The 71,419-nt window shown below is 45.4% G+C and overlaps 3 protein-coding genes across 4 annotated transcripts; 2 read left to right on the top strand and 1 right to left on the bottom strand.

The window, feature by feature from the left end:
- Window positions 1-231: 231 nt before the first annotated feature.
- Window positions 232-16,436, top strand: CACNG8 (calcium voltage-gated channel auxiliary subunit gamma 8; the record flags this gene model as incomplete). The annotated part of the gene is made up of 4 exons (XM_033129288.1): window positions 232-676; window positions 8,611-8,694; window positions 9,620-9,760; window positions 10,964-16,436. Coding segments are annotated over 4 exons (1,404 nt in total), but the record flags the coding sequence as incomplete, so codon positions are not given.
- A 767-nt stretch (window positions 16,437-17,203) lies between these two features.
- On the top strand, window positions 17,204-29,335 carry CACNG6 (calcium voltage-gated channel auxiliary subunit gamma 6). Of its 2 annotated transcripts, XM_033127131.1 has the most exons (4): window positions 17,204-18,703; window positions 22,599-22,673; window positions 24,521-24,658; window positions 28,136-29,335. In XM_033127131.1, exons 1-4 carry the CDS (start codon window positions 18,373-18,375, stop codon window positions 28,372-28,374), a joined length of 783 nt encoding a protein of 260 aa, XP_032983022.1. In that variant the 5' UTR covers window positions 17,204-18,372; the 3' UTR covers window positions 28,375-29,335. The 2 variants fall into 2 exon arrangements, with proteins under 2 accessions (XP_032983022.1, XP_032983023.1); XM_033127132.1 differs by lacking the exon at window positions 24,521-24,658.
- Window positions 29,336-37,879: 8,544 nt separating this feature from the next.
- Window positions 37,880-53,293, bottom strand: VSTM1 (V-set and transmembrane domain containing 1). The gene is made up of 9 exons (XM_033129557.1): window positions 53,050-53,293; window positions 51,876-51,911; window positions 51,454-51,738; window positions 47,386-47,424; window positions 42,635-42,727; window positions 42,277-42,304; window positions 42,019-42,056; window positions 41,877-41,908; window positions 37,880-39,572 (listed from the first exon to the last, which is right to left on the bottom strand). Exons 1-9 carry the CDS (start codon window positions 53,081-53,083, stop codon window positions 39,453-39,455), a joined length of 705 nt encoding a protein of 234 aa, XP_032985448.1. The 5' UTR covers window positions 53,084-53,293; the 3' UTR covers window positions 37,880-39,452.
- Window positions 53,294-71,419: the final 18,126 nt, after the last annotated feature.

Raw genomic sequence — 71,419 nt, forward strand, 5'->3', positions numbered from 1 at the left:
GCTATTTCTGGGGTTAGTGGAGTCAGTGGGAAGATTTCCTGGGCAGAGGGAGATTTTTCACAGAAAGGGAGGCAGTGGGAAGCATAGTGGAAGTAGTCTGTTCAACCAAGGAAATAGTGGGGTTCTTTTTGGAGTGGGGGGCCTAGGGAGGCTGGCGAAGGTACTGGTGCCTCCTGGTCTAACCCTTTCTGTTGCTGCCTGCCCTCCACCAGCTGGTGACCATGGCTGCCCTCTGACCCCTCCCGGCCGAGCCTCGTCCTCGCCTCCCCCTCCCCAGCCCCACTGGGCCCAGGCCCCCCTACTTCTGCCTGCGCTGTGACCCCCCCAACCGCCGGCACGGCCCCGCCCCCGCTGCCCCGGTGGTGGCCCACGGCCCCCCGGCTGCCCGTGGTCAAACTGGAGTCGCTGAAGCGCTGGAACGAAGAGAGGGGCCTGTGGTGTGAGAAAGGGGTGCAGGTGCTGCTGACAACCGTGGGAGCCTTCGCCGCCTTCGGCCTCATGACCATTGCCATCAGCACCGACTACTGGCTGTACACGCGCGCTCTCATCTGCAACACCACCAATCTGACGGCCCCCGACGACGGGCCGCCCCACCGAGGGGGCGGCGGCTCCTCGGAGAAGAAGGACCCCGGCGGCCTCACCCATTCGGGCCTTTGGAGGATCTGCTGCCTGGAAGGTAGGTGGGGGCCCGCTGTGCCCCTCCATTGAGCCCCTCCCCCGCCTCTCCTGAATCTCCCCAGTGGTCCCTATGGGTGGCCCTGCTTCTCCTGCTGCTCCCCACTCAGGCTCCCCGGTAACCCTTCTCCATCCTTTCAACCCCCTGCATCCTGGCCTTCGTCTGAGTCCCCCCTAGGTGAACCCCATTCAGGCCTCCCCCCGTGTCTGCACTCGCTGCCTCGGCCCCTCTGAACCCCCTTATCTTCTTTCCTTCATTAGTGTTTCTGGTCCCCTCTCACCTTGCTCACTTGGGTTCTCTCTGCCCCTATGCCTGCACTCCTCTCCTCCGGGCCCTGTGCTTCTCCCGGCTGCCCTCCCACCACTTTTCTTGACCTCCCTCCTCTAAGACGGCCCCCCTCCCCTGCTTCCTGCCCCACTGCATCTTCCCTCTCCCACATCCTACCCCAGAGCTCTGAGTGCCCCCATTCGCAGCCCCTTCCCCATCTCCTCCAACCCTCTGCCTCGCTTTGGAGGCCTCTCCCCCGCGTCAGGCCCTGCTCGCCGTACCTCACCGCCCTCTCCTCTTTTCTTGCCTGACGCTGTACCTTCTGGTCTTGCCTGCCGCTGCCCGTCAGGACTTCTTCCAACTCCCACCCTGCTCCTTATCCCCCCTCGGCTTCCCGATGGCTGTTTCACCTTTCCTCCATTCCAGCCTTCCTTCTTCTCTTCCTCCTTCCAGACCTCCTTGCTCTTTGGTCCCACTGCCTTTTCTAACCTCCATCTCTGTTCCCCCCCCCCCCCCCCCCCCCCCCCCCCCCCCCGTCCTACTCTCCCTGTCACAGCCTCTGTCCTGCTAGATCCCTCTGCATCTGTCCCCTGGGTGACTGCTATCTTTTCACTCCTGTGGACTTCCTCAGAGCCCGTCTACAATACTGAGTGGGACTAGCCAGTCCCGAAACTCCCCCTTGGGCCCCAAAAGGACTGATATCCCTCCACTTCTCCTTTTCGCCCCTCTTTTTTCCATCCTCTCCTCCTGTGTTTTGCTGAGAGCACTTCTGATGAGCGGGGAATGTTATTATCTCATTAAATCCTGTGAGCTGGGTGTCGCTCTCCTGTTAGGGATGAGGAAACTGAGGCTCAGAAAGGTTAAGCCAACTTGCCCAAGGTCACCCAGCTGTGGAAGGGGCAGAGCCAAGAGAACTCAGGTGTGATGGAAGGGACTTGCAGATATGCTTTGGTTGGCATGTGGAGTGTTTCAAACTGAAACCCAAATCTGAATCAGTTGCCAACATTTAAAAATAGGGAGATTTCACATTGAAAATCGATTTCCGGCTTCTTTTGAACTAATGGAAGTACTGACAGCACAGGGCCTGCATTCTGCAGCGGCCACGATGGTCTGGATCTGAGTAGCAGCTGCTTCCTCAGATCACACATGGGGTTTCCATTTCCCCACAGCCGCCTTGGCTCCCTATTGCTTCACATTTTGACCACTTCTCTCGTTGTGTTACTTTTTGCCTCGGTGAGTATTTGACTTCAGGTTCCTTCACTGGACTGACCGAGCACCAGGCACAGAGCCAAGTGGGCTGGCTTTCATCCTTCAATCCCTAGGGCAGCATAGGGCATAGAGTAAGAATGCCATTCATTCATTCATTCATTCATTCATTCATTCATTCATTCAACAACCAATATTTATTAAGTGTATACTATGTGCCAGGAACTATTCTTGATTCTGGGACTACAGCAGTGAAAAAAAAAAAGGCAGACAAAAAAAAAATCCCTGTTTTTATATGTCATATTCTAGAGAGAGGAACAGATAATAAGAGAAATAATTAATAAAACATTTAGGGTGTTAGATAGAACTAAGTGCCAAGGAGGAAAAAGAGCTAAAGAGGAGATGTGGAAGTGTGTGAAATTGTGGTGAAGGAGGCTTGGCAGTGACGTGAGTGGAGGTCTGCAGGAAGTGAGACATGGGGCCATATAGCTGCCTGCAGGAGCAGGCTTCAGGCTATAGAAAGAGCCAGAGCAAAGGCTCTGAGGTAAGACCACGGGGAGGCTGAGTGGCTGGGCAGGGTGCGTTAGGGGGACCAGGTAGGAGGGCCCTGATCTCATATGTCCTTCTAGGTTCAGCAGGGTCTTTTGCTTTCTGCATCGCAGCTTCTCAAGCAGAGGCGTGATGTGAGCTGACTTAAATTTTAACAGGATGGCTGTTGCTGCTGTGTTGGGAAATTAAGGGGAAGGCAAGAGGGAAAGCAGGAGGGGGCTTGTCTGGGGTTCGAGTGGTGGAGTTTGAGAAGGTGGTTTGAATTCAGACCAGGTTTCAAAGCAACAGCAGGCAGGAGCTGCTGGTGGGGCAGTTAGGGGGTATGAGAGAGAAGAGCTGGGGCATCTCTAAAGCAGCGTTTCTCAACCTCGCAGTGGTGGGCATTCTGGGATGGTCTTTGCGTGTTGTGGGGGGCTGTCCTGGGTATTGTAGGGTATTTAGCAGCATCCTGCCTCTACCTTCCAAATGTGAGTAGCACCTCCCAGTTGTGACAACTGTCTCTAGACTAGGAATACAATTACCTGTAGTTGGGAATCACTTCTCTAAGACAGCGAGCCTTGAGCGCTTGAGAATGGGGCCTGGGGGCGTTCATAAGATGGCACAGCAGGTATTCCATTTTCTTTATTTTTGTTTCTCTCATCTGATTTAGGAGAAGGAGGGCTATCCTGAGCTCAGTTTTGGAAGTGTTGAGTTTAAAATGCCTATTATAGATACCATCACCTAGGACAGCGGTGAGCAAGGTAAAGGGCCTGTAATGTGCCATACAGTCAATAGTTTAGGCTTTGTGCAGCATACAGGCTGTCAGGACCGTGACCGAAAGCAACCAGAGATGGCATGTGAGTGAATGACCATGGCTGTGTTCCACTTACAGACACTGACATTTGAGTTTTATTTTCACTTGCCACAAAATAGTCTCTTGATATTTTTTCAATCATTAAAAAAATGTAAAGCCCACTTTTCACTGGGTTTGGCCCATGGGCCGCAGTTTGCAGACCCTTGATCTAGGCTGTCAGCAATATGATATGAGGCCAGAGTTCAGGGGACAGTCTTGGCTAGATACAAACTGGGGGTCTGGCATATGAATGGATGAGAACGAGAAGAGACAGCAAAAAATTAGTTGAAGGGCTGCAACCTGAGCTAGTCCACTATTAAAAGACAATCAAAGAGATGAGAAGCCAGCAGAAAGAGGTGAGAAAGGAGTGGCCACAGAGGTTTGGGTGAAATGAGGAAGAGGGTGTCCCAGAAGGCAAAGGAAGTGTCATAAGGAGGGGGTGCATACAGGCTGACTTTCTTGTTACCATAATTGTCATTCATTTGTCACTGAATGCTCACAAGAGCCCTGTGCAGTACGTACTATTAAATCCCCATGTGCTAGAAATGGAAGCTGAGGTTCAGAGAAGCGAAACGACTTTCCCAAGGTCACACAGCTAATGCACAGTAGAGTCTAGATTTGAATCCGGGCCTGTTTTGTTTCCTAGGAGAACAAAGCAACATATCCACCAACCTCCAGCCCATCGGGGATCCAGGAGTGTAGAACTTGGTCCCATTGAGCCAGTTCCTCCTGAAGGCACTGTGTCCCCCGGAATTCTTGGGGTCCAGCCCCATCTCTGACAGGCTCAGGAAAATGCAGTGATCGGGTTTATCTCCTGTCTGCTACACACAGCATGGTGACCTTGAGCCATGTATTTCACGTTTCTGTGCCTTATTTCCATCTTTGGTGAAATGGGGATTAGAACAGCCCCTAACCACAGGGTTATGGAGGGGGTCAATTAGTTAGTATGTGTAAAGCATTTAAAAGGCTAGCAGGCACAGTGTAAGGGCTAGGTAATGCAGTTTATAATGTGTTGTTCTTATTATTATTCGGAATCCAGATGACTAAGCCCCGAGTCCCTGCTCCTTGATAATCCAGAAGTCCCAGGGTCTTGTCTGCATGTCCCAACAGAAACATCACACAGACGGCATACATGATTTAAATTTTTCTAGTAGTCACGTTAAAACAAGTAAACAGGAAAAAGTAAATGAATATCATTTATACCATATAATACACTCATATAAAGGTTAGCAATATATTTTATTTAACCAAGCAGAGCTAAAATCTTATCATTTTAACATGTAATCAATATAAAACGTTATTAATGAAATATGCAATTTTTTTCATACTAAGTCTAAAATCAGTGAGTAATTTACACTCACAGCTCATCTCAATTGCCAAGTTTCAAGTGCCCAAGAGCCACCCGGGGCTGGTGGCATCTGTATGGATCTGACCCCTCCCCAGGAATCTCAGCTACAATCCCAGGTCCTTACTCATTACACAACAACCGGGACCCAGAGCCCATTTATTCAAGCCGACTATACAGAGCTCCTGTGCTCAGCACTTTGCATGCCTTATTATCTCGTGGAGTTATCCCACTCTTAACTGTACCAGGGGAAGGTATTATTATCTCTCGTGTTTGTCAGAGCAAGAAGCTAATGGCCAGAAAGGGGTAGGGAGACAGCCACATAGTCACCCAACATGTAAGGGGCAGAGCCTGCTGGAACCCTCTTCTTCACGTGTCCTTAATGCAGCCCATTCTGCCTTCACTCCAGTCTACCCAGGTCTGTGTGAGGCAGGCTCCCGGAAACACTTGGGGACACCTCACTGCCATCGCCACACATGGAAAGTCCCAGCTCAATCAAGTCATATAACACACAGAGGATGCCCCCTAACCCCTGAGTGTCCTTCACTTGACGGTGTGTTTCACTGAACTCTTTTCAAACACTATAAGGTCATGAGGACACGGAGGCTCAGGGTAGCCCTGGCATGTGAGTCCAGAGTCCGTCCTTGTAGCCACCAAAGCCAACACGCTTCACCTCGGAAGCCCAGCTACCCTTGCTTCCCCATGCCTTACCGTCTGCATGGGTCTCAGCAGCTTCTTTCACCCCATGCCTCAGTTTCCTCTCCTGTAAAGCAGGGGACCTGTTGTTGCTTTGGGCCCCTAGGGTTTGTCATAAGTATTAAGTGCGTTAATACCTGTCAACTGCTTGGAGCAGTGCCTGGTGTGTGGTTAGCCCTCAGGAAGTACTAGTTATCATTCCTGCTGTAACCACTGATCTGCTGACAGAGTCTGCATGCTGTGTACTCTCCGTGCTTACTCTCATTTAATTATCACTAATGTTGTGAGAGAAGTATTGGATCCCATTCAGGAAAGGAGAGGACTTGAACCCTCAATCTTACCTACACACCATACTGGATGTGCTGATGGGTAAGAGTTTGTACTTGAGAGGTGTATATTCGTTCATTCATTCTTTCTTTCTTTTTAAAAAATTGTGATAAAATGCACATAACATAAAATTTATCATTTGAACTATTTTTAAGTGTACAGTTTAGTGCTGTTATTTACATTGTTGTGCAACCATCACCACCATCCATCTCCAGATCTCTTCTTATCTTGCAAAACTGAAACTCTGTCTCCATTAAACAATAATTCCCCATTTCCTCTCCTTCCAGCTCCTGGCAACCACCATTCTACTTTCTGTCTCTGTGACTTTTCTCCTGTAGGTATGTCATAGGAGTGGAATCATGCAGTATTTGTGTTTTTGTGACTGGCTTATTGCACTGAACATAATGTCCTCAAGTGTCATCCATGTTGTAGCACGTGTCAGAATTTCCTTCTTTTTTACAGCTGGATACTATTCCATTGAGTGTATAGACCACATTTTGTTTATTCACTCATCCATTGATGGACACTTGGGTTGCTTTTGGCCATTGTGAATAATGCTGCTATGAAAATGGGTGTACAAATATTTCTTAGAGAACCTGCTTTCAATTATTTTGAGTATATACCCCAAAGTGGAAATGCTGGATCATATAGTAATCCTGTTTTTAATTTTTTGAGGCACTTCCATACTATTTTCCATAATGACTGCACCACTTTACATGCCCACCAACAGTGCACAAGGGTCCCAATTTCTCCATATCCTCGTCAACACTTATTTAATTAATTAATTAGCTAATTAATTAATTAATTTTTATAGTAGCCATCCTAATGGGTATGAGGTGGTATCTCATTGTGATTTTGGTCTGCATTTCCCTCACTATTAGTGATGTTGAGCATTTTTTCACGTGCTTGTTGGCCCATTCAATCATTCTTTCATAAAAATATTTATTAAGCACTTATACACTAGGCATTGTTCTAGAGGCTGGGAACACACTGGTGAACAGCACATATGCTTACATCCAAGTAGGGCAAACTGCTATGTTTGAATCTGCTTCTACCATCCATCAGCTGTGAATTGAACCCTTTCTGTGCCTCTGTTTCCTCATCTGGACAATGGGCATGTTGACTGAACGACTGAGCACTTAGTTGTGATCCAGGCAAAGTGCTAAATCTCTTTACCTGGATTCAATCCTCACATCAACCCCATGAGGTAGGTCTTATTATTCCCTTTCTCTATGTGAAGCAAGTTGTCCTAAGTAATGCCAACAAGGTTACAGAATAAGGATGTGGTGGAGCCGGGCTTCATTATCAAGCAGTGGGACTCCGATTCCCAATGTTTGGCCTCTGCACGACGCCAATAACATTATCTATTTCATGGGACTCTGGGGAGCTCCTAGGAAGCACTTAACAATGTTAGCTCTTAGCGGAATTACTCACTGCCTTATATTCCTTCTTCCTAATCCTTGTGTTTATCCTCACTCCTTTCCCTGTCATGTTCTGCTTCTAATCTCCCTTTCTGCTATCCTTATACTCATTCATTCGTTCATTGGTTCATTCGTTCATTCATTCATTCATTCACTCGACAGCCATTTCTTGAGGCCTTCTTTCTACCTGGCAATTCTAGAGACACACAGAGGAATCAGCCTCCACGCCCCCACCCTTGCAGAAACTCTCAGCTTGCTAAGAAGAAACTCATAAATCAACTGGATACATGCCAAAAAGGGGGTAGCACAGGGAGCTGCTGCACCCCAGAGGGGGAACCTGACCCAACTTCAGTGGGAGGATTGAGTGTGTGCGCATGCGTCAGTGCAGGGACTGCTTCCCGGAGGTCCTCCGTGAGCTGTCCACTTGTAGGGTGTTTGATCAAGGAAGGATGTGAGTGGAATGTTCCACACCTGGGCAAAGGCATGGAGGTGGGAAGGAGCTTGGAGAAGAAAGGAAAAGAGATGTATTTATATTTATGCTTATTTATATAGCAATCTCCAGCTATATGCTAGAACACGAACTGTCCTCAAAGATGAGATAATAAATTCCCAAAGGGTGTGAGGTCCGGATCTGAGGATAGGATTCTGAGGTGGTGGAAGAGGGTGAGACTGAATGCCTACAGGCATTCCCCTTCACGTGCCTCTGCTTGCTCCAACCATTCCATTTCCTTCCAGCCGATTCCTGGTAAGACACTGGGAATCCCATTCCTTATACACAGGACTGAAGAGAACTACAGCTCCCATGACCCACTGTGGTCGCTCACCCCCCCCATTCAGTAGGACTCAAGACTTCATAGGGCCTCATGGGAAATGTAGTCCTCGCCCTCTGCAGCCGCCTTCCTTTTCCCACGCATTTTCAGACTCGTCAACAAGTTCAGAGTTAGAAGGGCGCCTTGACATTGCTGAAACCAATGTCTTTCTTACACAGGGAAAAACAAAGCCAGAGAGGTTGTGCGTCCTAGTCCAGGTTTTCAGGGAAAAATCCTGGTGGCCTTTTAGTGAGTGTTGGAGGATTTTTTTTTTTCTTTTTCTGTGTTTTCTTTTTAAGTCGTGGGGCAACTAAGGCCAGAGAGGTTGAAAGTTTGTCCCAGATGCCCAGACAGGCTCAGGAGCCAGGACTTCCTGTCTCCCAATCAGTCCGGAGAGATAAGGGATTTATGGAAGGGGAGGGTCTTCTCTCACGGGGATTCCCCCAACTCTTAAGACCCGCATCACCCCTACCCCGCTTCAGGGTTGAAAAGAGGCGTCTGCGTGAAGATCAACCATTTCCCGGAGGACACGGACTACGACCATGACAGCGCGGAGTATCTGCTCCGTACGTGGGGTCCGGGACTGCGGGGGTGAGGGCGGGGACGGGAGAGGGGCCGGTCACTTAGATCGACACGCAGAGATGAATGTGCTAGCCAATCCAAATCCAGACACTGAGATCCTTAGGTCCAGGGTTGACACGGTAGTCCTTCTCCCGCCCCCTCCTCTCACCTTGGGGCGGGTTGACGGGGGATCCCGAGAGCTGGTTGGCCGCCGTGCTGTCCGGGGCACCGGCGGCAACTCAGCGCTGTGACTGGTTGTCGCTCTCTGGGCTGGGATTGGCCGTTTATCTCTGGGCTGTGAGGCAATCTGCGGCGCCGACTGGCCACTCTCAGGAGCGGGCTGGGGAAGCATGTGATGCGATTGGTAGCTACCCCGAGAACGCGGCAATTCCTGAATTATGATTGGCTGGGGCCTCAGCCAGACTCAGAAATCATAAAATCTGTTTGCCTGGGGTTTGGGGGGTGGATAGAAAGGATTGCAGAGAGATAAAAGGAGCGAGAAAGGGAAACCCAGAGCTATAAATGAAGCCAGGCAGGAAAGGGGAGAGGGGAGAGAAATAAGAGATTTCATAGAGGGATCTGGAGAAAAGAAATACACAGAAAGGAAGTCAAGGAGTGTATGAGAAAGAAAAAGAAAGGGAGGGAGTGCACAGAGACAGAAGTTCAGAGAAAAAGAGGCAGAGTGATTTAGTGGTAAAAGAAATAAAATGCCAGGAAAGAGAAAAATAGACCAAGGAAGAAAGAAAAGGACAAAAAGAGAGAGGAAATCAGATCGAGAAATAGAGAAACTTTAAGAAGGAGAGCGAATGAAGCCAAAAATAACTAGAACATAGGAAGGGAACTAGGTAGGGACCAGTGGAGAAGACGCGCAGGCGGCTGCGTCTTACCACCCTGGACTCCCCACCCTCTCCTCTTCTTTCTCCCTGGCAGGAGTTGTCCGGGCCTCCAGCATCTTCCCCATCCTCAGCGCCATCCTGCTGCTGCTCGGGGGCGTGTGTGTGGCAGCCTCCCGGGTCTACAAGTCCAAGAGGAACATCATTCTGGGCGCAGGGATCCTGTTCGTGGCAGCAGGTGAGAGGCAGAGGGAGGGGGCGGCCCACATGCGAAGCCACGCGTGTCTGTGAGTGTGTGTGTGTGTGTGTGTGTGCCCGCGCGCGCCGTAAAGCCACCTTGCCCCGGGAGCCTCCTGGGGCCCGGAGCCTGCCTAGGCTCTTCCCAAGCTCCATCGTCACCCTCTGGAGAAGGTAGGTGTCGTCTTTGCGCCGTTTTGGGGCGAGTGAACCCAGCAAAGAAAGGTGTCTAGTGCGTAATCCGGGATGCGAGGAGATTAGGTTCCAAAGCCCGCGGTTCTGATGACGTAAGGGGAGGAACTTGGGAGATGGGATGGGACCTTTAGACAGAATTGGGGTCTTGAAGATAGAGGGGCAGAGCTGGGCATTGCAGAGGGAGAAAGTAATTTGGAAGAAGATGTAGAGGAGCCTGCTTTACGGGGCGGACCTTGTGGATCCCGGTGGATCCAAGAAGTGGGGCTGGTCCAGGGAAACCATCCAGACCAACTCCGAGTGAGGCATGTCATTAAGGGTAAGACCCCCGTAATACCCAAAATGAGAAGTGCTGGAGATTCCAGGGGGCAGAACTTTTTTGAAGAAGTGGAACCCAGAGAAGTGGGCGGATTTAGCGTAAAGAGCGGGGGGGGGGGGGGGGGGGGGGGGGTGCGTTGGGGATGGGTGAACATATGCAGGGAGCGGGGTTAGCTAAACAGGGGGATGGAGCTTACCCTATCTGAGGACAGGGCCTAGACCATCTGGGGCGGTACCTGTACCAGCTGAGGAGGAGTTTAGACCATCAAGGGCATGGAGCTTGGGCCAGCCAGGGCAAGGACCACCCAGGGTGGAGTCTGGACCATTTGGGGCATGGCCGAGGCTACCTGGGGGCGGGGCCTAGGCCGTCTTGGGGCTGGACCTGGACCAACTGGGTTAGAGTTTAGACCACCTGGGATGGGAATGTGACCATCTGGACCATTAAGTGCGGGGCCTAGACCATCTGGGGGTGGGGCTTAAACCTGATGGGTTTAAGTCTGGACCATTTGGAGAGTGTCCCTAGCTACCTGGAGGCGGAAACTGGGCCAGCTAGAGAGGAGTTTATAACACTTGGGAGGGGGCTCGGACCATCCGGCGGGGCCTGTATTTTCGGGGCGCAGCTTAGGTCGGCGGAGGCGGGGCGCGTCCGGGTCGGGGATGGCGTCCAGGCTCCCGTCTGACCGTCCCCGCCTAGGCCTGAGCAACATCATCGGCGTGATCGTGTACATCTCTGCCAACGCGGGCGAGCCGGGCCCGAAGCGGGACGAGGAAAAGAAGAACCACTATTCGTACGGCTGGTCCTTCTACTTTGGCGGGCTGTCATTCATCCTGGCCGAGGTGATCGGCGTGCTGGCCGTCAACATTTACATCGAGCGCAGCCGCGAGGCACACTGCCAGTCTCGCTCGGACCTGCTCAAGGCCGGCGGGGGCGCGGGCGGCAGTGGCGGGAGCGGCCCCTCGGCCATCCTCCGTCTGCCCAGTTACCGCTTCCGCTACCGCCGCCGCTCCCGCTCTAGCTCCCGCTCCAGCGAGCCATCGCCGTCGCGGGACGCGTCTCCCGGCGGCGCCGGGGGTCCAGGCTTCGCATCCACGGACATCTCCATGTACACGCTCAGCCGCGACCCGTCCAAGGGCAGCGTGGCGGCGGGGCTGGCGGGGGCCGGCGGCGGGGCGTTCGGCGGCGCGGCTGGGGGCGCGAGCGGCGGGGCGGGCGCCGAGCGGGACCGCGGGGGGGCACCTGGCTTCCTCACGCTGCACAACGCCTTCCCCAAGGAGGCGGGCGGAGGCGTCACGGTCACTGTAACCGGGCCCCCAGCCGCGCCCGCACCTGCCCCACCAGCGCCCGCCGCGCCCGCCCCTGGGACCCTGGCCAAGGAGACCGCCGCCTCCAACACCAACACCCTCAACAGGAAAACCACGCCGGTGTAGGGGCGCGCCGGGGGCGCCGGGGGGCGTGGCCGGGGCGCGTGCGCGGGCGCGCGTGCAACGAGGCTGCCAGGGGTTGGAGGTGCCTCCCTCCTTCCCCGTGAGCGCGCTGGAGACTGTTTGGCCTTACCCCTGCGACCCCTCCCCATCCCCCGGAGGCGGGGAGGCCCCCCCACCCCCCCATCAGGGATCAGGGACCCCGATGGAGGGGTAAGGGGAGGGAAGGGAGGGGCCGTGTGAGGGAACGTCGTGTTTTATTTTTTTGTGGGGTTGGGGGGAGGGGGGAGGGCTGTGGTGTTTTTTGCAGTTTTGAGATGTTTTCTTTTTAATGTTTTGCTGTGTGCATGTGGGGGCGGGGCGGGGGGCGGGAGGGACTCCCAACCCAGCCCAACTCCTGGAGAGGGGCCCATAACTCACGAATATATAGTTATACCTACAAACTATATGCTCTATATCAAGAGACAGGTAAAGAGAAGGGGTGAGGAAAGGTGGAGTGACAAGGCATGGACGTGGACATTCATTTATTTTTTCATTCATTATTCCACAAGGGTTTACTATTTTCATTTATTACCGGCAATTTATTTGTGCACCTAAGTGCTAGACATTGTGCTGAATGTTGAATACACAGCGAGGAAGACAAACAGGGCCCCCAACGTCCTTATGGAGTTTACATCTCTTGTGCATTAGACAGACAATCGAAAACTGCACAACAGTAAGTTGCCGTTAGGATATATGAGAAATCCAAAGTGCTACAAAATGCTCCATCAGAGGGGCTTAACCCAGATTGAAAGGAAGGGATATTTTAGCTGACACTGAAAGGATGACAAGCTAGCCAAGTGAAGCTGGGGGGAAGTGTTTAGCCGGAGAACAGCATATGCAAAGGCCCTGGGGCAGGAGGAGCTTCCAGAGAAAGCCACCTAGTAGTGAGCCAGGTGCATCTGTAACAACGTGAGGCTGGAGACATGGGCAGGGCCAGACTGACTGGAGACTTCTAGGTTAGGTGTGGAGTTTAAACATTATTCTGAGGGCAGTGGGGAGCCATGAAATGAATGGCTTTCAGTAGGAGCACATTGTGAATGGTGTACAAAGGGGAAGCAGGAACTCAAGAGATGAGAGTTAGAGGCAGAGACATGCTGGAATTCAGCATCAAACAGGCACTGGTCCTTGAAGTTCACACTAGTGGGAGGAAGCAGATAATGGCACAAACACTGAAGCACAGGAATGGTGTCTGGCATGCAGGAAAGGTGCTGGGACTTACAGATTAGTGTTTCATTCATTCATTCAGCCATTCACTTGCTGACATTTTTGAGCTGCTAATGTACCAGGCAGCAGTGCACTAAAATCAGGATACCCTGAGGTGAAACAATGAAGCAGACCCGACAGGAGCCTTTAAACACCACAATCTAGGCAGGACTACCACGATGAGCACCTTCAACAGCAGAGTGACCAGCTGCCAGGAGTGGGCAGTACTCAGAAATTTCCCGGAGAATGTCAGGCCCAGCCTGGGTTTCAGAAGGAGTCTGCCAGATGATGAAGGGGTGAGGAAGGCTTTTGGGCAAAAGAACTACTCGGGCAAAGGCCTGGGGGAGTGAAACAGTGCAGGGCATGGGGGCGAGAGGTAAGCCCAGAGAAGCGGCTAGAAGCCAGAGTGTGAGGTGCTGGAGTTCCAGGCAGAGGGGTTGGGATGTCCTAAGGGTAGTGAGGAGACACGGGAGAGCTTTGAGCAGGCGAAGTGCAGAATCAGGTGGTGTTAAAAGGAGCCTCCTGGGATGAGACGGGTGCAGTGAGAGGAGGGCAGTTGAACTGGACAAGGGCTGTGGGGGTGGAGAGGAGTATGAGTTTGAAGGTCACTGAGGACACAGAAGGGCTGGTGCTTAGTGGGTGTTCCTTCATTGGCTCAGCAAATATTTCCTGAGGTCTCCCAGGTGCCAAGCCCCGTACTGCAAGATGCTGGGAGTGCAGAGATGATTCAGGTCCTGCCCGCCACGCAGGGGATCCTAGTCCCCTGGGAAGACAGATGGGACATAGAGGGAGTGGGCAGCAATGGCACCAGGCAATGTCAGGGAGAGATGCTGGGAAATGTGGGGCAAGGAATACAAATTAGCAAGACTGGAACTTGGTGTAGGGATGATCAATGGAGAGAAGGGGGACAGGAAGACGCAAGTTTGGTGGGAGATGGGGCTCTTTGGTGGAGGAGGGGGCAGAACTCGATAGGGGATAGTGGTTTCTAGGGTCCAAAGGCCAAAAAGCAAGAAAGAAGTAGAGGATGGGCAGAGGGAGAGAAATAGGAGCGGAGTTGGAGGAGGAGAGATGGAGAGAGGCTCGAGGGAGGGGAGATGGGGGAGGAAGGATGAGGGCAATAGAGACCCAAACTAGGTGAGTCAGTGAGAAAAAGAAAGGCGATTCAGAGAGGTGAGAAAAAAGGACAGGCGAGAGATTGATGCAAAGGTGCATGAAGAAGAGAGACATCTGAGATATAAAAATGCACAGAGATGGAGAGGTAAAACAACAGAGAAAGATCCAGAGATCTGCCTAGGAAGAAATATGAAGACTTAGAAGTGAGTATAATGCATAGGAATGACTCATTTCTTTGCTTGCTTGTTTTCAGTATTCAAGAAATAGTCATTGAGTGCCATCCTGTTCTAGACTCAGGCTAGGCCCAAGGCCTATGGTGAGCCGACGGTCAAGGTCCTGCTATCCTGGAACCCACAGGAGAGGCAAACAATTAGTAATAAGAGGATTTCAGTTTTGGGGAACTGCTTTAAAAACTAGGCAGGATGTAGTGACAAAGATCGTGCAGGGGCTTTGAGAAGACCTCCCTGCAGAGGTAACGTTTGAACAGAAACATGGGTTATGAAAAGGAAAAGGACAGGGCAAGCTTTCTGGCCACAGCAGGTAGCACAAATGCCCAGAGAAGTCCCCAGGTTGGCAAGGAGGCTCTGAAGTGGTTGGCAAGTTAACAAGCGTGAGCAAATCCACGTGAGGTCAGAAGCGCAGGCTGGTACCAGGCCAATCATGTAGGGCCTTGTAGTCCTGGGAAGAAGCTTGAATTTTATTCTAGACTCCATAGGATGAGCACAGGCATAGAATGATTATATTTTTATTTAAACAAACAAACAAAATAATAGAGCCAAGTTGTGCTGAGAATAGATTTAGGAGTGAAAGTGGCTGTAAGGAGTTAGGGCTGTGAACTTAGTCCATTTCAGGCCGATGGTGGCCTGGACACACATGGAGTCAGGTTGGAGAGCAACGGAAGAAGGGGGCACAGGATTTTGGAAGCAGAGCTTATAGTGGAGGCGAACTGGATGTAGCAGGACAAGGAAAGAGAAACCAAAGTGAGGGAAAGAGGAACTCTTAATTGGGCAGGTGCCTCTTAAGTGGATGCTGCTGGGTACCCCCAGAAAGGGGGCCCCCAGGAAGGAGTCAGGATATAGGTGGAAGAATTGGGTGTCCTCTTCTGGACATGGGTCTAAAAGAGATGACTGTGGGAAACCCAAGTGGGGTATCAGGTAGCCAGTTGGTAATGTGAGACTACAGCTGGGGGGAGAGGTCATGGCTAGAAATACAAGTTTTGGAAACATCAGCATATAGGAGATGTTTAAAGCTGCGGGACTGGATGAGGTGACCTAGGAGATGAGTGTGGATGGAGAGGTGACCCCGGCCGAGCCTGGGGGCATGTGCATCAGGGCAGAAGGGGAACATGAGGTCGCCCGAGACCAGGAGGAAGGTTGGGAAAGCAAAGTGACTGTTGGTTTGATACCATGACCTTGATATGAGGTCATTGCAGTGCAGTGGTGGGGACTGGGGCTCTGCGTGAGTGGAAAGAGAAAGAAAGAGGGAGGGAAAGGAGATTAGACCATCCTGGTATGCGACAAGAACCTCCACACGAAAGAAAGTTTGTACCCTTTCTGTGAAAGGAGAGACAGGGAGATGGTGGACAGAACTGAAATGAGAGTTGTTACAACAGGCATACTGAGAAAGATGGGGAGACCCAGGGCTGGGAGGGGCATAGATTCCGGGTGGGGAGAGCAGGTGGACCATCCCCAGGGCTGCTCTGCCAGCTACCAGCACCAAGCTCACTCAGAATCCCTCTCTGGAGCCTGTCAAGGCCTGGGAAGATCCAGTGAAGTGAAATGAAGAACAGGTTTCACCCATTCATTTAAGAAATTTCCCAAGGCCTTCCAGCTGACCAAGCCCTGCCTCTCAGAGTTGCCTGAGTCGGGAGACAGGTAGGGCGGCCAGTTAGAATGTAGAGGGAGGTGACATCTGATGTGGGCACCTTCCCAAGCTTGGGAGGGGATGTGTGTGCGTGTGTCAACAGCTCACTTCATCTATTCATTCATTTGCCCATACATTCATTCATCTAACACACATTTCCTAAGGCTTCCTGTGTGGTCCTGGGCTGGGTGGTGCTGAGGATGAGGAGACAAGTTCCTTCGCACCAGGGCCCTGCCCGAGGCTGGAGAGAGCCGACAGACACTCCCAGTGACATCCAGGGTGCTGTGTGCTCCATTGGAAGTGCCACAGGGGACACCAGCCCCACTGGAGCAGCCAACCATGGGCGAAGGAGTTGGTGAAAGGTGGGACCCACCTGGGCCTTGGGCACAAGGGCTGTGTGTGGGGGTGAAGGGTTGAAGACCAGGAGAGACAGGGATTCCACACAGCTGTTCTGTCCCTGCCCCTGGGGGAGTGAAACTGGATGGAAGGTCCTCTGGGGTGCCCCGGTCTAATAAACTCAATGAAGAGGACTGTGGCTCTGATTCCTGTGCCTCTGACACCCAGCCTCTCCCAAGGCCTGCCCTTTCTACCTCCTGGGGAGCTGAGGACTCCAGCATCATAGTCTCTCATTCTACCTTCAAGACCCAGGGATCTGGGCCCCAGCCTCCTCCCTCAGACCAAGGAGTCCAGGCCCCCAGCCCCTACTCCCTCAGACCCAGGTATCCAGGCCCGCAGCTCTCCCTCCCCCAAACCCGAGAGTCCAGGCCCCCACTCCCTCCAGCCTGTGACCCAGAAGCCCAAGTCCCTGGGCTCCTTTCTCAGACAACAGAGCCCCAGACCTTCCTTCAGGGCCCCAGAGACCGAGCTCCCATTCCCCTTTTGATCCAGAATTCTAAGTCTGCAATCTCCCTCCCCCCAGTACTCAGGAGTTGACGTCCCCAGGTGTTTTCTCTTTCAGGGACCCTAGACTCCGGGCCCCAGCCTTTCCTCCCTCAAAGGAATTCTGGTTCCCAACTGGGCCTGCTCGAGACCAAAAATCTTGGCTCCCTGCCCTGCTCCTTCTCTCGCCACCTGGGAGATCGGACCCTCAGTTCTGGTGCTTGCCCCTTAAGGAAATAAACGTCCCTTCACGCTCCAGCCGGGTCAGGACCGGGGCCCCAGCCCCTCCCCGCCCCTTGTCCCTTAAAATACCCGGGATCCCTATGGCAACAGGCGCCGGGCGACAGGTGCGGGTGTTATTTACGGGTCGAGCCCGAAATAGCCCGGAGGGTGGGGGTGGGCGGCTGGGGGCGAGGCCACCGCGAGCGCAGCGCTGGTCCGGCGGCCGGGCAGTCGGCGGTGCGGAGCCTACGATTCGGAGGATTGCGGAGCTGGGGCCGGCGCGGCGCCCAGGCAGGAGGGCGAAAGGGGTCCCTGGCCAGGAGCGTGGGGTGGGAGGCCTGCGGGAGGCGCCCGGCCTGGAGCTGAGCCTGGAGCGGTCTTGGCCGGGCAGGCCCTGGGAGCCCGGGGGAGGGGGGGCCCAGTGATCCCGAGGGGACACAGAGTCCCTTCCGGGTCTCGGCTGTCCTTTGAATAGCGGGGGACTCAGTCCCCATTTCCTGAGCCTAAGTGAGGACCACAGCCGCTCCGTCTGAGCCCAGTGGGGACCTTAGGTCCCCCTCCTGAGCCCTGGGGGAGCCCTCGTCCCTTTCACTGGGCTTCACTGTGTCCCGCAGCCACCAATCCCCTCTAAGCCCCAGTGCATACTTCTGATCTTTCTCCTCTGAATGGCCAGGGAGACTCTCATCCCCTTTGCCGGAATTCCAGCAGGTCCCCAGCCCTCCTTCTCTGGACTGTGCTGTTCCCTTCTGTAAATGTTGTGGGGTCCTACTGCCTCTCTGAGACCGGGAAGGAATCGCGACCTCCCCAGAGGCTGATGAGCCCAAAGGAAGCCAGGAGGCTCTCCTCTCAAACACACAGAACCTCAGCTCCCTCTCCTGGGCACCCCAAACTCAGCCTAGTGGGAGCTCGGATCCCTTTTCCCCGGAAACCAGTTTCCCTATCGTGATCCCCCAGTGCGGACCCCTAGCGGCCCCTCAGAGCTTCAGCGGGCACTCTGTTCTCCTGGCTCTGGAGCCCTCCAGCCTTCTGCTGGGCACCCCCGTTCTAGCTCAGGGGACCTTGATTTGCTGCTGGATCCCATCGTCTTTGCTGAGTTTCTGTGGGTACCCCAGGCCCTCATCTAAACCTCAGAGGGTTCCCTAGCTGGAGGGTCTCCTTTCTTCTCTTCTGAGCCCCAGAGGCGCTCTCGGCTCCCCCATTTGGGGTTCCAGGGAGATTCAGGAATTCCGTTGTTAAAGTCCAGTGGAAACTGAGCCCCTCCCCCCTTCAGGACCCCAGGCGCTTCCCCACCCTCTCCCCGCCCCCGGGAGCACTCTCAGCTCTGCCTCCTTTGCATTGGGCTCATCCGCCGCCGCCAGGATGATGATGTGGTCTAACTTCTTAATGCAAGAGGAGGACCGGCGAAGGGGGGCGTCTGGCCAGCGGGCTCGAGGGCAGCACAAGTCCGGGCTGTCGCCGGAGCAGGAGGGGAAGATCAAGCTGGCACTGCTGCTGACCGCTGTGGGCGCCACGCTGGCCGTGCTCTCCGTGGGCACCGAGTTCTGGGTGGAACTCAACACCTTCAAGGCCAACGACAGTGCTGTGTGCGACGCTGCCCACCTGGGGCTGTGGAAGATGTGCACCAAGCGACTGTGGCAGGCGGACGTGCCCGTGGGCAGAGAGACGTGCGGCCCCGCAGCGCTACCGGGAGGTGAGGCCGCCCCTAGGGCTTGGACCCGACAGCCAGAGAGCCCGGGTGGGAGAAAACTGTGCCCCAGAAACAGCCTGTGTTGCAAAGAGAGCCTGAGCCCCAGGGAGGGAGCTTACACCCTCAGAAAGAGCCCCAGCCTACATCAACCCACGCTTTGCAGCAGCCTCTTCTCCAGGCACAAACCACACAGAAAGTCTGTAACCCTAGACTAGCCCCTACCCCAAGACCAGCCTTACTCCTACGCTAGCCTGCACCCCTAGAGCCTGTTCCCCAGGCCAGCCTGTGCCCTCAGACCAGCTTGTTCCCCAGGCCAGCCTGTACCCTCAGACCAACCTGTGCCCCCAGCCCATTCTATGACTTCCAAAACTCCTGTATCTTCAGCACAGCCTGTGATCCCAGACATTTCTGTGTCCCCAGACCAGCCTGTACCCCCAGAGAGAGTCCCTAGAGAAACCTTGTGCTTCCACACATGGCCTAGGCCCTGAGACTCAGCCTGTGATTCCACACACAGTTGGTGCCCTTAGACAGCCTGTGTACCCCAGAAACGCCCCCACCCCTTGAGACAGCCTGTGCCTGTGTATGTGCCCACACACAGCCTGTGCCTCAAGAAAGAAAGAGTCTGGGTTTGTGCTGTCAGCTTGCTTTTTTCAAACCCTAGACAGCCTGCACTCCCATCCTTTGGGCCCTGGGAGACAGACTGCTTTGACCCCCAGCCCCAACTAGAACCCATGCCTGTTTCCACTTACTTATTCCACCAAATCACACCTCTCACCACACACTTCTCAACTCCCTAGGGCAGCCCCCATGCTTCTCGGGAAATGTTCTCCTTCATTAACCATCCCTCTCGCCTCTAAATGCTCAGCCTGGATGCTCCAGCCTTCTCATATTCTCTTACAGACACCCCCACACCCCTCACTTTCCCAAGAGTGGCCCTTTCACCTCTAGCTATGCCAGGGAGCCATCCTCTACCTCTCAGTCTCCCTGACAGGATGTGCCATGTACTTTGCTTGTAGCAGTGGGACAGCCTGTCCCACTTGGGAACAGGATCTCACGCCACCTCTACTGACCCGAGGAAACTATCTGATACCCCTCAGGGCCCACTCAGGATGTCACATGCTTGATCACCCTCATGGATCTCTAACATACTTTACCATCCAAAGGGTGTCCTATAATCTCCATACCCCTCACAGTGTTCCTATCCCTCTGGGCTCTAGAAGGGACTTCCACTCTCCTTCACTTCTCCAGATGTGGTATTGTACATCTGTGAGGTCCCAAATACCACAAAGTGGTAGCAAAGTGGCGTGCCAAGCACCCTTTGCTGTTTGAGGTACCCACCCACTTAGCATCCAGGTTAAACATTTACTTCTGCAGATGAGCTAGTTCTGCCCCTCAGAACCTCAAGCAGGAAGTTCCCAAACTTCTGCAGCATGGGACGTTTCAGGAATATAAATATTAAATGCTTATGTGGTGGCCAGCTCTGTTCTAGGTACGTCACATGCATTAACTCATTGATCCACACAGCAGACCTGTGAGTAGTTATTATCATTCCCATTCTATGGAAGAGAAAAATGAAAAGAAATGTAAGTGGCTCTGTCTAGCACCCAGGCTAGTCATATGGGGTTTGAAACCTGGTCGTCTCTGTTCTTAGCAACTACCCTATATTGCATCTCACTGGTCCACAAAGGTGTGCTAAAGGTCCTCACTGCCCTGGAGGGGATGACTCACCCCACCTCACTGTATACAAGTATGATGGGGTCCCTCACATCCCTTGATATCCCCCTATTGGTCAGAAAGGACTTCAACTTCCTTACACAAGGCCATTACCATCATCCCACAATCCTTTGGAGAACATCTCTCCTTGTTCATTATCTCAGAAATATCCCATACAGCCTACTGCCTCTTAAAGGACATTCCAAGGGGCTGCAAATGGAATATGCCATATACTCTGAGGTCAGAGACAAGATGTCCTTGATTATTAGTAGCCCAAATGGGATGCCAGACACTCCACACTCTCTCAGACGATGTACCACACCCACTAGATGGGACTTCCCATTTCCCGTTAGATGTGGACCACGGTTCCCCCACTGACTGCTACAAACCCTGTCCTCTTCACTCTGCTACACAAAGCATAAGGACTGTCACTGTTCCTGTTGGGACATCTCATGCCCTCCTTCCCTCAGGCTTCCAGGCAGAGTGTCCCACACCACCTTGCCTGACTCAGTTTATCTCTTGTCCCTCCACATCCTCCTTCAATTTGGGAAGTTCCTTCCCACTTCCCCAGACTCCCTCTTATTCTCTACTTCTCTCCTCCCTTTCCATGCCTCAATTTCCCCATCTGTAGAATAAGAGAGAAAGTTGAACTAGGTGAATTCTGTAGGAAGTTCTTGCTTTAAAGTGCAGTTTAGAAAGTGCCTTCAAAAAAAAGTTTAGAGTTTCTTGGACCTCAAGTACACAAATTAAATGAATCATACTCATCAGTTTATGTTACAAAATCGTTACCAGTTATCACAAGATCCTTCTTGTGCTCTATTTAACATTATTCTTTTATTTCATTTCTTCCTGATTCATCTCTTTGATGTGTTGGATATGCAGCCAAGGATATGTCTTTTCCCTTGGAAAATATAGTGTTATTTTATATCTGTAGGTGTTTTAATTTACATAAATGATATTGTGCTACAGATTTTTTCCTGTTTTTAATTTTTTTCCTCAACACTGTGTTTCTCAAATCTCTCTAAGTTGCTTTCTGTTAGTCTTCCAGCTCCCTGTTATTATAAACAGTACTGCAGTGAACGTCACATATGTTCCCGAGTGTGGCTTTGTCTGGATGTATCCCCACAAGTGAAATGGATGGGTTATAGGGTATAAACATGCTTCATTTCACAAAGTCTGTCAGAGTGCTTTCCAAAAAGACTATTACAGGTACACCTGGGAGATACCATGGGTTCGGTACCAGACCACTGCAATGAAGCAAGTCACATGAAGTTTTTGGTTTCCCAGTGCACATAAAAGTTATGTTTACACTATACTGTAGACTATTAAGTGTGCAATAACATTATGTCTCAAAAATGTGCATACCTTAATTTAAAAATCCTTTATTGCTAAAATATGCTAACTATCACCCGAGCCTTCAGTGAGTTGAATTCTTTTTGCTGGTGGCGGGTCTGCCTTGATGTGATGAAAACACAAAATCATCGAAGCGCAATAAAACGAGGTCTGCCTGTACCAGTTTATGCTCCCAATGCTTGATGTTATCCTTTTTAATGTTTGCGGGTCTAATTGCTCTCAAGTGTCACCTCTCTGCTGATTTGAGTTGCATTTCTGTGATCCCTGGGGAGGTGGAGCATCTCTTGCAGTACTTGTGAATCATCCAGGCTTCCTCATCTATGAATTGACTGTTCATATCCTTTGCCCATTTTTCAATTGGGTTACCTCTCTTTTCTTGCTGATCCGCAGTAGTCTTTTGTGTATTACAGACAGGAATCCTTTCTAAGAATCTCTTCTGAATCTGTTAGTCTTCTGTGGCCTATATCTTGGTGTCCTTTGTTGAATAAGGTGATTATCCCTTTCTAATTCCACTTGACTCTCAACAAACCCATATGACGGAGCCAGGAAAGAGACTATTATGTCATTTAATGGAGGAAGATTCAGAGACCCCCGAGAGGTCCATGGCACACTCATAGCCACAGATCTGGACCTCAGAGCTCTGGATGGAATCCCAGCTCCGGGGTAGCTGTGTGATAGCAGGTGGCTTTTATTTCTCTGAGCATCATTTTTCTCTTCTATCAGGGATACTAATGTCATGTTTTGGCCATTGTGAGCTATGTTAAGTTCAGTCCTGAGCTTACTAGGGACCTCCATGTCCTCACCTCCCTTTTTCTCTCTCCTGCTCCCACAGAAGCCAACTGCACCTATTTCAAATTCTTCACTACAGGGGAGAATGCACGCATTTTCCAGAGAACCACAAAGAAAGGTGAGAGGTTTTCACCTTGTGGTGGGGTGGTGGTGGGGATATGCTGACCACGCTAGAGGAATTCTTCATAGCGTTGTCCTCTTCTCTGCTTTGCCCTGGGATGGACTCAGCTTCTATGTCCTGAGAGGTCCCATCTTTAGGGGTGGAGGGTCTGTGTGGCAGTAGGATCATGCTCTCCTACCCCAGCTCTGCCTTTGCAACAGGCTGTGTAACTTGTGGCAAGTCACAGCCCCTCTCTCTGGATGGTACTTTAACACGCCCAAAGGGGGCATCTACCACATGCTAAGCATGGCTCTGGGTATTTCATTTACAAGAGCTCCATCCTTGCTACACCCTGCAGACAGGGCTTTTATCTTAACCTTCCAGATGAGAAAACAGAGGCCCACAAATGGTTAAATTTATTTTCCCCAGGAAGTAGAGGCACGGGCAGGATTCAAACCCAAGTAATTCTGACTCTAAAGTAACACTGTCCTATAGAATCTTCTGTGACAATGGAAACATGCTATGTCTATTTGACCAATATGCTGGCCACTAGCCTCATGAAGCTGCTGAGCACTTGGAATGTGGCAGGTGCAACTGAGGACCTGAGTTTTAAGTCTTGTTTAATTTAAATCCATTTAAAATGAAAAGGCCACATGTGGCTAGTGGCTACCACACTGGACAAGGCAGCTATAAAGACCTTACCCTTTCTACTCTAACCACAGCCTCTCTGTCACCCCGGTACCTCAATATCCCCACCTGTAAGGGAACTGTGATCATGTCATGACCCTTATTTGATTGAATGAGACGTTGCAGCTAAGACATACAATATGGTGCCTGTCACTCAGTAGGTCCATAATAAACAGTGTTTCCTTACCCTCTCCACTCCTCTCTCTTGTCTTGGTGCTAAGTGAGCTTGGGCAAGTCACCGCGTTCCTCTGGGATAGTGAAATAATCAGACTGTTGTCGTGCGGCGTATCAGGCGGGATCTCAGCTCCCGCTCCCCACACAAGAACGCAGGATATTGTGATGCCAAAAAGGAACACCTATGGAGCCATAGATGGGGGAGACATACCACTATATTCTCGCTGGCGGCATCTGCCTCTCGCAATCCGCGCTTGCTAGCTCAGCCAACATCTTCTTGGTAGCCCCCATTTGCTGCTAGCGTAGCCACAGCAGTTATATTACTGGCCAATGGCTCACTGGTTACAGCTGACGGCCAACTAGCTACAGCTGATGGCCATCCAATCATAGTTGATGGCCATTTACTACCTGAGCCAGCACCTTTCCACGTGAGGCCGAGAGCCTGGAAACTGCTCTCCTGGCTCTGTCCCTACAACCATGCATATGGAACAGCTGCTGGGTACCAGGTGCTGCACTGGACATTTTGCACATGTGATATCTAATCCTCACAGCAGCCTAAACAAATAGAGATTTTGATCCTGATTTTCTAGAGGAGGAAACTGAGGCTCAGAGAGGTTCAGTGACTTTAACAGGGTCTTCCAGCTAGGAAGAGGCTGGGGAGAATTCTGACGTGGGTCAGTCCACTGTAACACACCACGGTCTTTGCCTCTGTTTGCTCATCTGTAAACAAATGGTGACCAGATCGTAAGTAATCATTGGTAGTTCCCGTCTCCTTCTAATCTTGGCTGTCTTCTCTTCGCTCTGTGACTTTAGACAAATAACTGGCCCTCTCTGAGTCTTAGTTCCTTCAACAGTATAAATAAAATATTGGACTGGATGATCTTCTACTTGAAAATTCTTCTCTAGTCCTGAATATTCCAACTTCTTGGTTCCGGGTCCTTGTAGGGGAGCTCTCCCCCCTCCCTATGTCCCATGTGCTCTATTTCTTCCCTTTCTCCTTGCAGAGGTGAATCTGGCAGCTGCAGTGGTAGCAGTGGTAGGCCTGGTATTCATGGCCCTGGGATGCCTCTGTGTCATCATGGTGCTCGGCAAAGGTGCAGAGTCCCTGCTCCGAGTTGGAGCTGTCTGCTTTGGCCTCTCAGGTGAGGGTTGAGAGCCTGGAGACTGAGGCCATTGCATGCTGAGAGGTGGCGTCTCCAAGCACTGTTGCATGCTTAGAGGTATGGTCAAGTGCTATTGCATGCTGCGGGTAGGGCCTCCAAGCATTGCTGCCTGCTAGTAGGTGGGATCTCAAGCACTGTTCCATGCTGGGAATTGAAGGAAACTCAAAGTCTCTACAAGTCTCAAAGATGGGAGAGTTCTAAGCTCTGTTGTTGGTTGAGAATTGGGAGTTCTCCAGATACTTTTTTAGATTTGAACCTGGGATACCCAAGCGCTGTTGCATGCTGGGAAGCACAAAGGCTGTAATAGGCTCAAATATGAGAGGGTTCTAAGCCCTGTTGTGGGCTGGGAATTGGAGGGTCTCCAAACATTCTTTTAGGTTTGGACCTGGGGTCTGCAAGGACTGTTGCATTCTTGCAGTTGTGGGTCCAAAAAATGCTGCATCTTGTAGTCCTCACTGGACCATATTTTAAAAAACATGGATAGAAAGGTCATCAATTATACATATATTTATTTGTTAGGGCAGCCATAACAAAGTACCACAGACTGGGGAGCTAAAACAGCAGAAATGTATTTTCTCATAGTTCTGGAAGCTGGAAGTCCAAGATCCAGGTGTTGGTAGGGCTGGTTCTTCCTGATGCCTCTTTCCTCGGCTTGTGGATGGCAGTTTCCGCCCTGTGTCCTCACCTGGCTTTCCTGTTTCCTAATCTCCTCTTCTTGTAAGGGCACAAGCCATATTGGATTAGAGCCCACCTAATGACCTCAATTTAATTTAATGATTTCTTTAATGACCCTGTCTCCAAATATACTGTATTTTGCAGTATATAATGCGCACCCACTTTTTTGGCCCAAACTTTCAGGGAAAAACATCTTTTGTTTTAATTTTTTATTTAAATTTTTATTTGTTTACATTTAGGCACTTGTTTTTTTGTATTATAAAGGAATTTTAGCATTTATTTTTTAACATATTATGGTACAAGAAATTTTATGTAACAAATAGTTACAAAACAAGAACAGATACAAGGTACAAGAAATTTTTATGTACTGGTAATTCACGATATTTACTCATCATAGAAGGTTGAGAACTCTTCATCGTTGCGAGTTCGTCATAAGTTCAACAAAACTGACATCGTATTCCAGGTATTATTTTGCATACGGATATCGTTATTGATTTCTACAGTTACACTTTTAACTCATAAGCATATATAAAAGGAATGAAAACATTTATATAGATACGGAACTAGTACTACCCATATATGATGCACATCCTTATTTTCCCCTCACAGATTTGGGCAAACAAGTGCACGTTATACACAGCAAAATGTGGTAGTCACATTCTGAGGCGCAGGGAGTTAGGACCCCAACACATGAACTTTGGGGAGGACACAATTCAGCCTACAATAATACATTTACCTGATTATTGTCCATTTTTCCTTCCAGGACCAAGCACCAGGAGAGCAGGGCCTTTGTTAGTCTCATTTATATATTTTATGTATATTTTATAATGAGAGTTCAATTAAAATTTGTTGAATGAATGAAAGATGCGTGAATTAACAGAAGAATAGAGGGCACTGGATAATGTCTCCTCTTCCAGATGTTTTTGCACCTCCAGTGCCCTAACGCTGAGCTGTATGAGGCACATAGAGGAGCCGTTGAACTATGGTACACAAACTCTAGGCTGCATTCTTCAGGCCCCTGATTAAAAACCGTGGGTGAACTGGAGTGCAAGGAGGAAGGATGCTCAGGGACTGAGGATAAGGCCAGACTCCGGGTCTGAGATGGAAGGTAGCTAGGATCCATGACCATAGGTGACCATCACACGGTCCTATGTGATCTGACCCCTGCCCACCTCTGCACTTCCATTGCCCACTACTCTCTCCCTCCTCACTCTCTTTGCTCTGGCACACCTTTCTTTTCCTCAGACACACTATACTCCATCCTACCACAGACCTTTGCAGCAGCCATTACTTCTGGTTGCAACAACCGTTGCTAATTTTGTGCATGGCTGCCTTCTTTTCATCCTTCAGGTCTCAGCTGAAATGCTTTTTCCTAATGATGCCATCTAAAGTCCCCCCCTGTCACTCCCTTTCTCATCGCCCTGTTTTTATCTCCTTCCTAGAATGCATCACTCTATGAAATTCTCTTGTCTTCTCGTGTGTTTACTTTGGAGGTTGCCACCTGGCAGCCTGTAGGCCAGCGATGGCCCATAACATTCTCTCATTGGTGGGCAATGTGTAAAAATTTATCTGAGCCAATATTTAAAGGTTGGGTGAATTCCTATAAAATTCATCATCATTTTAAAATTTTGTCTATTCATGACAAAGCAGATGTGGCAAATGAAGTCCCCATTTCTGAAGGGCTGCAGTTGGCTGAAGCTGGGTTTTGTTTACTCTGTCACTGTTCCCACCACACCCACCTGCTTCATTATTTATACTTTCTCATCACCTCCTGCAGGCATTTGAGTATTGCAGACCTTGGTTTATTTGTTTGCTATCTGTCTCCTCCATGAGGCTAGGGTTTTTGTCTGTCTTGTTCTTTTTTTTTTTCCTTTTTATTACACCAGCATTACAACTTGGCTTAACTGTCTTTGTTTTCATTTTGTGATCCATCTTTCCCCCTCCCAACTTTGAAGAGTAGAAATGGTATATATTTAAGATATACAACATGGTGTTTTGGTATACATATACACCATAAAATGGTCCCCACAATTAAGCTAGATCATGTCACATGGTTATCTTTTATTGTGTGTGGTGAGAGCACGTAAGATTTATTCTCAGCAAATTTCAAGCATACAGTGCAGGGCTGTTAACTCTGGCGACCATGCTGTAGGTTAGATCCCCAAAACTTACTCCTCTTATAACAGGAAGTTTGTGCCCTTTGATCAGCATCTCCGCAGCTCCGCCACAGCCCCTGGCAACCACCGTTCTGCTCTGTGTTTCTTTGAGTTTGACTATTTTAGATCCCACTATCAGTCTTTACAATGGCCTCGATGGAGTCTTATTTTGACTGTTGCGATTCTGAATTTCTGGGTTTTCTTTTATTTAAGCAGTAAAATACATATAACATACAATTTGCCGTTTTTAAGTGTCCAGTTTTGTGGCATTAAGCACATTCACGTTGTTGTGCCACCGTCACCACCACCCAGAACTGGCCCTCTGTCCCCATAAACATGAACTCCCACCCCCCTCCCCCAGCCCGGGGCGTGCACCATCCAACCTTCTGTCTCCAACAATCTGAGTCTTGTTCCTCCTTTCTCTCCAGCTTCCAAAATTGTACCTGCTATATAGGATATAGTGTTTAGTAAGTAGTTGTTGAACAAATGAATGAGAGGATGCATGGGGTTCCCCCCAGGTTTCTTACTTGAGGAGCATGTGATGGGATGTATTGGGGGAGATGCTCAGACCCAAGTTGGGGTTCCCAAGGGTCTGAATGCCACGTGTGTGCCCCTCTTCCAACAGGCCTGCTGCTCCTGGTCAGCCTGGAGGTGTTCCGGCATTCTGTGCGAGCCCTGCTGCAGAGAGTCAGCCCGGAGCCTCCCCCAGCCCCGGCCCTGACCTATGAATACTCCTGGTCTCTGGCCTGCGGTGTGGGGGCCGGCCTGGTCCTGATGCTGGGGGGGGGCTGCTTGCTCCTGCTCACCCTGCCGCCCTGGCCCTGGGGCTCACTCTGTCCCAAGCAGGGGCACAGGGCCACCTAGAGCCACTGTTGTGCTTTCTCTAAGCTCCTTCCAAACCCTTCTTTCTCCACTATACTCTCAAAATCTTTTGCCCCACGTCCTGGAGAAAGTGGGTTCTCCCTGCTCTGGGGCCCACGTTGTTTGCACAAACCTGCCTCTTGTGTCCTTATCTTTTCCTGCTGTAAATATGTGTATTTCGGTGGCTGAATTGGGGTCGCTTAGGGGTGGGATGGGGAAAGGCTTTTTGCAAACGAGGGTCCCCAGGGAAGGCTGGCAAGGACCTGATGGGGTAACGAGGGATGGGGAAGATTAAGTCAAGGGGTGTTGGGAGGGAATTGGACCTATTCATTTGTCAGATCTGGACGCATTGACTTGTGGGAGAGACTTCTTCTGACTAATCTGAAATTTGGGGAAATGGGAGAGTGAGGGTGGGGGAGAACGTCTGGGTCTGACCTTGCTATGGTCTGTTTTGGGATTAAAGGTTTGGAAATTTAACAACTTTGATTTGGAGTCCATTTATGATGTGATTGTGCATTCTGGGGTGGAGAAAAATGACCCTCTGTGCTCCCCAGAAACAGGCTGCATGCTACTTATCAGCCCCCAAGTCACATGTCAATGAACCCACAGAGTGTGAGGGAAAACTGAATCATTTTGAATGCAAACCTTGTTATGGGTTGAATGTGTCCCTTCCAAAAATATATGTTGGTGTCCTTACCCCCAAGACCTCAGAATGTGACCTTATTTGGATACTGGGTCTTTACAGAGGTGAAAAATGAGGTCATTAGGGTGGGTCCTAATCCAATCTGACTGGTGTCCTCACAAGAAGAGGAGATTAGGACAGAGACCCGCACAGAGGGAAGAGATACAGGAAGAAGACAGCATCTGCAGCCCAAGGAGAGAGGCCTGGCACAGGTTTTCCTTCAGAGCTGTCAGAAGGAACCAGCCCTGTGACACTTTGATATCAGACTTACAGCCTGAGATCCATGAGACAATAAATTTCTGTTGTGTAAATCACCCAATCTGTAGTATTTTGTTATGGCAGCCCAAGCAGACTAATACAGATTTTAGTATGGGGAAATGGGGTGCTGTATAATAAATACCAAAAAATGTGGATGTGGCATTGGAATTGGGGAGTAGCTAGGGGCAGGAGGAGTTTTGAGGTGCATGATGGGAAAAGCCCAGATTGTCTTGACAAGACTGTGGTAAGAATATGGACATGGAAGGAAATTCTGAGGAGGGCTCAGAAAGAAGCGAGGAGAGCTATAGAGACCATGTCTGTTATGTTAGAGAACACATTTATCGTGTGGGCATAATGTTCGTAGAAGCAGGAATGACAACACTCACAGTTACCAGTTAACTGTCACGAGCACCTTGTGACAGGTGTTCCGAGTCCATTAGGCCCAAGGGTCAGCCTCCTCCCTCATGAAGACTGATGTACGTATTTCAACTCAGAAATCACAAATGGAACGAATTTTTCCATTAGATAGGTATCACTGAAGACCTGCTACCTCTCAAAGGCCAAAGTCTCTTAAACATTGAAAAATATTTAAAATATGGACTACGTGCTGGTTTATGAATACAAGCTTATTCATATTCTGAGTTCAATCCTCTTGAAAGTTCTATAATTATAAATTATAAATATAATTATGTAGAATATTATATAGAATATAGAATATCATACATAATATTATATTATTACACCAGTATTATAATAGTATACAATACAGATTATAGTATATGATACAGATTATTACATTAATATTTCAGATATATCAGTATATTCTCTTAAGCATTTCTATATTTAATTATAAGTTATAAATGCAATTATTTGTTATACATAATTTAACATCATATATTATAATAATCTTTATATAAGATTATATTATATTAATATCCTATAATATATAAATATTATAGCATTCATGTTACATATATGTAACAATATTTATACAATATAACTATTATATAAATGTTATAATATTTATGATATAACATGTTACATAATATTTACATATTATATCATATTGTATTATATTATAACATATTGTTATATTACATAGATATTATAACATAGTACATAAATATTACAACATTTATAATGTAATTATAAATCGTCCCAGGGTTGCAAGTGGCTTCCTCTCCGAGGAGATCATTTTGAACCTAGGATACATGAGGATCCCTTTTGCGCCTGTCTCTAGTTCAGTGCTGAGGTCTTTGGCAGGACACTCTTTTCATTTCTTATGCACTAAAGTCAGCATTGTGCTGAGGACCCTGAGGGAAGAGAGCTGGGGATGTGTGTTCACTTCTTCATTGAACAAGTAGAGGCTGCGTATGGCAGGGGTTGAGAATGTGGGCTGTGAACACAGTGTGAAACCTGGTTTCACATTTCACAGCTGGAACAACTTGCTTCATTTCTTTGAGCCTCTGTTTGTTCCTGACTTTCGAGAGCTCATCGCAGTACTTACCTCCTATAGTCCTTATGAAGAGTAAGTGCCCTAATAATTCCTGCAAAGATCCAGAAAATTGTCTGGCACATGGTCATAACTCCATCAGTCTTGCTGCTATTATTATTTATCGAGTGGCACTTTGGGCTCTGCATACAGTAGAGAATCAAAAGGGACCCCCGATGAGCTGACAGTCTGGTGATGGAAACAGATATTAATCACATAATCACACTAATGAATGTGTAATTATAAACTGAGATAAGTGCTAGGAACAGGGATCATCAACAATTTATTTTTCTACTTGACTCTGTGCCCTGCCAGTTCAGGGAAGCCCCAAGAGATGTCTGCCCTGGGGGGGGGGGGCGGGGGCTCTGCTCTTGGGGGAATGGCTCTTTGTCCAGTGGGGTTTTCCCTGTGCGTCCTCTTTCCTAGCCGGGATCTTCATGGACTTCCCAGAAGTGGGAGAAGGGAATAGAGACCGCTCAAAGACAAATAGCTGGAATCGCATACTACTATGAGATATTTTTAAACATGCATCTGTTCACCTTATTTTTTGAAGTGAAGGAAAATAGACACTTTTTTAAAATAATTTTTTCCATTACAGTGACATACAATATAATATTAGTTTCAGATGTACAATATAGTGGTTAGACATTTATAAAACTTATGAAATGATCCCCTAGGTAAGTCTGTACCCACCTGACACTATACATAGTTATTACAGTATTGTTGACTATTTTCCCTGTGCTGTACTTTAGATCCCTGTGATTGTTTTAAAAACTGCCAGTTTGTACTAAAATAGCAACGTCTTGAAATCTACAAACCTTCTTTTCCTTTTTCTATACACTTTAAAACTTTTTTGAACATAATTTCAAACTAATAGAGAAGTTGCAAGAGTCAAAACAGTGCACTGAAGACCCACATACTCTTTACTCAGATCTACCAATTGTTAACATTTTACCCCACATCAAAGTGTGTCTTTTTAAAATTCATCAAACTTTTATTTTTAAATGTGAAATGCATCATATATGCAAAAGAGTGTTTACAGCCCAACATCCCATTTAAATAAGTCAAATCAAAACCACTCATTTTCTCAGAACCCAGCTAAGAAAAAGAACGAGTATCTTGGAAGCTGCTGCTATGTCCCTCGCCGATATCACCACCTCAACATACAACTCTGATCTATAACCAACCACAGCCCGAATTTTGAACAAATCATTCTCTTGCTTTTCCTTACAGTTTTACAAACTGTAATTCTATTAGTTTTTAAAAGTGTTGTTTCATTTGGCTTATCTTTGAATTTCATGTAAATAGAATCTTACTGTATATATTTTTTTGTGTAATGTTTGTCGTTTTTTTTTAAGCCCAAAGAAGATTGAAACCCCTGGCCAGAGGGCTGGATAAGACCCACAGACATGTTTCTGTCTTTTCCTTCACAATGTTTGCAAAGTTATTTAATTGAAATTCATGTAATGTAAAATTAACCATTAACCATTTTAACTGAACAATTCAGTGGCATTTAGTACATTTAGCACATTCACAATGCCATGCAACCATCACCTCTATGTAATTTCAAGAAGACATTTTCATCACCCCAAAAGGAAATCTCATACCCATCAAACCATTACTCTCCATTGTCCCCTCCCCCCAACCCCCACCAACCGCTCATCTGCTTTCTGTCTCTGTGGATTTCTCTCTTCTGGATGTTTCATATAATTGAAAACAGGTGTTCAGACAAATACGTTCACGTGAATGTTCCTAACAGCACTATTCACATACCCCAACAGGGAAGAACTCAGCTGTCCATCATCGGATGAATGGCTAAACCAAATGGGGTGTATCCATACAATGGAATATTATTGGTCCATAGAAGGGAAGGAGGTACATGCATCATTGTGGATAAACCTCGAAAACAAATTGATTTTTGAGTTAATGTCCCATCTTTAAATATCGGAAGATTTTTCCATCAAAATCTGGGTTTCCAGGTTCCGTTGAAAAAATTGCAACTGGCAACATGGTAGCCATAATCAATTGCCTAGGCAGAGAGGGTGCTGCTCCTGGTGTGCTGTGGGGCCCGTGCTCCAACGAAGAGTGTGGCGAGGATGACCATTTCTCACTTCAATCTTCAAGAGCGGCAAAGCTTCAAATAGACCACTCCGAGTACTTAACATGGGGTGAGGGGTAGGGCCCGGAGAAGCATGGGAGCCGGCTCATGTCTGAAACATCTCAAGGGCTCAAGATTGTGGCTGACAGCTCTGAGGACACTCAGGGACAACCTGGAGAGAGGAGAGGGAGGGGGTAGGTAGGAAGGATGGAGAGGGAGGGGAAGGGGGGGAGAAGAAGAGGAGGGGGTCGGGGGAGAGGAAAAGGTAGGGAGAGGAGGCGAGAGGGAGGGAGGGAGAGGGAGAAAAAGAGGGAGAGAGAAAAATGAATCAGGTGTCTTATATCCTTTCCATTAGCGCCACCTGGAGGTGACAGGTGAACCCTGCAGAGAGAAGTTGGAAATGAACTGATGGACCCCCAAAAATTGAGTCAGTCGTCCTGGGTGACTAACTGGACAAGATGCATTTACAGGCATCGAGAATTATAATAATTGCAGGTGAGAGACTGCAGGCTTGAGAGAGACGGGGAGGAGGAGTAGAAGCTCCAGTTGGGGAAATAAAGAAAAAGCTGACCGTGTCCACTGCAGCTGCAGGCAACCTGCCAAAAACATTTCCTTCCCATGTGACTAAAGAAAAAAAACAACACCAGAACAGTGACTGTAAGTCTTTAAAGGTCATAAGACTTGCCTTAGGTGTCCCACAAAGGCACAGGTAGACTCATGCGGTGGGTGTAATAAGGGAATGGAGGAAAAAGAAAAAAGTTGTTTTCTGAATCACTGTAATTATCAAACCTACATCTTTACAATGCACATACTTACAATTAGGTTGACCAACTCGTTCCGATTTTACTGGGACATTCTCAGTTTTAGCCCTAAAATTTCTGGAAATTTCTCATTCTCACATCCTGGGAATCCCTCCATCCCAGAAAAATTGGGACAGTTGGTCATACAGCTCACAACAACCCTGTACCTGTTTATGATGAGGACATAGAGTCCGGAGATTTTAAGAAATCTTCCCAAGCTCACATAACTCCCACCTTACATCTGACACTGTCTGAGAACAAAGGCCTGTCATTCTTTCAGTGCTTCTTGCCCTGTTCTCCGCATAGCCCACGTGGAAGGCACAAGTTAAGAAAACAAAACTGGACTGCACTTGGTACTGCATTCATGATTTCAGAAAATAAATAGTCAGGGATCCCTTCACTCAAATTAAAGACCACTATAGACATTTAAGGAGGATGAGTACTAGAATGGATGTCCATGAACAATTTCTATTAGGGTGATCGGTTTTAATAATACTTGTTAAGACTCTGGATCAAAACAGAATCCCTTCTCGGACTAGCTTAGACTCAAAGGACTTTTTTTGGGATTTGTGTTTTGTTTTCTTTTGTTTTTGGTGCAGAGGGTTCCAAGAATGATTGAACAAGGAAGCTGCAAAGAGCGAAGGGAGGCTGAGTTTTGGAAGCAATTAGAACCAAGAAAAACAAGAGCTGAAGGCACTATCTATCACTCCCATCTCCTTTCCCAGATGCTGTCTGAGTCATCCTCGTGTTTCTTCCTCCATATGGTGAGACAAAACAGATGGTTGCCAAGAGCTCCCAAGTTTTAGAGAGAATGACTTCTGCGGCAAGAGGACAGAGATAGTGCACTCCCACTTTGCTACTCCTCAATGTGACCTTGTCAACCTCGTGCTGGTGAGGAGAGGAGAGCAAGTGGATTCCCCCTCAGATGTGCCATTCGTGGGAGCTTCGGGCTGAAGTGAGATGCTAACACAACCAGCCTCATGGGTGTGCATCCAGTGCAAATGGGACCTCGCTTTCAGAAGGGGAGCCTGTGTTTGGGGTTTAATGCTCAGCAGTTGTCACCTTGAAGTTCTTAATCACTTATCTTTGTATCTGTGTTTTGTTAATGAATTCCGGTAGGACAATGGAGTATATGCAGGGGCTTGGAGCTGGGTGTATGCAGGCCTTGCCTCCTGCTCCTTCCCCACTTCCCTAGATTAATCTGTTCCAGCCACTGAAACAAAATACTACAGACCGTGCGGCTTAAACAGAAATTTACTTTCTCCCAGTTCTGGAGGCTGGAAGTCTGAGATCCAGCAGGTTTGATTCCTTCTGTCCCATGTCTCTCTCCAGGCTCAGAAGGGCGTGGGGGTAGAAACAAAGAAAGTGGGAGAATCCGGGACAGGCCAGGGCCCCAGACTCAAGAGGTCTCTTTGCTCTTGGCCCCCTGTACCCCTTCTCAACCCAGAGTCCTTCACTGAATTTCTGATGTGACTCAGGCGTCAAAAAACAAACCACAGGGTACAAAGCTCCACACAAAACAGGCCCCATCCAAGTTGTACAACCAGCTGGAACTCTTTCCAAAGAGATAATGGTGTCCCCTCACCCCCTCAGCAAAACCATGTCCTACGTGCTTGGATGTGGATGGATGACCCCAGAGGCTTAGCAGGTCAAAGACAGAAAGGACCCCAGAAACCAGTCCTGTTTGTTTGCCACTTTTAGAAATCCAGGAACTAAGAAAGGGACAAAAAAAGTCTTCCCGTGCACCCTCGCACACATATTCCTGGTGTAAATTAAATTCTTCTGGTAATTTGTTCAGATTTCAAAAATCACTGTTCTACAACATGGGTTGGCCAACTACCGTGTTTCCCCCAAAATAAGACCTAGCTGGACAATCAGCTCTAATGTGTCTTTTGGAGCAAAAATTAATATAAGACCCGGTATTATATTGTATTGTATTATATTATATTATATTATATTATATTATATTATATTATATTATTTTTTTAATATTATATTATTAAATTATAGACCCGGTCTTACATTATAGTAAAATAAGACTGGGTCTTATATTAATTTTTGTTCCAAAAAGGTCCGGCCAGACCTTTGCTCCAAAGGTCTTATTTTTGGGGAAACACAGTATGGACCACCACTTGTGTTTGTATAATAAATAAAGGTTTATTAGAACACAGCTGCACCTACTTGTTCACATATTAGCCACAGCTGCCTTCCTGCTGCAAAAGCGTAGTTGAGTAGTCTCAACAGAGACCCTATGGCCTACAGAAGCTGGAAATGTTACTCTCTGCTCCTTTTCAGAAAAAGTTTGCTGAGCTCTGGTCTAGGAGTCAGCAGGCACCTGGGTTTTAGATTGGTTCTGCCACTGTTAATGCTAAGACTTTGGAAAATTATTCCCGTTGATTCTAACCATCTGATTTCCCTTTTGCATTTTCTCTGGGCATTTTATCTATTGTGTATTAACAGTTTCTGGGTGGAAAGACACTAAAACACCTTCTCTGTTATTACTCCTGGTAAGGTGGGCAGGCTTTAGCCAAAGATAAGACCTAGAAGTTTTCTTCTTTGTGTATTAGTTGTAGTAATTGTATGAATAGAAACTTTGCCTCCTCAACTATTCGGTTGTCCTGGGGAACAGGTTATAAATGAAAGGCAGGATAAATGCTGGATTTTTTAGCTCTGTGCCTAAAACTTTTGTGACTCAGCTTTCTAACATCTTCTAAAGGTAGCCGATAATCTTTTTTCTGAATCGATCCAGTAAGTAAAAAGCCCCCCTTGCCTCTTTGGCTAAAAGTCTGCAAGGCTGTAAGCCTGGAATTGTCATTATCCGCCCCAGGCTCATAGGCAGTGCTAGTTTGAGTAATGATAGAACAGAAATAGAAATAGAGATAGAAAATGGAGAAGGAAAGTCTAAATGGCATTTGCGTACATGGAAGCAGTTGTCTGAGGCTATCTAGCTCAGTCTTTTCCTTAGTTTGGTTACATGATTCCATTCCTTTTAAGTTAGGTTTTCCCTTTGGTCATTTCCATCCAAGTGTCTGAACTACTCTAATAATGGAAGGTAATGCAGATGAAATAGAAATGATTGTATTTCATCAAACTGAAGACACAATTTGAATGAAAAAGCACGCACCTTTCAATAAAACACGCTGGGACAATTGATGATCCAAAACATTAGATCTCCATTTCACACCTTAGATAAGAATTAATTTCAGATGGATTAAATATGAAACACAAAATTTAAAAAATTTAAAATTTAGAAGAATGTGCAGGAGAGTAGATTTCTCACGTAAAGCCAGTCAAGACACAAAGAACGCTCTCCAAAGATAAATTAAAAGATGAATTACTGAGTAGCCAACATTAAAAGATACAAAAAGAAGGAAAATACAAGATATGTGCAGTCTATAGTTTACATAGGAAAGGTGTGCGTACTGTATAAATACACCCTTCAAATTAGTAAGGAAAAGGCCAACAATTCAACAGAAAAAGGATCAGTAGATAGAAATCATCAATTCACAGAAGAGGAACCCCGAATGGCCAATAAGCCTCACCCATAATCAGGAAATGAAAATTAAAGCAACGGTGAGGTATCTTGACATAGGCAGCTTAAAATGGGCTATGAGTTCACGTACTTTAATCAACAAAAATGATAAAATTTAATACATTTATGAACTGGCAAGGATGCAGGGGAATTGGAACTGTATGCATCCTGGTGGAAATATAATAAGTGAAACCACCTTAGTTATCATTTGCCTCTCCTAGTGGGATGAGAGGTGTGGACTTCATAGAAGACAGATTTTACTTGTAAATATCCACCCTAGGGAGATCACACATGTGAACAAGAAGGCAGGGACAGGGTATTTACTGCAGCATTTTGTCGATAACTCACCAAGGCAAACAACCCAAACATCTAACAGTCAAGGAAAGAATGAAGAGAAACACTGGTTTGTGTGTACTACCAAGTTCTTTTTAAAAACCAGTTTTATTGAGATATAATTCACATACCATAAAATCCAGGCCTTCAAAGTGCACAATTCAGTGTTTTTCAGTATATTCACAAGATTGTGCAACCATCATCACTATCTAATTCCACAGCGTTTCCATCATCCCAAACAGAAACCCCAGACCCATTTGCTGTTCCTCTCCTTTCTTCCCTCCCCAGCCTGCCGGAAACCATTAATCTGCTTCCTGTCTCTAAGGATCTATCTATTCTGGACATTTCACGTAAATGGAATCCTACAATACGCAGCTTTTTGTGTCTGGCTTCTTTTAATTATAATAATAATGTTTTCAAGGTTCATCTATATTGTGGCACGTAATGGTGCCTCATCCCTTTTTATGGGTGAATAATATTCCACAGTAAGGTCAACAACTGAATTCTATACTGTAAACAATAAGTTAGACCCACAAAAATCAACTGGATGAATTTCAAAAGCATAATGTTGAGGACAATAAAAAAAGAATTATAATATACAGTATGACTCCATATATGTATATGTAAATCACACATAAAATAGTGCTGCATATTGACTATTTATAGATGCTTGTGTAGTAAAGTGTGAAAAAACACATAGGAATAATACAATGTTTACCTCTGGGGAAGAGAGAGAGGAAAGAGATTGAAAGTGGCAGAAGTAAAATCATAGCAAAATATTCATGTCTAGAACATAAGGTCAATGTGCATATTTCTGTTTATATTATTTGGTGTTTTTCTTTATGATCAAATTCTTTCATAATTAAAAACTTAAAAAGAGAAAAGTTATGCAGCATACGCTTATGCATTAAGAATATTTACATATACGTTCCTAATCTTTACACTTTCATTCATTTGTATATTTAACAATGACTTTCAAACGTGATTGAGTGACATAACTTTGGAAGCAAAGCTCTTTTATTTATGTCATTTGGTGCCATTGTCACACAAAAGAGTCCATACTCAGAAAAATCCTTACACTGATGTATTCTCCTAAATTAAGTTATAGGCACCATATGACAAAATCCACATATATTCTCTAAGTCTGACTTCATTGTGTCCTTTGATTTTTAATAATAAAGAAATAAAATAAACAGAAATATGATGGTACTAAGAAAACTCTTACACTCGTGTCAGAGAGAAAACTGGTCTTGAGATTAGATGGCTTCCTAGCAAGGCATAAAAGAATAATGAAGTAAATATATTTAGCTACTTACCAGGGTGCATGCTACATAGGGATGCTTTTGTTAGCTCACAATTGAGTGTCTACCTTTGTGGCTCATGTTTTGTGTTCCTTTGCAAAATCCCTGTGTCTATGGAATGTTTCACCCAACAGCAACCATACAAGCTTCTCTGGGGAAACTATTTTCTATTTATGTGGTGCCTTCCAGAATTCCCTAACAGTGTGTGTGTGTGTGTGTGTGTGTGTGTGTGTGTGTGTGTGTAAAGCACGTGAACTTTCCACCATGCACTTACACAGTAATTGTCCACGAATGTAATTGTCCAACCTCGTGTGTGCGCGCACGCACTTGTATATAAAGTACATATTCTTAGCCTATGTTTTAAGTCAAACCATACTAAAGTCACACTGCAGATTTTGGGAAGACCAATCTAGTAATTTTTGATAGGAGTGGAAGCAAGAAGAGAAAAAGTTAATAGTATTACGGATTTTGCACCGAGGACACAGAGTGACCTGGATCTCCATATGTCTAGTCCTCTCAGTCATCTTAATCCATACTCTGCTTCCCAGGGAAGATGCCTTTCCTCCAGGGGCTTCTGCCATCCTCCTACGCCGTCAGCGTTGCACATTCACAGGACCCTGGGGGCTCCTCGGCGGGGACAGAAGCTGCCTCAGATGGTGCCTCCGTGTTTAGATCAGCATAGGTCCCTTCCTGGGGATCTTCAGTCTTTGGGGAAAAGAGAAGGGTACACATGGGCATCTGCAGCTGAGCTGTCCAATGTGGTAGCCATGGGCCACATACGGCTATTCAAATGAATTACAATTCAATTAAAAATTCAGGTCCTCAGTCACACCAGATCTATGTCAAATGTGCAGTCGCCACATGGGGCGGTGGCTGTGGAATAGGACAGCGCAGCTGTAGGACACTTCCAGCTCTGAGGAAAGTTTCACTGACAGGGCCATTCTAGAATGGCTGTAGTTCGGGGAGGGGGAGGGGTTTGACTCTAGTATTAATAAAATGATACTGACAACCAGTGTTACCTGGTGCTAATAAAAATCACAAATGTATGCTTTTGAGAATAAGAACCATACTATGAGAACATCTACTAGTAATGTAATATCATATTATTGTTTTAAACCATTTGACTGAGATATCATTTATAAATAAATTGTAATTTTTCAATTAAATTTCCATAAAATTCCTCAAAATCTCAATTTGATGACTTTTTGTAAACTTGTAGAATGATGCAGCCATCACCACAATAGAGTTTTAAGAGCATCCATCACCCCCAAAATTTCCTTGTGCCTGTCTGCAGTTACCTTGCTCTCTGGCCCCACCTGCCTCACCCCCGACCCCAGCCATAGGCAACTACTGATTTGCCTTTTCTGGATATTTTATATAAATAGAACAATGCTATATACAGTCTTTTGTATCTGACTTTTTCTTTTTCTTTCTTCTTTTTTTTTTTTTTAAGTTTTAAGAGTGTTTTTCCAGGACCCATCAACTCCAAGTCACGTAGTTGTTTCAATCTAGTTGTGGAGGGCACCGCTCACAGTGGCCCATTTGGGGATTGGACCGGCAATCTTGTTAAGAGCACTGCACTCTAACCAACTGAGCTATCTGGCCGCCTGGTTTTTTTTACTTAGCAAAATGTTTTTAAAGTGCATCCATTTAGGTTCTTCCTTTTTTATGGTTGAATATTATTCCATTGCATTTGTTATTATAATATTATTTTTATCAACCATTTGCTAATTGGTGCCATTAATCCAACATTTTAAATTGAACAGATTTGTTAACTGACAATTTTTGTGAACCTGTGAACCGTGTTTTTTCATAACTTAAAAAAATACATATATCTAAATGAGTGCAATGTACATAAGTGTATTTTAAATGCAACAGTGAACTATTTGTACCTTTTGGTAACTCTCTAATTATTTGCTTTGGCTTAAACAATGAGCCAATGAGCTGGTGTGCCAGGGGAAAATGTAAAAATGTTATCTGATACTGCTCTTAGATGAAATGCTAATGAACATTAAATCACAAATATGCAGTATTTTAAATAGTAAAAAATTGATGCATGTAAATTCATTAACATTTGTTAATTGATGCATTTATGCCGTCCATCTGTCATTTAAAATTTCCTGGAAACTCCAATAAACCCTTTATGCTTATGACATTGCTAGATTTACACAAGCCTTTAAAATGGGCATTTTGATTCCCATTAGATATGGGAGAAAATGAAGGGTCCCAATCATGGGGATTTCGTGATTTGTCTCAGACCACACTAGTGATACGGTGTTTCCCTGAAAATAAAACCTAACTGGAAAATAAGCCCTAGTATGATTTTTCAGGATGACATCCCCTGAACATAAGCCCTAATGCGTCTTTTGGAGCACAACTTAATATAAGACCCGGTCTTATGTTGGGGAAACATGGTAAATAGTAGACATTGGGAGCTGGGATTCAGTTACTTTGTAATTCAAAGCACACTTTTTTTTTTTGAGATGTAATTGACATATAACATTGTGTAAGTTTAAGGTGTGCAACTTATTGATTTGATACATTTATATTTTGCCATTTGGTTACTGCCTGGGCATTAGCTAACACCTGCATACTGGCACATAATTATCCTGTGTGTGTGTGTGTGTGTGTGTGTGTGTGTGTGTGTGTGTGTGTTGAGAAGAATTAAGAGCTAGCCTCTTAGCAACTTTCCAGTTTACAATACAATATTGTGGGCTATAATCCTTATGCTGTGTGTCGGATCCCCAGGATTTATTTATCTACGAGTTACAAGTAGATAAACAACATCTCTCCAATTCCTCTGCCTGCCAGCCCATGATAACCACCATTCTACTCTCTGTTTTTATGAATTCGGTCAAAGCACATGTTTTTAAACACAATGTTAACTGGCCTCCTAATTGTGTGAGTTGGGGAATCCATGTAACCAGAGTAGGGGCTGAACCAGAAAGCAGACAGGACCAGCCTGGGTGGTAAGTGAGCTCCTGGGGAATTCTAAAGGGGAGAACTCACCGAGAGGGATACTCTTTCTGGCCTGGATAAATCTGCATGTGAGTCAGAGAGAGAGAAAAAAAATTCAGTTCCAAGATAGCAGGAGTCAGGCTGTCATCTTTCATCCAGTGATTCTTTCCTGGGTTCTTTCTAAATCGCTTACCTGAAGCCTCTTGCTGGGGAAATTTGGAGTGGCTGGTTCTGAGAGAGAGAAACACATTCAAGTATGGGATCTGAAGATTTTGGAGGGACGATAAAGACTTTGGAAGGGAGAAGAGGAAGGTCACAGCCTGGGCTGGGGGAAGGGGTGTGTCACGGGGGACAGGATGGGGTTGGGCATGAGAAATGGGGGTCTCTGCACCATCCTCTGAAGGATGGAGTGTGAGTTCAGTAGGGCACGAGACCTGCCAAGTGTATCTACCTCTTGTTGGATTCTTCATGTGATGAACCTATAAAAAAATACAGGGCGAAATATATCTAATGAGAGACTCCTTTTAAAAAAAATTAGTTTAAGTGTACAAAACAATGTAATATTGAGACATTTACAGCCCTCACAAAGTGATACCCCCTCCCGCAATCTACTACCCCTCTGACATTGTATATAGCTGTTACAATTCCATTGACTCTATTCCCTGTGCTGTACTCCATATCCTGTGACCATATATATATATATATAAAATTATAGTTGACATTCAGTATTATTCAGCTTCAGCTTCAGGGAGAGACTCCTCTTTACTCCCCGTTCTCAGCAGTTTTAACTGGTGCCCCTCTGAACTTACCATGCTGAGTGCATCTGTAGATGAGGAAGACAGAGGGGAAGAGGAGAAAGATGATGAGGCAGCTGAAGGTGGTGACAAAGATGATTCTGGTGTCTAGAGGGAGAGGAGCAGATCAGAGAATCAGTTGGGCTCCTGAAATTCAGTGATGGAGTTTACTGGAACAGCTAAGAGGAGCCAGAACCTGGCTTCAAAACATGGAACTGCCTTATCTCACTTAGCATAATACTCTTTAGATCCATCCATGTTGTCACAAATGGTAAGATTTCATTGTTTTTCACAGCTGAATACTATTCCATTGTATATATGTACCACAGCTTCTTTATCCAGTCGTCACTTCCATTGCTTCCATATCTTGGCTATTGAAAATAGTGCTGCAATGAACACAGGGGTGCATATGTTTTTTGAATTAGTGTTTTGGATTTCTTGGGATAAATACTCAGAGGTGGAATTGCTGGGTCATACAGAGAAAGACAAATACCATATGCCTTCACTTATATACGGAATCTAAAAAACAAAATAGATGAACAACCAAAACAGAAACAAACTCACAGATACAGAGAACAAATTGATGGTCTCCAGATGGGAGGGAGGTTGCAGCACAGGGTGAAGAAGGTGAAAAGGATCAAGAAGTACAAGTTGGTAGATACAAAAAAGGTCAAGGGATGAAAAATACAGCACAGGGAATATAGTCAGTAACATTGTAATAACTGTGTGGTGTCAGGTAGGTACCAGACTCAACAGGGGGATGACTTTGTAAGGTACATAAATGTCTAATCACCATGCTGTACACCTGAAACTAATATAACATGTGAACTGTGATTGGAAAATAAATTTTAAAACAGTATGGAGCTTCAGCGCAGGGTCCCATTGCGTTAGGCCATTTGCTTGTTAATGTCCCTGAGTCTGTGTTGCCCCATTCAAGGGGGGGTAACAATAGCAGCTACTTCAGTGGACGGTGGGTGGGGAGATGAAACGGGTCAGCACTCACAGAGGGAGCCTGGCACGTGGGAAATTCCCAATAAATGTTTCATCCGTCACAGGAATATTGTTTATTGCGAGCCACTCAGTTAGGTCTGCACGTGTGTTCTTTCTCATCGTGACGATGAGCATGCAGGAGAGGTTAACTATCCTCGTTTCATTCATCCATAAAGTGAGCACCAGGAAGTCAACTGAATTCCCCAAGGTCCCATGGGCAGGATGGCCTTGGATCCTGGTGCGTCTAAGCCTTTAGGCCAGTCTGCCACAAGGTGCAGGTAGCTCTGGGCTGGCCACTGGGTGTCAAAATTCAAAGTACGTGATATTCTGAATCTCTTCCAGGCAACTGATAATCTGGTGAGATAACATGTACCCAACTAACTGTAACGCTCCAGAGGTGATGAGAAGTCCAGTAACAGGTGAATGAAAGTCCAAACTCTCACCCAGCTCAAGAACCATGTTTCACGTATCACACACACACACACACACACACACACACACACACACACCCCAAGGTGTTATTCGGCTGTGAGAAAGAAGGACATCCTGCCATTTGCAACATGGATGGACCCTGAGGGCAGCATGCTAAGCAAAATAAGCCATAGACACATACTGCATGGTATCACTTATATGTGGAATCTAAATAATTAATAATAATAATAATAATATAGAAACAGAGAGTGGAATGGTGGTTACCAGGAGCTGAGGGGTGGGGGAAATAGGGATATGTTGGTAAAAAGGTACAAACTTTCAGTTAGAAGATGTTATAAGGTCTGAGGATGCAATGGACAAGCATGGTGACTGTAGTTGATAATACCGTATTGTGTACTTAAAATTTACTAAGGGAGTAGAGCTTAAGCATTCTTACCCTGCCCTGCCCCCCAAAAAAGGTAAATATGTGAGGGAAGTTGAGGGATGTGCTCATTATCTCGATGGGGGTGTGTCCTTTCACAATGTATACGTTTATCAGATCAACACATTGTACACTTTATATATCTTACCGTTTTGTCAGTTATACATACGTCAATAAAGCTGGGGTGGGGTGGGAGGAAGGGAAGAAGGGAGGAAAGAATACCTAATTTTGAAGAGGTAGGTAATGATGACAAGTACTGGCTGTAAGGCACCCAGTCTAAAATCTGACTCATTGCATCAGATAATGAGACTACGGTGAAAAAAACTGTGTTTTTTCCCCCCAATAGTCCACCCACACTCACCTCCCTCTGTAACAGATGCTGTCATTTCCTCTGCACCCATGTTGCCCCGGGTCCCTTTGCCATTTTTATGTACTCTAGATCTTGGCTTCTCTCCCTTTCCTATGTGAACACTTGCATCTAGAAGGATCCCAAATGCCTTGCAATTTATGTGCCTCAGGGTCACGAATGACTTATTTGTCGGAACGCGAATGCCCCAGCTCCCCAGCCAACCCCCCCACACTGGGAACCTTCTCTGTGTCCTGCACTTTCCTGCAGGATTGAGCAAAAGACACCAGCTGAGGCAGAATATCCCATTGTTGTTTAGTCTCTTTGCCTCAAAATCCTTGTTCTCTACTTCCCTTCAATGTCACTTTTGCACTAATGCTTAAGAGTCTGCTTTTGTTGGCACTGAATCAAAGAGACCCTCCAAAGCAAGAATTCTGTAAGTGTATCTCCATGGACGTATAAAAACAGGGCAGACATAGCTGTTCCTGGACTAGCAGGGCCCCTGGAGAAAGCACAGAAACATCAGCCCTTTCTTAATCTTTCAGTTCTCCCCTTGTCCGACCTGCAGTTCTCTCACATAGCAATTCGCTAGAAATGAGAAGTAAATTATTGCAAAATGCTCCTCTTCCGATGGCCTCACAATCCATTGAACTGGGTTCCCCCTGAGATGTCCACATATCCTGGTCAAATTTCACATCTATTTACAAATTGCCTAAATAAATGACAAAGGGTCTATGATATTGGTCTGGAGGAATCGACTGACAAATGGATACAGCTTGACACAGGCACCAGAAAGAGAGTCGCAGGCACCAGAAAGAAAGGCTGGCCTTGTGTCAAAGTTAGGTGATGAAATTCATCATCAGTCTGCATAGAACTGGAGTATAGGTTCCCTTTCTGGCAGCGTTGAGACATACGTATACAGGCTGGGGACAGCATATGTGTGCTTAAACATTTGTCATTCTCTTGAGAATTGTGGTGGTATAAATGTGAACTCAGAAAGTACATTTTAAGAAATGATATACACACCCACTATGATGGCTATAATAAAGTAAAAGGAAATTAACAAGTGTAGGCAAGAAGGTGGAGATATTGGAACCCATACATATGACTGCCGGGAAGGTGAAATGGTGCAGTCACATTGGAAAACAGTCTGGCAGTTCCTCCAGAAGTTAAACATAGAGTTACCATATGTCCCAGCAATTCTACCCATAGGTAGACACCGCATTGAAAGCAGGGACTCAGACACTTGTACACCCGTGTTTATAGCAGCATTAAATGCAATAGTCAAAAGGTACCAACAACTCAAATGTCCATCAACTGATGAATGGAGGAACCAAAGGTGGTCTATCCATACAATGGAATATTATTCAGTCATTAAAAAAATGAAGCACCAACACACTCTACAACATGGATGAACCTTGGAAACATTATGCTAAATGAAAGAAGCCAGTCTCAAAAGACCACATATTGTGTGAATCCATTTATAGGAAACGTCCAGACTAGACCAAACTATGCAGTCAGAAAGCAGATTCATAGTTGGCAGGCTGTGGTGGGAGAGAGGGACAGGGGGAGTGACAGCTTAGTGGGTAAAGGGGGACTTACAGACTGGTGATGGTCACACAACCTTGCGAATACTCTAAATGCCACTGAATTATACATTCTAAAAGGGTGCGGTTAATGGAATGTGAATTATATATCAATAAAAAAGAAAGAAAATAAATTATACAAGAGCTAAAAATATGAACGCTTTGCTTCTTCTTCCCTCTCACACACTGCGAGACTTCCCACCTCATTTCTGATATCTCTGTGCTCCTCGACTACCAGATTTCAGGTCTCTCGAAGAAAACACTGCTAGTGTGAACTATGTTCATACAACTGGAGTAGCAGTCACGTCCCAAGCCTCCTAATATCAAACACATTTCAACAACTAATATGAATACTTATTTCGCAAAGACACTTTGGAGAATATCTTTTTTGAAAAGACGAATTATAGCAGGCTCTAATGACAGCCTTTAACAATATTGGCCCTTTGGTGTAGATTGCTAAAAAGCATGAGTAAGTGTCTAGGTGACACTGAAGTCCAGATGAGTTCCTGTTTCCGTCTAAAGCTACCAAAAGCCTAATTTTTATGAGAATCTCAGAGGACAGAATCTTAGTCAATTCTTCATGGAAAAGCAACATCAGAGAAAAAGAATTTTATACTCACCTATTTTTGAGAACTTTAAAGTTTCAACAACAACTCAATAATACATATTCCCAAAGTGCCCGAACTTCACAGGTCCCCATCCCAGGCCCCAAACCAGTCCCATAAACTCACCCCCAAACTTCACAAAACACCACCGTAATTTTTCATTATGTAAAATGGCAAACAATGCACCTTGTGCTGTTTTACTCACCAGGTTTTTAAGAACCTGGGAGTGGTTCAGAGGTCATCTTTCCAGAAAGGGCATTCGTTTCCCCAATCACATTGAGAAAATGGGCATTAAGATTCTCCTTGTTCCTTTCAATCAAAGGGGGATCCCCTGCCTCATGAAGTGGATACAATTGGGAAAAACACCTCTTCTCTAATTATCTTACCTGTTTTTATTGAGGAAGCTCCGGGTCCATCATGGCCATCTAGAAAATAAGATGCAAAAAATGTAATCACAACGATTATACGTTCTACTTATGAACTCTGGGTAGCAGAGAATGTCTTCTCCATTCTCTAGGTGCTCACTAGGTCCCCGAACAAGGGCTAGAACACTAGATTACTCTTCTTAATACTCCTGGAGTTTGATATTACTTTTATTAACAAAAATATTTACGAATGACACAACTAATTCCCCCATTCCAATCCTATTCCTTGCCAATCTTCCCTATCCCAGTAAAGAGCACCACCATTTTGCAACTATTTTCTCCCATTTAGTAGGTTGCCTTTTCATTTTGTTGATGGTTTCTTTTGCTGTGCAGGAGTTTCTTAGTTTGATGTGTCGTACTTATTATTTATTTTTGCTTTGCTCCTTGTGCTTTTGGTGCTATATATATATAAATATAGGTGGCTAAGACCAATGTCAAGGGAATTTTCCCGTATGTCTTCTTCTAGGAGTTTTATGGTTTGGGGTCTTAAGTTTAGGTCTTTAATCCATTTCAAGTTAATTTTTGTGAGTAAGATAGGGATATAATTTCATTCTTAAGCATATGGATATCAGTTTTCCCATCATCATTTCTTGAAGAGACTATCCTTTCCCCAATGAGTATTCTTGGCTCCTTTGTCAAATATTAGTTGATCATATGTGCGAGGGTTTATTTCTGGGCTCTCTATTCTGTTCCATTGCCCTATGTATCTATTTTTATGCCAGTGCCATACTCTTTTGATTACTATAGCTTTGTAGTATAGTTTGAAATCAGTAAGTATGATGCCTCCAGCTTTGTTCTTCTTTCTCAGGATTGCTGTTGCTATTTATGGTCTTTTGTATATTCTACAAATTTTAGAATTGTTTCTTAGTTTCTGTGAAAAATGCCATTAGAATTTTGATGGAGATTGCATTGAATCTATAGATGGCTTTGGGTAATATGGACATTTAAGCAATATTAATTCTTCTGATCCATGAACATGGGATAACTTTTCATTTGTTTGTGTCTTCTTCAATTTCTTTCATCAGAGTCTTGTAGTTTTCACTGTACAGATATTTCACCTACTTGGTTAAATTTATTTCTAAGTATTTTATTGTTTTTGATGCTATTGTTAATGGGATTATTTTCTTTCTTTTTCAGATATTTTATTGTTATTGAATAGAAACAAAACTGATTAGTGTATATTGATTATATATCTTGCAACTTTACTAAATATGTTGATTACTTCAAACAGTTTTTTTGGTTGCGTCTTTAGGATTTTCTATATTTAAGATCACATTATCCTCAAATAAAAGACACTTTTACTTCTTCCTTTCCAATTCGAATGCCTTTTATTTCTTTGTCTTGCCCGATTGCTCTAGCTAGGACTTCCAGTACTATGTTGAATAGCAGCAGTAAGAGTGAGCACCTGATCTTAGAGGAAAAGATTTCACCATTGAATATGATATTATGTGTGTTTGTCATAAATGGCCTTGCTGTTGTTGAGGTATATTCCCTCTATCCCCATTTTGTTGAGAATTTTTATCTTAAAAGGATATTGTATTTTGTCCAATGCTTTTTTTTTTTTTTTTAAGATTTTATTGGGGAAGGGAACACGACTTTATTGGGGAACAGTGTGTACTTCCAGGACTTTTCTCCAAGTCAAGTTGTTGTCCTTTCAATCTTAGTGGTGGAGGGTGCCGTTCAGCTTCAAGTTGTTGTCCTTTCAGTCTTAGTTGTGGAGGGCGCAGCTCAGCTCCAGGTCCAGTTGCCGTTTTCTAGTTGCAGGGGGCACAGCCCACCATCCCCTGTGGGAGTCGAACCGGCAAACTTGTGGTTGAGAGGATGCGCTCCAACCAACTGAGCCATCCGGGAGCTCAGCGGCAGCTCAGCTCAAGGTGCCATGTTCAATTTTAGTTGCAGGGGGCGCTGCCCACCATCCCTTGCGGGACTCAAGGAATCGAACTGGCAACCTTGTGGTTGAGAGCCCACTGACCCATGTGGGAATCGAACCAGCAGCCTTCGGAGTTAGGAGCATGGAGCTCTAACCGCCTGAGCCACCGGGCCGGCCCCACCAATGCTTTTTTTCAAATTTAATTTATTGGGGTGACAATTGTTAGTAAAATTACACAGATTTCAGGTGTACAATTCTGCATTACATCATCTATAAATCCCATTGTGTGTTCACCACCCGGAGTCAGTTCTCCTTCCATCACCATATATTTGATCCCCCTTACCTTCATCTCCCACCCCCCACCCCCCTTGTCCAATGCTTTTTCTGCATCTATTGAGATGATCACATAATTTTTATCCTTCATTCTATCAATGTAGTGTATTACATTTATTGATTTATATATGTTGAACCATCCTTGCACCCCAGGGATAAATCCCATTTGATCATGGTATTTGATCCTTTTAATGTGCTGGTGAATCCAGTTTGCTAACATTTGAGAAATTTTGCTTCTATATTCATTAGGGATACTGGTCTGTAGTTTTCTTGTAATGGCCTTATCTGTCTTTGGTATTAGGGTAAAATGAGCATGGGCGTACCCCCTCTAGGTTCGACTTTTTTTGGAAGAGTTTGAGAAGGATTGGTGTTATTTCTTCTTTAAATGTTTGGTAGGATTCACCAGGGAAGCCATCTGGTTCTAGACTTTTTTTGGGGGGTGGGGAGGCGCAGATTTTTGATTACGGGACTTTGTTGTTATTGTTGGGAGATTTTTGATTACTGAGTCAAGCTCCTTACCCATTATTGTATTCAGATTTTCCATTTCTTTATGACTCAGTCTTGGTTTGTAGACTTACACAAAGGCTCTCTCATTCACAGGTGATTGCTGAAGTCCATGTTCTCAAGGAGCTCCCAGACCACAGCCAAGAGGGGCTGGAACCAGTTCAGTCTCCCGCAGATCCCAGCCAGTACTGTCTGTCTGCCTATTACCCAATGCACAGGTGGGCAAGACTCCTCCCAGATCTCTTGGCATATGGTGCTGGATACCACAACTCCCACAGAGGCACTTTTGTTTGCAGATAGATGCTGAGTTTTTGTTGTTGAAGGCGGGGGGCGGGGGGGACAGAACAAGGATGTCTTATGCCACCATGATGATCAGTTTGTTTTTTTCTTAGTTTCTCGACTAGTAGTGGTTTTGGGATCCCTGTTTTCAGCAGAGCAATAATGATATGTTCAGTTCTGTTGCATGGAATCAGACATTGGAGTGTCGTACTGTGACCTGCAGTCATCTCTGGGTCTACACTGACTGACAGGGAAGGTTTTAGGAGTGATCCTGTAAAGGATGAGCCAATGGGGGTGAAGAGAAGGACCAGGGCTTCCTGTTTTCCACTGCGCCTGGGCGCGTTTTCACCTATGTCTCTGTATTAACTGTATCTTTTATTTCCTGCATTTGATGCTTTGACATCTTGGGACCTTGCTGACCCTGGAAGGATTCCTCTGCCAGGGTTATCCAATTCCTAGAGATAGGAAACAACTCTCCTTCAAGTGTACCTTTCATATGCAAACCGACCAACCCGGAGCATAGACTCCCAACAACCGCCTTCACTGGGCTCTCACACTCTGGGCCACTATTCCCGTCCTCATCACCCCAGGGCCAGGTCCCAGACAACCAGGGGCAGCCTCTATACCCCAACCTTATGCCTGTTGCTTCCCAGAAAAACCACTATAACGGCTCTTCCTCAGAGTCCTCTCCCTCCCTTTGCTTTCTGACGGACCCTGGTGCTGCCTCATATGACCCCGCGTGGCACGGCATGCCCCAAATGGTACCAAACTATTTCTTCAATGACAATTGTTTCTTAATCCCTTGGCCTTACTGCACCTCAAATTTCCTACTAATACCTCTATTCTAAAACACCGCCCCATGTCCACATCACTGAGACCCACTCAGAATCCCTGAAGAGAGGCTCGCCCTCACACTGAGTTCCCATTTCCCTACACTCAATATACTGCATCTGTATTTTGTTTCCTGGGTTCCTTCCTCCCCTGCCAGATACCAACACAGGAAAAGGTGTGCCAAGGAGCAGACCCGAGGCTGCCCTTCTCACCTGTGACCACCAGTTGTAGGTGTTCACTCTTCTCTGACCACTCGTGGGAACCTGTTATCTTGTAGGCACAAAAGTATGTTCCAGCATTCTTAGGCTCCAGGTTCATGAGGAGGAATTCAGCATCGTGCCCTGCTGAACTCTGCTCCTTCTCGTACCCAGAATCCTGCAACTTCCCCAGCATGAACGTCACATTCTGGAAGTGACATTGGCACTTCAGGGTCACATTACTACTGCGTTCAACCACTGATCTGGGCAAGGCGCTCAGGGAGGGTTTGGGAAGTTTCTCTGGAAAGAAGTCAGAGTTAGTTTGACTCTTCATCTTGATGACCACAAACTCACTCCTAGAATTCTGAAGATTAAAGGGACAAGTCATGGAACTGGGGATGCAGGAACAAACAGAGTTTACACGGGAGACAACTCACCATTCTTTTGCTCATGTTCATAGCCCAGACAGAGTCCTGGAAGAGAAACTCTCATGAGAGATGAATGATGTGCTTGTCTTTGAGTACAAATCAGGCAGAGAACGGACAACTAATTTGTTCAAGATCTGCTCTATTCCTTGCAGGTGCTCCCCTGGGTTTAGTTTTCTCTTTTTACTTTTCTGATTCATTGCATTAAAGCTTTCATGATTAGTCCATTTGCCTTCTAGTAATCATTGAACATTTACCTATATTTTTCCTTCCTATTTTCTGGGTTTGCAGTGTTTGTCCTTACCATTTCATGCAATCGTTATTTTACTGTGCAGTATAGGGGTTTCCTCCATCATTCAAACGGAGAGAGTTTGTGGTACAGGAAATAAATATGGGGAAGATGGCTAGTCTCTCTCTGCCCAGCGTATTCTGCCCTGCAGCTGGAGGTCTGGGGTATGGTGACGACGGCCACCTCTAAAGTTCACATGTGAACTTTGGGGAGGGCTGTACTCAGGAGGAAGAGGAAGGAACTGGGGCAGAGGACAAGTCCTGATATCCCCTCCACAAGCCCCACTCACGAAGGAGGACCTGGGGCTTTGTGAGGTGGGGCTGCTGGTTCAAAGTCAAGAGATCCTATGAGACCAAGCCAACATTACAATCCAGGTCATCCTTTTAACAGGCTGTCTGTTTGTTTACATTATGTTCAAGTTGAGCACGGTTAAAATCAGGCTGAGGATAGGGGTGGTCAGAAATTTTTCTTCTTATCTGTCATCCCCAGGTGTGGTTCTACCCTGTATTCCCGTGGATTCCTGTTGTGTTTGTACCCAACCCACAGCACTTCACACCCTGTAGACTCTGCCCTCCTATATACCAATGGAACAGTCAGGGCACGACTGTGCTGTTTAGAGGATACAGAGCTGGAGATCCCACCCGAGCACTGCATGTCGACTGAGTAAACAGACGGTGTTACTACACATCTCTGCACCTTGGATTCCTTCTCTCTTTTGTGCGAGCATCAGAATGAAGGCATGACGATATCACAGCCTACAAAACTGTGACAGGTGGCCTGTGTCCAATACTCAGAAGTCGTCACTCCTGTTCTTGCCATGTTTCCCATATTAACCCCCACTCTACTGTGAAATTTCTCACCCATCCAAACACATCCCTCCTAGTTCTGGAGACTCACCGACGCAAAGCAGAGACAGGAATCCTATGACCATAGCGTCCCTTCCACACGGACCAAGATTCTGTCTTCAGTTTCACAGTTCGAAGGAAGAAGGGAGACTGGGGTGATCTCAGCTCTCCAACTGCCCCCTTTGTCCCCAGGATGTGTGGGGAGACGTTTGGCCCTGACACTCTGGTTCTCCACACCATCTGGTGTAGTTTCCTTCTTGCAACCGACTCAGGAAACCAAAAGCCATCAATGACAACACCTTCCCCCAAAATCCGGTTTGTGGGGCTACAGCTCCACCCACTCCAAGACCCGTCTCATCTCATCTGAAGTCCTGCCCAAGACATTTTCTTTAAAACATACTTTTTTGGAAATAGTTTTAGAGTCACAAAAAAGAATACATGGAGTTCCCACGCGTATCCATCAGCCAGCTTCCCCAGTGGTAACATAACTATTGTACATTATCGAAAGCAGAGAATTGGTATTGGTGCAGTACAATGGCTGGTCAAGACATAGTAACATTTCAAATGCTGGGATCTCTGAAAGAGCTGGCTACTCACCGCCCCTGAGAGCAGGTAGGTCAACAAGAAAACAGAAATGAATGTGTCTATCTTTGAGGCTGAGTAAATTTGTCCCCTAGTAAACTGTGACAAACGGGTCACACAACAGTCAGATTTCTGATGTGCTTTTTCTTACAGAAAAGAAAATAATCAAGGGACGTTTGAAAGCTCCCATGCAGTTGTCTCCAAATGGGAAGAGCATAAGCCCATTTTCTAAGGAGCTAAGGAGGAAACATTGGTAAACTAAGGAAGTAGTTCCTCTCTAGAAGTACAATATACATTCATCTTTCATGCTACTTGCTGCTTTCTAAGTGTTGACCTCAAAATAAAAGAGCCTTTCAAAGTGAGAGGCAATAAGCATTTATTTAAGATCAATAAGAATAGGTATTGATCTCTTCGGGATGTACTGATTCAGACAGAAGCTCAAATAGTGTTCTGATTAGGAGACAAAGGCAGTGGGTATTTATGAGAAAGGGAAGGGGAAAAATTCCATCAACACAAGGAAGGCATTACTATAGGTGCAGATAAGCTAACACAGTGATACTAATTCTAAACAATATTCTTAGTTTTCAGTGCTGTAGTCATTAGTCCAGTAGTCATGATAACTGTTTCCTTGTCATCTTTGCAAATATTAATAGTTATTTGGCACACAAGGTTGCTTAGGCTCTTCCAAAGGTTATTTTGCCGTTTTAACATTCCAAAGGTTTGAGGGCTAAGACATGCAAGGCAGTTCCTCTGGACTCCATTTTAAAATGGCTCTATTTCTATTACTGTTTACATACGTCAGTTAAGACTTCTGTTGACTAATGACTGCCTCACATAACTGAAAACACTAGGGTTGTAATGGGTTCAAGCGTGGGTGGACCCAGTTATGGCACTGGGAATCCGTCGTTCTCTGAGTCAAGGTGCCACTTTCTACTGCATAGACTCTGTTCTCAGGTGGGTTCTCTTTATATGCTAGAGAGATACCCATCAGCATCATTAGGCTGAAATAGTGTACTTACACTGACACTTGAAACAAAAGTCCTGAGACAGACTCACAGTGCTGGATCTTGGTTCACACGCCCATCCCTAAATCCACAGACATCGCCAGGATGAGGGGTTACATCGATTGGCCTTTTTGGGGACCATGTGCACACCAGGCGCTAGGAAGCTGGGTCCGTCCCATTTAGCCACAGAGAGTGGCTGAGAAATAGTTGGCCAATGTCCCACTCAAGATAGTCTTACCAGGATATATGGGATATTGGTAGCTGGCCATGCAAAAAAATCAATAGTGTTCATTATGTAACTTCATCTGCCAATATCAGGCTGTGCCTCAGGAAAGAATTAGGCCTCCTTCAAATAGCTAATCTAATCTGTGGTTCTTGTCTCCTTTAATCGTGAGGTCACTGAAATAATGTGCAGGTGCTATTACATTATAATAATGTGGATGGAAAAGGGGCTACATATTAAACCTGACAAGTTCAGGAGACTGAAAATAACCACATAGGATGGTATGAACATAAAAATTCCTAACTAAGGTGGGCCATGGCAGGAAGTCACATGCTTGGCCTGTAGCTGCCTTGACAAAGGTCACTCTTTACCTAAGTGAGCCTGTCTGCTGTCTTTTTGCATCTAAGATAACATACCCTTGGAATGTCAAAGTAATCCCTTTTTCCGGACCCCCCAGAGGGCACAAACCACCACACCAGAGCAGGAAACTACAAAATCCCTCATTGTTATCTTATTCCCCAAATATTACTAAATTGGTGCAAAAATAATTGCAGTTTAAAAAATTAAAAATAACTGCAAAAACTGCAATTACTTTTGCACCAACCTAATACCTCTATGTGCTATAAAATACCATTAACTATCCTGTACCCACCAATGTAAAAAAAGTGTGTCTCTCCATTTTACTTTTTATCCAATCCCAGAGATTTCCTCGCTTTGCTTTCTTCCACCCCCTTACTCTACAACCAATAGATTTCATGTAACCTTCCTCCTTTGATTCTAATGTATAAAATAAGTTGCACAACGGCGATTTTCTGGAGCATTTTCTCAATCCACTGAGACTTTGCTTCCCAGCAACTGTTGTCAGTTTAGCTCAAATAAACTCCTAAGCTTTCTCTTAGGCTGGATGTTTTTTCGTTGACATTACACATCGAATTTATAGAATTATTAGGCCCCATGCCTGTGGTTGTGAGGGGTAGGACAGAAACCCAGTATTACAAGGGCTGAAAAATCTTACATCTCAAAGCAGATGCCAGCTCCTCAAATACACAATACACCAGCAGAGGCAACGAACAGCTGAGGGAGAAACCAGGATGAGAGACATTCTCCCGGAGGCAAAATGGATCAAGTGCCCCAGACCTCACTGAAATTATTGGAGGGATTAAGATTGGAACAGAAGACACAGTGAGTGGAGAATAGCTCCAACTCTGGGCCTCTCCGTGCCTGTAAAAGACATTGTTAGACGTTCACAGAGGCTCATTGCCTTCTGATTCAACCACAACCTGAGCTGCAACTGATTTTTATTCAAGTGCAATTTCTCAGGAATTATGCTACCAACTAATCACCAGTGGAAAGTGAGTTCTGATTTCTATTAAGATTTGAAATCACAAAGAATCAGTCCTAACTGTAACAGGAATGCATGCGCGTGCACACGTGTTCTCCGTATCGCTCAGATCAGTTGATTTCTGTCTAGATCTACCTGTATCAGGTGACTTGGCTCTTGTTCACTTTCTGAAAGAGCGGCCAAAAGACCCTCGTGTGTCCACTTCCCACCTAAGCCCGGCTCTCCACACTCCAACATCAACTGCAACTATTGCCAGATCAAACTTTTCCTTCTACTGCCCGCCACTCCCATCCTTTGCTTTTTGCAACTTCCCCTTATCTAGAACATTCCCCATTTCACATTAAGATTCAAACCCCATACCTTCCATTAAGTTTTTCTGATTCTGGCCCTTCTGTGACCTCCAATAGCACTCATAATTCCTAATTTCAGTTCATTTCATGCTACCTTGCAAGTTTGTCTTTCTGCTTAAGCTAAAGGACCAGGGCCTGAGCTCATCTACTCTGTACCAATCCCAGCAAGGTGTTCCGCACACAGTAGGCACTCTGTAAGTAATATGGACCCAGGTTTGATGCAAATCAAGCATTACTCTCAAGTGCTTTCAACCCTATTAAGTGCCAGAGGATGACCAACACGTAGGCAGGCCGGGGGTGGGAAAGTGGGGGGTTGAGGGGGATAGCGGGATGAGGAGGTGAGGGAGTGGGAGGCGTGGAGATTGTTGGGGTGCTCTAAATCCCAGCAGCCTGTGCAGGTCTGGCCCTGATGGGGGATGGGTGGAACCGTTTTGTTTTGCTTTTTCCACAGAGCAAGGCTCCAACCACATAAGATACTGGAGTGTCTGGCAGGGGAGGGTCGGGGGACTTTAACGAGCAGCAGGACATTCGCTTGGACAGACGGTGCACTTTCGCCACGTCTGGGCAGCAAAAGCTGAACGCAGCACCTCCCACGTACCAGCAGAGGTTACTAAGACGCCTGCCCCATTCCGCGCGCGCGCGCGCTGCCCCCACACATGCACTCCCGTAGCGCCCTGGACCCGGCGGCCAGGGGTCCGGGACACCCGCAACACGCCGGTCGGAAGCATGCTTGCAGCACGCGCCTTGTGGAATCTTCTGTGCGCTCCTTCTGCGTACCCCAGCGCACGCACCTCGCGCGTGCCATCGCCCACGCACGCCGTCCCCACGCAGCCAACCCCACGCGCGCCACCCCCTACGCACGCCGGCCTCACCCCACGCACACCACACCCCTGGCTCGCTCAGAGGACCTAACGGCCAGACACTCTGGGAGCATGAGCAGTACCCGAGTTTGGAGCACGCACAGAATGCATCTTCTGGAATCTGCGCTCCGTCTTGATAAAGACTAACTGGCACTTTAAGGAGACGTAATCAGGTGGGAGGATGTACGGAAGAGCTAGGACGAATGGAAGTTCGTGTGAGAACCCTACAGGAAAAACAAATCTATGGTTCTACCTTCTTTTATAATAAAGCTGTGTGGTTCTAGCTTCCTTTTTCCCTTCCTTAACTATCCCTCCATCCTGGCACGCTGGCCAGAAGGTGCATGTGGCTTGCCGTGTCTGCAGGGGCTGGGTTGCAGCCCTTCCCTCCGCCCCCATAAATCCTTTTTGGTGTGAAATACCTAGTTGATACTTTTCAGTCTACAGCCTGCGCATTCCAGCGCAGGCTCCCCATGGGTGCCACGCCCACGAGACCCACGCACGCTACCCCCCACGTAGGCCGCAATCCACGCACACTGCCCATCTCTCACTCGTTCCGGACTTGGTGCCAGATCGTCTGGGAGCGTGAGCAGTACGCTGGTCCTGAGTGTGCAAGCAGTGTGCGTCTTCTGGAATCTTCTGTGCACTCCATCTGTGCACCCGCTGCATGGCATGCACGCTGTGGCCTCAGCTGCCCTGGCGTCTGTTCAGGGAGGGGCCTGAGAGGTGGTCCCTGGGTCGTGGGACCTCCTCACTGCGGGCTCGTGTCCTGGTGAGGAAGCACGGCGTCCCCAACCGGTGAGTACAAGCCGGCCCGGCCCGCAGAGACAACCGCAGTTGCCAGCTGAGCGGACGCTGGGAAAGGAGGTCGCCCGCGCTGTCGCGCTGCCTGTTGCCTCCAGCCGGCATGGAGTGGGGAGCAGCCCAGGTGCAGGGGCAGGCAGTGCACGGTGCGGCTCCTGCTTTGGCTCTCCCACGGCCTCTTCCTTCTCGGGAGGACAGGGTTTCTTTGATTTCAGTGTGTCGACTGAAAAATGATGTTCATTAGGTGTTTCATCACCAAAAAGGATTTATTTGGGAAAAAGAAAGGGGTACAGCCCAGTGCACACAGACATGGCAGGCCACGTGCACACAGGGTGTGCATGCCAAGATGAAGTGGTACTTGAGGAAGGAAAAAGGAAGTTAACGGAAGGGGAAGTTAGAACCATAGAGCTTCATTATAAACAAGAGTTCTTCCTGTGGGGTTCTCGCAATTCTAGCTCCTCCCATAGACCCTCCCAACTGATTATGTTTGTTTAAAGTTCCAGTTAGTCTTTATCAGGTGTGGTTCCCAAAACAGCGCCCAGAATATGCCAGGGGTTCTTTTTCTTTCCAGAGCTGGCTGTTAGTTTAAACAGTTTAATGCTTTTAAAGCCTTAAAATAGGGCATCCAGACATACCATGCATGTCCTTTCATCTTTTTTTTGTAGTCAAATACATTTGACAATATATAAATTGCATTTGTAAATTTAAGGTGCGCAGGGTGTTACTTTCATACATTTGTATATTGTAACATGATTGCCAAGTCGTGGGGATATTTTTCACATTACATAGTTGTATACAGCAGGTCCTTGAATAATGTCATTTTGTTCAATGTACACGTAGTTTGGTTATAACGTTGAGATGCCTAGGGACTTAACTCTTGTTTATATCAATTAGCCTATGGTAAAATTAGTTTATGCAGTGTCACTTAAAGTTGCAGAATCTGTGACGTTAAGTGATGACTTACTATACAGTATTATGGTCTGTATTTGTTATACTGTACATTAGATCTCTATGGCTTATTTATGACTCCTTACAAGTTTGTACCCTTAAAAAAGTCAGTGTTATTTACCCATCCCCCATCACTTGGTAACCACCATTTTACTCTCTGTTTTTTACAAGTTTGACTTGTTTATATTTCATATATAAGTGCCAGTATTAGTCTTTTTCTGACTTACCTTGCTTATCGTAATGTACTTAAGATCTATCTGTGTTGTTGCTAATGGCAGGATATACTCCTTTCTCATGGCTGAATAATTTTCCATTGTGTGTATATGTGTATGTGTATAGGGGTGTGTGTGTGTGTGTGTGTGTGTGTGTGTATCGTCTTTATTCATCCGTTGATGGGCAGTTGGCTGTTGTGAATAATGCTGCAATAAACATGGAACATATACAGAAGGTGCCAAAACAATGTATACACATTTTAAGAAAGGAAAAAACTGTATTACTTAATATATACCGATAATAAAAAATGAATACAAGTCATGTGTATACATTTTTTTTGTCACCCCTCGCATAGCTCATCAAAATCCTGTTCTCTTTTCTTTTAGGTATACCCAGAAGTGGGATTGCTGGCTAATACAGTAGTTCTATTTTTAATTTTTTGAGAACCCTCATATTGTTGAAAGTGGCTCACCAGTTTACATTCCCACCAACGGTGTATCAGGGTTTCCTGTTTACCACATCCTCTCACTTGTTATTTTTTGTCATGTTGATAATAGCCATTCCAATAGGTGTGAGGTGGTATCTCATTGTGGTTTTGATTTTCATTTCCCTGATTATTAGTGATGTTGAATATCTCTTTGTGTGCCTATTGGCCATTTTGTTATCCTCTTTGAAAATAAAGTCTATTTAGTTTGGCCCACTTTTTTTTTTTTTTTTAAAGATTTTATTGGGGAAGGGGAACAGGACTTTGTTGGGGAACAGTGTGTACTTCCAGGACATTTTCCAGGTCAAGTTGTTGTCCTTTCAATCTTAGTTGTGGAGGGTGCAGTTCAGCTCCAAGTCCAGTTGCCATTGTTAGTTGCAGGGGGCAGAGCCCACCATCCCTTGCAGGACTTGAGGAGTCAAAACAGCAACCTTGTGGTTGAGAGCCCACTGGCCCACGTGGGAATTGAACTGGCAGCCTTTGGAGTTAGGAGCACAGAGCTCCAACTACCTGAGCCACCGGGCTGGCCCCTAGTTTGGCCTGCATTTTAATCAGATTGTTTTTCTTGTTGTTGTTTTGTTCATAAGTTATATGAGTTCTTTATATATTTTAGATATTAACCCGTTATCTGATACATGGTTTACAATTTTTTTTTTCTATTCAGTAGGTCACTTTTCATTTTGTTAATTGTTTCTTTGGCTGTGCAGAAGCTTTTGAGTTTGATACAGTCCCATTTGTTGATTTTTGCTTTTGTTGTTTGTGCTTTTGATATCATGTCCAAAAAATCATTGACAAGACCAATACTGATTGACAAACTTCTTTCATTTCCTTCTAGGAGTTTTATGGTATCAGGTCTTATGTTTAGGTTGTTGATCTATGCCTTTGGTAGACAACAATTCCCTTGGTTCCACAGCCTTCTCCCAGATCCCGTCCACCCACCTTTGGATGCACAGGTGGGTGGATCTCTTGGGGTTTCTGGTATGCTGTGCAGAGGTGCTTTTGTTTGGTTATGAATGTTTGATTTGTTATAAATAGATTAAGGGGAGATGTTGAAGGGGAGAGAAAAAAAGGAATGACTCATGCCACTGTGATGCTGATGTCACTCTGGTTATATATGGTGACAGATAGCAGTCTAGTCATTCTTTTGCATGTGGCTTGGGACTATAGCAAACTAAAAAGCTTCTGCACAGCAAAAGAAACTATCAACAAAACAAAGAGGCAACCAACTGAATGGGAAAGGATATTAATAAACAACACCTCCAATAAAGGGCTAATACCCGAAATACATGTGTAAAGCTCTCAACAACAACAAAAAGAAACAATCAAATTTAAAAATGGACAGAGGACCTCAACAGACACTTCCCCCAAGAAGATATACAAACAGCCAACAGATATACAGAGGGTGCCAAAAAATACAAATTTTAAGAGAGGAAGAAACTGTATTAAAATTGCAATACTCAATATATACCAATAATATACTCCATGCATCTTCTTCCAGCTCCCAGAGTCGCAAACACCTTACCTCCGGGACACCACCTGGAGGACAATAATTTTTTGAGGAACCTCCACACTGTTTTCCAGAGTGGCTGCACCCATTTACATTACCACCAACAGTTCCTTTTTCTCCACAGCCTCTCCAACATTTATTAATTCTTTTGTTAATAAAAGTCATTCCAGCAGGTGTGAGGTGGTATCACAATGTGGTTTTGATTTGCATTTCCCTAATAGCTAGTGAAGTTGATCATTTTTAAATACCTAGGGTACCAAAAAAATGTATACATATGACTTATATTCATTTTTTGTTATTGGTATATATTATTAACAAGTTTCTTCCTTTCTGTCACCATATACCAAAATTAACTCAAAATGGATCAAAGACCTACACATAAGACCTGAAACAAATCGCATAGAAGAAATCATAAGCACTAAACTTACGGACCTTGGATTCAGAGAAGATTTTATGAATTTGGCCTCAAAGTTAAGGGAAGTAAAAGCACAAATAAATCAACTCAGTTGTTTTTATTTTTGTCTACTCATTGGGCTCCCCTGGAGTTAAAAATTGTTAAAAATTCTGTGCACAGAGTTGACAGATCTGGTCCTGGTGATTTTTTCCCCCAATCTTTTGTGAATTCAGTTTTTAAAAACAGTTATAGAACTAGTCAGGTTATTTCATATTGGTTAAGTGTTGGTTGGTTGTAGGTTTCCAGGAATTAGTACATTTCATCTAACTTGTTGGATTTATGTGTACAGAGTTGTTTGTAGTAGTTCCTGGTTATCCGTTGAATGGCTGCAGGATCTGTAGAGGTAGCCTCTGTTTTATGCCTAATATTGGTAAGTTGTGTCTTCTGTTTATCTTTGACCATCTTGCTAAAGGTTTTTTCTTTTTTTTGATCTTTTAAAGAATCATGGTTTTGTTTAATTGACTTTTCTGTATATTTTTCTGTTTCAACTTTATTAATTTATGCTGTTACGTTTATTATTTTTTCCTTCTGTTTGTTTTTATTTTAGTTTTTCCCTTTTCTTAAGGTGTGAGCTTAAAACTTTTCTCCTTTCTAATGGGAGCAATGAATGTTTAGCATTGACATATTTGTAATTCACAAATTTTGTTATATTTTTATTATCACTCTGTTCAATGCATTTTAAACATTTTTATTGAGACTTTCTCTTCTGACCCATGGATTATATAGATGTACATAATTTTTAATTTGCAAGTGTTTGGAGATTTTTCTGTTTTATTAATTTCTAGTTTGATTCCATTACAGTTAGAAAACATACTTTTATTTCAGTTCTTTTAAATTTTTTTACTAGCTTTTTTATTATCAGTTTCAGGTTTACAAACCAACATATGATTAGACATTTACACCCCTCAAAAAATGATAACCCCAACTCGTCTACTACCCATCTGACACCATACATAGTTTTTACATTATTGATTATATTCCCCATACTGTATTTCACAACCCTGTGACTATTTTGTGACTACCAATTTGTACTTTTTAATCCCTTCACCTTTCTCACCCCACCCCAACCCCCTTCCCATTTAGCAACCATCAGTTTGTTCTCTGTAACTATGAGTCTGTTTCTGCTTTGTTTGTTCATTTATTCTGTTCTTTAGATTCCACATAGACTCTGAGGTCGTATGGTTTTTGTCTTTCTAAGTCTGACTTATTTCACATAGCATAATATTTTCTGGGTCCATCCATGTTGTTGCAAATGGTAAGATTTCATTCTTTTTTATGGCAGAATAATACTTCATTGTATAATATAAATGTACTACAATTTCTGTATTCAATCGTCTGTTGATAGGCATTTCAGTTGTTTCTATATCTTGGCTATTGTGAATAGTGCTGCAGTGAACATAAGGTTGCATACATATTTTTTTCGAATCAGTGTTTTGGATTTCTTTGGATAAATACCCACGAGTGGAATTGCTGGGTCATAAGAAAGTTCCATTTTTAATTTTTTGAGGAAACTCCATACTGATTTCCATAGTGGCTGCACCAATCTGCAATCTCACCATCAGTGCATGAGGGTTCCCTTTCTCCACATCCTTGCCAACACTTGTGCGTTGATTTATTAATGATTACCATTCTGACAGGAGTGAGGTGGTATCTCACTGTGGTTTTTATTTGCATTTCTCTGATGCTTAGTGACATTGAGCATCTTTTCATGTCTATTGGCCATCTGTATATCCTCTTTAAAGAAATGTCTATTCAGGTCCTCTGCCCATTTTTTAATTGGATTGTTTGTTTTTTTGGTGTTGAGTTGTATGAGTTTTCTGTAAATTTTCAATATTAACCACTTGTCAGATGTATCATTGGCAAATATCTTCTCCCACTCAGTAGGATGTCTTTTTGTTTTTTTGTTCTTGGATGGTTTCCTTTGCAGTGTGTCGCATCCCGCGCAACACAGGCAGTGAGAGAACGAGAAGGGGTGGCGAAGGGTTAAGAAAGAAACAGAAATCAAGAAAGTTATGAAACAGGGGGCCAGGAGTCTCCCAGCCTCAAAGGACTGAGAGCCCCCATTCGGGCCACCGTGTGGCTTTTATTGATGAACACACAAGGAAGTAGTATTGTTTTCTCCACGGTCTGTGAGTCTCATACATCATACCAGAAAACTGATTCAAGTCAATCACCCTTGTCTGCAAACAGCCGGAATAGAAAGTCCCATGATGTCTTAACAATTATGCTATGTGCCTCCCCAGGGACAAATCCTTTATGCTGAAACTTATTGTTAAGAATGGAAGGATCCGCAAATAAGTGAGATCATATGGTACTTATCTTTCTCTGTCTGACTTATTTCACTTAACATAATGTTCTCTAGATCCATCCAAGTTGTTGCAAATGGTAAGATTTCTTTCTTCTTTATGGCTGCATAATACTCCATTGTATAAATGTATAATTGTATAAACCACAGTTTCTTAATCCAGTCATCTACCGATGGGCATTTTGGTTGTTTCCATGTCTTAGCTATTGTGTATAGTGCTGCAATAAACATAGGAGTGCATAAAGATTTTTGAATTGAAGTTTTGGATTTCTCCGGATAGATACCTAGGAGTGGAATTACTGGATCATAAGGTAGTTCCATTTTCAGATTTTTGAGATACCTCCATACTGTTTCAGAAACAGTTTGGGAGACAATGAGGAAAAACTGAGGGTTGCTAGATGGGCGGGAGGGGTGGGGGGTGGGGGGGAGGGTGAGGGGATTGGAGGGCAATCGGTGACCATAGGATGGCCACGGGCTTGAAAATTAATCTGGGGAACGTAATTTGGTGGTTACCAGAAGGTAAAGGGGTTGGGGGGTGGGGGATGAGGGTGAGGGGGATCAAATGTATGGTGATGGAAGGGGAGCTGACTCTGGGTGGTGAACACACAGTGTGATTTATGGATGATGTGATACAGAATTACACACCTGAAATCTATGTAATTTTACTAACAATTGTCACCCCAATAAATTAAAAATAAATTAAAAAAAAAAAAAAGAATGGAAGGAGAACTGGTGTTATCACATCATTGACTCACTTCCCAAGCAGGTTGTGGGAAGGAATATAGCCTCATAGGCAGAAGCTCTCCTTAGCTGGGGGATGGTGGGGGCTGTGCCCACCTGTATCTACCCCGTGAGTTCTCCTGGTGGTCCCCACGCGGTTCCTCCTGGCTTGGGTTGTTCCTCCCGTGAGGAACCTGACCCGTCATTGGCTGACCAACCATCTTTTGGGGGCCAAACAGAGAGACATGAAGTGTAAGCACAAAGGTGAAGCAAAGTCCCTGAGACGAACAGTTTTGCAGACTCTTCTTTCTTTAGGGATAGGCACGAGGGGACAGACGGTTAGGCTGCTGCGTGGCAACAGCAGTGAAAAAACTTTTTGGTTTGATGTCCCATTTGTTTATTTTTCTGTTGTTTCCCTTACCCAAGGAGATATAGCAGTAAAAATATTGTTAAGGATAATGTCTGAGAGTTTACTTCCTATATTTTCTTTTAGAAGTTTTATGGTTTCATGTCTTAATTTAAGTTTTTAATCCATTTTGAGTTTATTCTTGTATATGGTATAAGAAGGTGGTCTACTTTCATTTTTTTTGCATGTATCTGTCTAGTTTTCCCAGCACCATTTATTGAATTGACTACCCCAATATAAATTCTTGCTTCCACTGTTGTAAATTAAATGACCATATAGGCATGGATTTATTTCTGGGCTCTCTATTCTGTTCCATTGAGCTTAAAAATAAAGAGAAGGGAAAAAATATAACAGGAAAATGGAAACAAAAAGAGACCAAGTGTAATGATTCTGGTATCAGACAAAGTAGAATTCCAGCCAGAAAGGATTAACTGTAACAAGGTTGCTATCACTTCTGACATATACCCTTTTGGTTCATTTTCTTTAGAGAATGTTGACTAATACAAATCCGAGCAATACAAAACGTTATGTGCCAGGTTATTCGTTATGGCATTGTGGACAATTGCAAAATATCGGAAGCAATTTAACTTAACTGCTCAACTCCACAGCCTGGCTCTTAGGCTCATCTTGGCCAGCAGCTGCTATCCAACTTCTAATTGAGCATGAAAAATAACAGGGCTCACTCCCTTCCTCCGCCACGGGCAGCCCATTCCTGCTGAGGACAGCTCCAGTTGTTGGAAAGATCTCCCCAGTTCCCAGATGCTCACCTGGTTTGGGGAGTGTAGCACGATGTGATTTATCTCCACCTAGAGATTAAGGTGCATGGGATTAGGACACAAAATGGAGATGCCCGTGAACTACAAGGGAAATGCATCCCTGTTCCACTTCTGAACACTCTTGGGCTGAGATGAAGAGCTTTTTTCTGATTTTAAGAGGGTGCCGTTTAATTCAGCTGCTCAGGAACTTTTCCTGCTTTCTTTCTGGCGGGGGTGGGGTTGATCCTAATTTTTGTGATAATTATAGAAAGGAGGCAAATGACAAGAGAAAGCAAGCAGGTGAAAGAGAGAGGAGGAGGAGGGAGAAGAGGTGGTATGGGGTGAGGGGTTGGCAGAGGAGAGGCAGCTCAGCAGAAAAGGAGGGAAGGAAGATGTCTTGAGGACCACGGATGCACCCATAGTAGTACTATTCCCATTTGTACTCACGATATAAATGAGAGAAGAGAAGTGAGGTCACTTGCCAGTCATACATTGCCAGTGAGGGGCTTCATGCAGTGTGGCCCCTGCCACATGTCCTCAAATGGTAGAGATCGCTGCTGGCAGTGGTCAAATGTAAGGTCACATTGGGGAGAAACTCGTCCTTGGGTCTCGCATTGTGTTCATGAAAGGGACTTCTGATGTGATTCTCCCACTCAGGACTCTGCAATCCTAAAATCCTCCCTTTGCTGATACTGAGAATGTGACTGTTTTTGATTCAGAAAGACAATTCTGTAAACACTGGACTTGCACACATGGATGTCCACTGATGACCAAGTCCTTGGTCTCTGTACAGACCCAGTTCCTAATCTCTATTCAGAACAAGTCCCTGATTCCTGTAAATGCTAATTCCTGATTTCTGTACAGATTGAATCCCTAGTCCCTGTGGAGAGCGAGTCATGATCCCTGTACAGAACAAGTCCCTGATTTCTGTACAAAAGCGAGTTCCTGATCTCTGTACTGCTGATCCATTTCCTTATTCTCTTTATACCACATCTCTAGTCTCTGTACAAGGGCAAGTCCAGAAACTATGTACAGATTAATCACCTGATCCCAATACAGGCAAAGTCCCCGACCACTGTAGAGACAAACTGCTTGATCCATGAACAGATCACGTCCGTGATCCCTATGCAATGTTCCTGATCTCTGTACAAAGTCTCTAATTTCCGTACAAGAGTGAGTTCGTGGTCTGTATAGAACCAGTATCTTATCGCTGTACAGACAAAGTACTTAATCTCTGTACAAGGGTAATTCCCTAAACTCTTTACAGAATACTTTTCTGATCCCTGTAAAAGTCCCTGATCTCTGAACAGACTAATGGCCTCAACTCCGTACACAGACCATGTCCCTGCTCCCTATACAAGGTCCATGGTCCCTATACAAAGTCTGTAATTTCCGTACAGGAGCGAGTCCCTGGTCTTGTACAGACCCAGGCCCTTATCTCTGTACAGATGAACTCCCTAATCTCTGTACTAGCTCAGTTCCTAAACTCTGTGCAGACTAATTTCCTGATTCCCGTACCGATCAAATGCCTGATCCCTGTACAGACCGTGTCCCCCATCTTTATACAATATCCTTGAACCTACACAAAGTTCCTGATTTCTGTATAAAAGTTAGTCCCTGATCTCTGCACAGACCCATTCCCTCATTCTGATCATACCAAGTCCCTAATCTCTACCAGAGCAAGTCCCTAAACTCTGTACAGACTAATTTCCAGATCCCCATACAGACCAGGTCCCTTGATCTGTGAAGAGACTAATGTTCTGACCCCTGTACAGACTGTGCGTCTGATGTTAGTACAGACCGAGTTTCTGACCCATGTCCACACTGAGTCCCTGATGGCCGTACAGACTAAGTCCCTGATCCCTGTATGAGAACACGTCCCTGCTCTTTGAGGAAGACACAGTCTTAGCCGCAGCGGAGCTCCATCCACTCACTCCTGCTCCTGACTCCCCGCTCTTCACTCTCTCCGAGGGACAAGTCAGCCAGGAAGCTGCACCACAGCCATGGCTTAAAGATACTGGAAAGGGCCGGCCCGGTGGCTCAGGCGGTTGGAGCTCCGTGCTCCTAACTCCGAAGGCTGCTGGTTCGATTCCCACATGGGCCAGGGGGCTCTCAACCACAAGGTTGCCAGTTCAATTGCTCGAGTCCCGCAAGGGATGGTGGGCTGCGCCCCCTGCAACTAAGATTGAACATGGCACCTTGAGCTGAGCTGCCTCCCGGATGGCTCAGTTGGTTGGAGTGCGGGGTCTCAACCATAAGGTTGCCAATTCCCGCAAGGGGTGGTGGGCTGTGCCCCCTGTAACTAACAACGACAACTGGACCTGGAGCTGAGCTGCGCCCTCCACAACTAAGACTGAAAGGACAACAACTTGACTTGGAAAAAGTCCTGGAAGTACACACTGTTCCCCAATAAAGTCCTGTTCCCCTTGCTCAATAAAAAACAAACAAACAAACAAACAAAAAACAGAAAGCTGATAAGAAATAGAGAAAATAAGCAAAGGCAAAAACTGGTCTGGGAGCAAGGAATTAAATGTATTGATCCCAACGGCTGGTCAAGAAAAAAGAGACAACCCAAATGATCGATGTCAGGGAAGAAAAGAGGATGACCTACTGACCTCAACCACAACTTACAGTGATGATAATTATGTCATGTTTGTACTTGCTTATCTATAAGCTTGACCTGTTAGATGAAATGGACCAAATGCTTGAAACATAAAATTTAACAGTGCTGATGAAACTACGAATGGCCCTAAAGTGGTTGAAGAAATTAAATTCATAATGAATAAAGTCTCCATAATGAAACCTCTAGGGCACCAACAGCTTCCCTGATAAAGTCATTCATGTATTTAAAGAATAAAGAATACTAGTTAGTTCTACACAAAATGATTTCAGAAAATAGAAAATGAAAACACTACACACTCTCCTTTTATGAGGCCAGCATAATCCTGATCCCCAAACCTGACAAGCACGTAAAAAGATGGTCGGCCAATATCCCAAATAAACATACTAGATGCAAAAATCTTAACCAAAATACTATTATCAAATTGATTTCAGGTCCATATATATCATATATGCCATATGTGTTATATATGGTACTTTTTCTTTGTTTTTTTCCCTTTATTTAATAATACATTTTGGGGCAGACGTTGGTTAGAGCGTGACCTCTGGGCAACAGGACCGCTGGTTCGATTCCCACAAGGGCCAGTGAGCTGAACCCTCTGCAACTAGAATGAAGTCAATGAGCTGCCGCTCAGCTCCAAGATGGCTCAGTTGAGTGGAGCGTGTCCTCTCATCCACAAGGTTGCCAGTTCGACTCCCGCAAGGGATGGTGGGCTGCGCCCCCTGCAACTAACAGTGGCGACTGGACCTAGAGCTGAGCTGCGCCCTCCACAACTAAGATTGAAAGGACAACTTGACTTGGATGGAGCTGATGAGTCCTGGGAAAAACACACTATTATTCCCCAATAAAAAGTCCTGGAAATACACACTGTTCCCCAATAAAGTCCTGTTCCCCTTCCCCAATAAAATATTTAAAAAAAATAAAAAAATAATACATCTTGACAAAGTAGTGTTTAATCCAGGAATTCAAAATTGACAACTTTTGAAAATCAAACAATGTAATTGGCCACTAGAATGGTCTAAGGGAGAGAAATGACCATTTTTAAAGGTGCAGAAAAAAGCTTTTGGAAAATTCCAGACAAATCCGTGATTTAAAAATAGCAACCCAGACATACGAGGAAAACAAAACTTTGTCTGATAAAGTGTGTCGGCAATAATACAAGGAGCCATTCCTGCCACTTGTACAACATGTGTTGGAATTCCCAGGCAGTGCAAGAAACCAAGAAAAAGATGTAAATGTTACCAAGACTGGACAAAAGTAAGTAAAATGGTGTTATTTGCGGATGACATGAATGTGTACATATAAAAATCTAAAAGTCTACAAATACACTATTGCAAATAATAAATTTATCAAGGTCTATGTAAAAAATCATAATGATCACAATCATATTTCCATTGTGAGCAACAAAAAACTGAAAAGTGGAATATTTTTATCCAGGTTGTGGGTATCAGTAGTTTATCTAATTTTATTGCTGCATAGTATTTTGTTGTATGGAAAATTAAAATTTAAAAAGCAATACTATTTACAACAACAGAAACCAAAATATTCTTGGACAGTTAATTTCAATTTTAAAAATTGTCAGAAGGTCAGGCGGACGGGTGGCTCAGTTGGTTAGAGCGTGAGGCCCTGTGCAATGGGGCTGCTGGTTGGATTCCCACATGGGCCAGTGAGCTGCGCCCTCTGCAATTAGAATGAAGTCAGTGAGTTGCCGCTCAGCTCCCGGATGGCCAGATGGCTCAGTTGGTTGGAATGCAGGCTCTCAACCACAAGGTTGCTGGTTCGGCCCCCCCAAGGGATAGTGGGCTGCGCCCCCTGCAACTCACAACAGCAACTGGACCTGGAGCTGAGCTGCGCCCTCCACAACTAAGATTGAAAGGACAACAACTAGACTTGGAAAAAGTCCAGGAAGTACACATTGTTCCCCAATAAAGTCCTGTTCCCCTTCCCCAATAATAAAAAAAAAAATTGTCAGAAGGCCAAAAACTGTTCATGTCAGTCTCCATTTCTTCTCCATCAGCTAATGGCAGCAGCTCACTGTTTATATATCAAGGAGGGGAAATTTTATGTCTCAGCAAATTGAAGCTCTAAATCCCAGTTTACTGTGTTTAGGACACTGAAGCCTGCAACACTTACCTGGGCCTTTCTTCACGGCTCACCTAGGGCCAACTTCTGGGAACTGAGCTCTGAGCCCTTGGAACATTCTGACGACGTCACAGGCTTCTGCTGACGTCACAGTAGATACTAACATGTGGGAGAGCAAACCGCTGCCTTAATTTTAAGGTGTAATCCTTAAGGACTTACTCTCCCTGTCCCCTTCCCGCCAGCCCCTGGCAACTACCATTTCATTTCCTGTTTCTGTATTCTGGATATTTCATTCTGTTGAGTTGCCCAATTTTTGAATTTTTGTGTCTGACTTCTTTTACCTTGAAAACTTATGCTAAGTATATCTATAAGCCAAGGAACACCATGGACTGGGACAAGACCAGAGGCTAAGAAAAAGGCATGGAACTGATTCTCCCCAAGAGCCTTCAGAGACAGCCTGGTATTCCCAACACCCGAATTTCAGACTTCCGGCCTCCAGACTGTGAGAGAATAAATTTCTATTGTTTAGAGCGGCCCAGTTCATGGTACTTAGTTTCAGTAGCCCTAGGAAACTAAGACAGTCATATGCCACATAATCATCTCAGTCAATGATGAACCACATATATGATGGTGGTCCCATAAGATTATAATGGAGCTGAAAAATTCCCATTTCCTAGTGATGTCGTAGCCATCCTAACATCGTGCCACGCATTACTCATGTGTTTGTGTGATGCTGATGTAAACAAACCTGCACTGCAAGTCTAAA

This window comes from Rhinolophus ferrumequinum, chromosome 15 (genome assembly GCF_004115265.2).
Source record: "Rhinolophus ferrumequinum isolate MPI-CBG mRhiFer1 chromosome 15, mRhiFer1_v1.p, whole genome shotgun sequence".
Lineage (NCBI taxonomy): Eukaryota > Metazoa > Chordata > Mammalia > Chiroptera > Rhinolophidae > Rhinolophus > Rhinolophus ferrumequinum.

What these genes read in the sequence shown, in the direction of transcription:
- VSTM1 (XM_033129557.1), bottom strand. Translation starts at nt 53,083, where the DNA reads ATGGTCATAGGATTCCTGTCTCTGCTTTGCGTCG. An exon ending in CCTGTCTCTGCTTTGCGTCG is followed by an intron (nt 51,912 to 53,049) that starts GTGAGTCTCCAG and finishes TTTCTCTTCCAG; the next exon opens with GACTCTGTCTGGGCTATGAA. An exon ending in TGAACATGAGCAAAAGAATG is followed by an intron (nt 51,739 to 51,875) that starts GTGAGTTGTCTC and finishes ACTTCTTTCCAG; the next exon opens with AGAAACTTCCCAAACCCTCC.
- CACNG6 (XM_033127131.1), top strand. Translation starts at nt 18,373, where the DNA reads ATGATGATGTGGTCTAACTTCTTAATGCAAGAGGAGGACCGGCGAAGG. An exon ending in CCAGAGAACCACAAAGAAAG is followed by an intron (nt 22,674 to 24,520) that starts GTGAGAGGTTTT and finishes TTCTCCTTGCAG; the next exon opens with AGGTGAATCTGGCAGCTGCA. An exon ending in TGTCTGCTTTGGCCTCTCAG is followed by an intron (nt 24,659 to 28,135) that starts GTGAGGGTTGAG and finishes CTCTTCCAACAG; the next exon opens with GCCTGCTGCTCCTGGTCAGC.